This window comes from Oncorhynchus nerka, linkage group LG13, assembly GCF_034236695.1.
Source record: "Oncorhynchus nerka isolate Pitt River linkage group LG13, Oner_Uvic_2.0, whole genome shotgun sequence".
Lineage (NCBI taxonomy): Eukaryota > Metazoa > Chordata > Actinopteri > Salmoniformes > Salmonidae > Oncorhynchus > Oncorhynchus nerka.
This window is the reverse complement of record NC_088408.1, coordinates 85611240-85683328: the sequence shown is the minus strand read 5'-3', so window position 1 is coordinate 85683328 and position 72089 is coordinate 85611240.

Genomic DNA, 72089 nt, shown 5'->3' with positions numbered 1-72089 from the left:
TTCAACTTGTTTTTGACAAAAAATAGCATAAAGTATGGATTATTTTGACTATAACAAATACTCAGATGAAGCATATTGTGCTATTTATCACAGACTACTTTGTGTCAAAGTTTAACAAGGACTGTCTCCATTTCATCAGTGTCATGATCTAAGATATGATCAAGAGCCTCACATACTGTATATCTTTTGGTCATTGTGCTGCTACAGAATGCATTGTGAGCAAAGCCTCAAAAAAGCTTTATATACCAGAGCTGCGAGAAAAGTTCTATATATTATTGAATCAATGTTGCAATTGTTTGTGAGAATGCCAACAGGTATGGTTCCTGTGGAGGAAAGATTCTATTAGGTACAGGTTCCCGTGGGGGTTACCATGAAAGCCAAGAAGGTGTGTGTGTGTGTGTGTGTGTGTGTGTGTGTGTGTGTGTGTGTGTGTGTGTGTGTGTGTGTGTGTGTGTGTGTGTGTGTGTGCTCAAACACATGAATGTAGGGGTCTGGGAAAGGAAGCGTATCCATCTGTTGAATGGACATATGCCCTAACAAAATTTTATACACTAATTGTAGTCTCACCCATTAATTTCTAATGACCGATCATTTTTGACGGGGGAACACCACAGGTGTACAAAAGTTAAATAAAACACCCAACATTTTTGAAAATCATCAAAATGCATTTTGTTTGTTCAGATGCCCTGTGTGGACCAAGTCATGGAACCTTATGACAATCAGATTAAATTAACTACATTTTTCAGAGATAAAACTTGTAAATCGGTCCAATTTGACCGGAACACAGCTGGAGGGTTAAGATACATATGCAACTACTTCTCAGGGAGCACACTTTGCTACTTTCCATAAACATACACCACTAATTGTAATTTCAGTTAGAGATGTCATTGTTTTAAAGTATGTGCAGTCATAATCCAACAACCAGGCCTCATTTACCTTCCTAGCATCGCCTGTGGCGCACCAGACCAAGCAGGAGCCAGACAGTATAATGCATTTGAAATTAAAAGATTCTTCTCCATTTAATTAATTTCACATTAATCTAATCAAATGCATGCAAGGGAACACGCTCACATGGAGTTTCAAGCACAATGCACTACTTATGTTGTCTAGTTCATGTGCAATATACTGTATTTTTGCATACATTCATGATATATGTCTCACCATGCCAACTCTTTTCTCTTGCTCTCTTTCTCTTTATTTTTTATGATTGTTTTGAAAACATAAAGATCATGCACATTCAAATGGGAGGTAAGTGGAAGAGCTTCTAAATCAAGAAACCAGAGCACCGTTCCTTGAATGGTCTTGAGTGGAACTTTCGGTCAGACAGGACTGCCACAATGAGGGGTTACCTAGCAACCAATAACCACAATTATTCATCTTGGAAACAATTTTGTTCCTCCAGCGTTGCTTCAGATTACCAACCAGAGGTATAAGAGCTTTTAAAACAACGAGGGAAAACAATAGGAAGTGGATTTCTATCCAACTGTGCCTCCATGAAAACCAGACAAGGTATTTACACTACAGTTCAAAACTTTGGGATCACTTTGAAATATCCCTGTTTTTGAAAGAAAGCTAAAAAAAATTGTCCGTTAAAATAACATCAAATTGATCAGAAATACAGTGTAGACATTGTTAATGTTGTAAATGACTATTGTAGCTGGAAATGGCAGATCTTTTATGAAATATCATCAAAAACTTTTGCAATTATGTTAGCACAGCTGAAAACTGTTGTTCTGATTAAAGAAGCAATAAAACTGTCCTTCTTTAGACTAGTTGGGTATCTGGAGCGTCAGCATTTGTGGGTTTGATTACAGGCTCAAAATGGCCAGAAACAAATAACTTTCTTCTGAAACTCGTCAGTCTATACTGTTCTGAGAAATGAAGGCCATTCCATGTGGGAAATTGCCAAGAATCGGAAGATCTCGTACAACGCTGTGACTACTCCCTTCACAGAAACATGGCTCTAACCAGAATAGAAAGAGTGGGAGGCCCCGGTGCACAACTGAGCGAGAGGACAAGTACATTAGAGATACTAGTTTAAGAAACAGACGCCTCACAAGTCCTCAACTGGCAGCTTCATTAAATAGTACCCACAAAACACAAGTCTCAACGTCAACAGTGAAGAGGCGAGCGACTCCGGGATGCTGGCCTTCTAGGCAGAGTTGCAAAGAAAAAGCCATATCTCTGTCCGGTGGCTGTGTTCTTTTGCCCATCTTAATATTTTCTTTTTATTGGCCAGTCTGAGATATGGCTTTTTCCGTGGAAGGCCTGCTCCCTCCAAGACCTGTCAATCACGGTTCATAACTACACGGTGTCCCCGTTCCAAATTGCAAAGAACCTTGGCATGACCCTGGACAACACCCTGTCATTCTCTGCAAATATCAAAGCAGTGACATGTTCATGCTCTACATCTTAAGTAAAGTACAAGCCTACCTCACACAGGAAGTGGCATAGGTCCAAATTCAGGCACTTGTCATCTCCTGTCTGGACTACCGCAACTCGCTGTTGGCTGGGCTCCCCACGTGCCACCGAACCCCTGCAATTTGTCCAGAACTCTGCAGCCCGCCTGGTGTTCAACCTTCCCAAATTCTCCCATGTCACCCTGCTCTGCCAATCACTCCACTGGTTTCCAGTTGAAGCTCGCATCCCCTACAAGACCATGGCACTTGCCTATGGAGCAAAAACCCTACACCCCAACGCCCTGCCACTCAACCCAGTTCAAGCTCTTCTCTGTCCTGACACCCCAATGATAGAAACAAGCTTCCCCCTGAAGCCAGGGCAGCAGATTCCCTACCCCAAAATAAGAATGATAATAAATCAAATGCTTTTCATGAACTAACACTTGCATTTGACTTTGCTGATAGCTACTTTATTGAGGAAAAATGTATGTATACTAACCATGTTTCCAACCACAGTTTTTATGTGAGTAAAGTCATACAATATAAAAAATATAATAACAACAGCTGTGATGGAAACAGGAAGATTTGGTCCAATTTTATAAATAGTTACAGATCATTTGTTTATTCAACATAAAATGTATTATGTGAGATAACAGTTTTTACTTCCGGGTTGGAGCGAGCAGTCGCATACGCACTTCGGTCTGCAGGTAGTATAACTTTTCATTACATTTCATTACATTTCATTATAGTACAATGGTTTGATTTGTCTAATCTTAGCTAGCTACATAGCCGTCTCTGTATCAAAGATAATTGCGTAATTATCGTATTTCGTCGTCCTAACGTAGCCTACACTGCTATCTGCCCAGCAGCTAGCCAGCTAGCTAACGTCCACCGTCTACCGTATAGCAGCACTGTAGTAACTATTACCCTCAACTGAACGACTTGATTAGTGTAGTGTTAGCTAGCTACATAGTTGTCTTTGCTGTCTTCGTATCCAAGATAATTGTGTAGTTTAGAGTGTGTAGTTTTAGAGTGATTATCTTAATTTACCGAGGTTAGCTAGCCAGCTATTTGTCGTCCTTAACGTAGGAGACACTGCTAGCTAGCCAACAGCTAGCCAACGTCTACCGAATAGAACTTAACAACCCGGTCGCATTCCGCCTCGCTCCACAGGTAGTATCACATTTTCTTTTCATTTCATTACAGTACAATGGTTTGATTTGTTTGATCGTAGCTAGCTACATAGCTAGCTACATAGCCGTCTCTGTATCAAAGATAATTGTGTAGTCTAGAGCGATTTTCTAGGTTACCTAGCCAGCTATTGTTGTTCTTTTAACGCAACGTAACGTAATCAACACTGCTAGCTAGCCAGCTAGCCCCCGAATCAACAACGCAGCCACTGCCAGCTAGCCTACAAAGTCAACAACGCAGCCACTGCCAGCTAGCCTACTTCAGCAGTACTGTATCATTTTTAATAATTTTAGTCAATAAGATTCTTGCTACGTAAGCTCAACTTTCTGAACATTCGAGACGTGTAGTCCACTTGTCATTCCAATCTCCTTTGCATTAGCGTAGCCTCTTCTGTAGCCTGTCAACTATGTGTCTGTCTATCCCTGTTCTCTCCTCTCTGCACAGACCATACAAACGCTCCACACCGCGTGGCCGCGGCCACCCTAATCTGGTGGTCCCTGGAACTGCCGATCTGCGGCCAACAAGGCAGAGTTCATCTCAGCCTATGCCTCCCTCCAGTCCCTCGACTTCTTGGCACTGACGGAAACATGGATCACCACAGATAACACTGCTACTCCTACTGCTCTCTCTTCGTCCGCCCACGTGTTCTCGCACACCCCGAGAGCTTCTGGTCAGCGGGGTGGTGGCACCGGGATCCTCATCTCTCCCAAGTGGTCATTCTCTCTTTCTCCCCTTACCCATCTGTCTATCGCCTCCTTTGAATTCCATGCTGTCACAGTTACCAGCCCTTTCAAGCTTAACATCCTTATCATTTATCGCCCTCCAGGTTCCCTCGGAGAGTTCATCAATGAGCTTGATGCCTTGATAAGCTCCTTTCCTGAGGACGGCTCACCTCTCACAGTTCTGGGCGACTTTAACCTCCCCACGTCTACCTTTGACTCATTCCTCTCTGCCTCCTTCTTTCCACTCCTCTCCTCTTTTGACCTCTCCCTCTCACCTTCCCCCCCTACTCACAAGGCAGGCAATACGCTCGACCTCATCTTTACTAGATGCTGTTCTTCCACTAACCTCATTGCAACTCCCCTCCAAGTCTCCGACCACTACCTTGTATCCTTTTCCCTCTCGCTCTCATCCAACACTTCCCACACTGCCCCTACTCGGATGGTATCGCGCCGTCCCAACCTTCGCTCTCTCTCCCCCGCTACTCTCTCCTCTTCCATCCTATCATCTCTTCCCTCTGCTCAAACCTTCTCCAACCTATCTCCTGATTCTGCCTCCTCAACCCTCCTCTCCTCCCTTTCTGCATCCTTTGACTCTCTATGTCCCCTATCCTCCAGGCCGGCTCGGTCCTCCCCTCCCGCTCCGTGGCTCGACGACTCATTGCGAGCTCACAGAACAGGGCTCCGGGCAGCCGAGCGGAAATGGAGGAAAACTCGCCTCCCTGCAGACCTGGCATCCTTTCACTCCCTCCTCTCTACATTTTCCTCTTCTGTCGCTGCTGCTAAAGCCACTTTCTACCACTCTAAATTCCAAGCATCTGCCTTTAACCCTAGGAAGCTCTTTGCCACCTTCTCCTCCCTCCTGAATCCTCCTCCCCTCCCCCTCCTCCCTCTCTGCAGATGACTTCATCAACCATTTTGAAAAGAAGGTCGACGACATCCGATCCTCGTTTGCTAAGTCAAACGACACCGCTGGTTCTGCTCACACTGCCCTACCCTGTGCTCTGACCTCTTTCTCCCCTCTCTCTCCAGATGAAATCTCGCGTCTTGTGACGGCCGGCCGCCCAACAACCTGCCCGCTTGACCCTATCCCCTCCTCTCTTCTCCAGACCATTTCCGGAGACCTTCTCCCTTACCTCACCTCGCTCATCAACTCATCCCTGACCGCTGGCTACGTCCCTTCCGTCTTCAAGAGAGCGAGAGTTGCACCCTTCTGAAAAAACCTACACTCGATCCCTCCGATGTCAACAACTACAGACCAGTATCCCTTCTTTCTTTTCTCTCCAAAACTCTTGAACGTGCCGTCCTTGGCCAGCTCTCCCGCTATCTCTCTCAGAATGACCTTCTTGATCCAAATCAGTCAGGTTTCAAGACTAGTCATTCAACTGAGACTGCTCTTCTCTGTATCACGGAGGCGCTCCGCACTGCTAAAGCTAACTCTCTGTCCTCTGCTCTCATCCTTCTAGACCTATCGGCTGCCTTCGATACTGTGAACCATCAGATCCTCCTCTCCACCCTCCCCGAGTTGGGCATCTCCGGCGCGGCCCACGCTTGGATTGCGTCCTACCTGACAGGTCGCTCCTACCAGGTGGCGTGGCGAGAATCCGTCTCCTCACCACGTGCTCTCACCACTGGTGTCCCCCAGGGCTCTGTTCTAGGCCCTCTCCTCTCGCTATACACCAAGTCACTTGGCTCTGTCATAACCTCACATGGTCTCTCCTATCATTGCTATGCAGATGACACACAATTAATCTTCTCCTTTCCCCTTCTGATGACCAGGTGGCCGCATCTCTGCATGTCTGGCAGACATATCAGTGTGGATGACGGATCACCACCTCAAGCTGAACCTCGGCAAGACGGAGCTGCTCTTCCTCCCGGGAAGGACTGCCCGTTCCATGATCTCGCCATCACGGTTGACAACTCCACTGTGTCCTCCTCCCAGAGCGCTAAGAACCTTGGCGTGATCCTGGACAACACCCTGTCGTTCTCAACTAACATCAAGGCGGTGGCCCGTTCCTGTAGGTTCATGCTCTGCAACATCCGCAGAGTACGACCCTGACTCACACAGGAAGCGGCGCAGGTCCTAATCCAGGCACTTGTCATCTCCCGTCTGGATTACTGCAACTCGCTGTTGGCTGGGCTCCCTGCCTGTGCCATTAAACCCCTTCATCCAGAACGCCGCAGCCTGTCTGGTGTTCAACCTTCCCAAGTTCTCTCACGTCACCCCGCTCCTCCGCTCTCTCCACTGGCTTCCAGTTGAAGCTCGCATCTGCTACAAGACCATGGTGCTTGCCTACGGAGCTGTGAGGGGAACGGCACCTCAGTACCTCCAGGCTCTGATCAGGCCCTACACCCAAACAAGGGCACTGCGTTCATCCACCTCTGGCCTGCTCGCCTCCCTACCACTGAGGAAGTACAGTTCCCGCTCAGCCCAGTCAAAACTGTTCGCTGCTCTGGCCCCCCAATGGTGGAACAAACTCCCTCACGACGCCAGGACAGCGGAGTCAATCACCACCTTCCGGAGACACCTGAAACCCCACCTCTTTAAGGAATACCTAGGATAGGATAAAGTAATCCTTCTCACCCCCCTTAAAAGATTTAGATGCACTATTGTAAAGTGGCTGCTCCACTGGATGTCATAAGGTGAATGCACCAATTTGTAAGTCGCTCTGGATAAGAGCGTCTGCTAAATGACTTAAATGTAAATGTAAATGCATTGGAAATGCCTTAATGCACAAACATGTACTGTATGTGCATAATGGACAAGAAGACAGAAAATGACCAAGGGTCTTGCAATACAGACAACTCTTTGTGTTGATCCTGTATTGCCGTTCCGCTGGCGATAGCCCAGCTCTAGCTAGTTGCACAGCTTCTCTCCACGAACCCCTCCAGACTAACGCATATGGCCGGATGCTGTTCCCATACATCAGTAGCCTAGGTCAGAGCCCTCCCGGACATCAGCATGATGTGATAGACTACCTTGGAGCGATCCGAAAGGGAAGGAGGAGGGCGGAAGCTCAAAATTGAGGGCACACTGAGCTAGAAACACCTGACAGGTGCTCGACTCTCCATTAAAGCGTTTCAGGGGGGTAAACGGGGCTCTCGAGAAGGTGGAGTTGCCGATGAGACGGCGCTGCTAGCAGCTGAGCTGCTGCGGGGTTACCACCGTGGTAGACTGCCTCCCAGACAGCCCACGGAATTGCTCCAGCAAACTGTTCAATGCCCGGTCATGGCGTTCAGCTATAAGGTCCTGAAGCAGTTCCTCGTGCCTCCCGTTGGCGGCTCCTTAGGAGGAGATGGCGTCGGGTAGCTGGCCCTGGTCTACTGGGTCAGTCATGGCCAGTTTGTACTATCACACATAAAGGTAAGACCCAAGTGCAGACCATGTGAAGTAAAAATGTTTACTGTAACACCAGGGGCAGGCAACGGCAAGTCAAGGGAGGCAGGCTCAGGGTCAGGGACAGGCAGAGTTCCGTAATCCAGAGGTTGAGCAAAGGTACCGGACGGCAGGCAGACTCAGGGTCCGGAATGGGCAGAGTGGTCAGGTGGGCGGTTACAAGGTCAGGACAGGCAAGGGTCAAAAACCAATAGGATGAGAGAAAGAGATGCAGGGAAAAAGACAAGAGCTGACAGGATACAAGAGACCAGGGGCAGTCAGACATGGGTTTTAACTCTACACAGAAACGGTAGGGAAAATGCGGAGGGTACAGGTCAATAGAGAATGAACAGCAGAGGGGTTAATGAAGGGGTTAATGATATATTGTGAGTACAACAGCGTTTGGGTTTGGGTTTTTAAATAAATTCAGTAGATCTAAACCTGTGACTGCCTCCTGCCTACTCCTCTCTACATCAGTGACAGAATGACCGACACAAGAAAACTGGAATCAGCAGGACAGCCCAACCTCTCTGCTATAGGAGTGAAGCTCCTCCCCCACGACTCGTGCCTGGAGCGCCTAGGGACTAACATGGATGCGGTGTTCCGGGCCATACGCCAACTGCAGGCCACCACACCACCTTCCCAGCTCCCGGGGTCGTTCTAGCCAACCCACCACCAGCTACATCACCCGGTCCGATCAGCCACATCCACCTGCCCCTCCCAGAGCAGTTTGACTGCACCCCAGATCATTGTAGGGGGTTTCTCCTGCAGTGTGTCCTCCACCTGGCCCATCATGCCGGAGCGGCCTCCAAGAGGGACAGGGTGGCCTTGGTGATCTTGGTGCTGACAGGCAGGCCTCTGGAGTGGGCGCACGCCATCTGGGAGAGGGATGGACCAGAAGTGCATTCCCATGAGCCCTTCACCAAATTCTTCCGTGCCATCTTCAATCACCCTACAGAGAGCCGAGAGGGAGATGAACGTCTCCTCCATCTATGCCTAGGGTCAAGGACAATGTCCGAGTATGCTATGGATTTCTGGATGGTGGCTGTGTCCACTGGCTGGAACGACCAGGCCCTGTTGACGGTTTTCTTCAGCAGGCTACAGGTGGACGTCCAGACCGAGCTGGCCTGTCATAATGAGCACCTCACGCTGGACCAGCTCATCGTCACAATCTCCTGCATGCCCGTCGTTGCCCATCCCGGGGGTTCAGGTCTCTCCCAAGAATCTCCAGCGAGACTGGGCCATGGAGGTGGGCACGATGCACCCTCCCCTTGAGGAATGTCACTGCTTCCTTCAACAAGGTCTCTGCTCCTACTGCGGGGATCTGGACCACCCCTGTCCCAGAAGGAGAACCAGACGAGAAAGCGGCAGGCCGAGGAGCGCTTCTGGACCTTCCCAGGTAGGAGTGGATGTGCCCTGCTCCTCTCTGTCCACTCAGCCCGTCCTCCTCCCTGCCACCTTCCCTGACTATCCCATGCCCCCCACTCAGTCCTGCACTAGTGCATTCAGGTTCTATAGGCAATTTCCTTGACCGGTCAGTGGCCTTATCATTATGCATTCATCTAGTCCCTTGCCCTAGACAACTGTCCCCTAGGAACAGGACAGGTGCGCCTGACCACGATTCCCATTTCCCTCACAGTTACTCCCAACCACCATGAACACATCACTTTCCTCATCTTAGAATCTCCTGCACACCCTGTAGTTTTAGGTTTCCCCTGGCTACAGTTACATAACCCCAGTATATCGTGAACAGAGAGGAGGTTGTTGGGTTGGTCGCAGGAGTGTCAGGGGAGGTGTCTCTCTGTGTCAATCTGTGCCACCTCCGTGGAAAGTCTGGGCCAGGTCGCCCATGACCCTATCCCGGTGGAGTAATGGGAACTACAGGTGGCCTTTTCTAAGGACGACGGATCTACCCTCCCGCAGGGGTACATCTACCCTCTCTTGCATGCAGAGACTGAAGCCATGGAAGCTTACGTCCAGGAGGATTCATCTGTCCGTCCACCCCTCCGGCTGCCTCCAGCTTATTTTTCTTGAAGAAGAAGGAGAGAGGTCTCCGCCCTTGTATCGATTACCGGACAATGAACAAGGCTACTGTTAAATTCAGTTATCCCCTGCCTCTCATTCCCACTGTGATTGAACAGATGCACGGTGCTAAGTACTTTACTAAATTGTATTTACGCAGTGCCTACAAACTGGTGTACATCAGAGTCAGGTTCGTTTTGGAGAGGGTGATAGGGCATCACCTGTACGCCAAGGCGGAGAAGTGCCTTTTATTTCAGCAGGCGGTCTCATTCCTGGGCTATCAGATATCCACCATGGGAGTGGGGATGAAAGAGCAGAGGGTCAGTGCAGTATGGTCATGGCCTGTTCCATCCAACATCAAGGCAGTGCAGCACTTCCTTGGTTTTGCAAACTATTTCAGGCGCTTTATTAGGGGTTTCAGCATGGTGGTCGCCCCTCTCACCTTCCTCCTGAAGGGAGGTCCTCGACAGCTGTGCTGGATTAGGGAGGCCAACGAAGCCTCCCTCTCTCAAGGAACGTTTTGCTAATGCACCTGTTCTGGCTCACGCTGTACCGTCTCTGCCCTTCATTGTGGAGGTGGATGCCTCCGAGGTTGGAGTAGGGGCTGTTCTCATCCAATGCACTGGATCACCGCCTAAACTCCAACCATGCGGCTTTTACCCGCGGAAGCTGTCTTCTGCGGAGCAATATTACGACGTGGGAGATAGTGAGTTGTTGGCCGTCAAGAAGGCGCTGAAAGCATGGCGGCACTGGCTGGAGGGTGCTAAACACCCATTCATTGTCTGGATGGACCACAAGAACTTGGAGTACATTCGAGCAGCAAAGAGGATGAACCCTCGTCAGGCCAAGTGGGCCATATTCTTTGCCAGGTTTGACTTTACCCTCTCCTACCGGCCGGGATCAAGGAACGTTAAGCTCAATGCGTTGTCCCGGGTGCATGACACAGAGGATCGAAGGGAGAAGTGACCTCCATTATTCCCCTGTCCCGCATTGTGGCTCCTGTCCTATGGAATGTGGATGTGGGATTCCGTAGGACCCTGCGACAGGAGCCCTCACCTGCCCACTGTCCCGAGCGGCGTATCTACATGCCCTCTGATGCGCGGGAACGTCTCCTCCCCTGCAGACAGAGCAAGGAGCAAGACATATAGACACCTCCCCTATTGAAAGCTCCACCCGCTGCCGGTTCCACAACGACCCTGGTCCCATCTCTCCATGGACTTTGTCACAGACCTTCCACACTCTGAGTGGCGCACCACTCTCCTGGTCATGGTGGGCCGGTTTTCCAAAGCCTGTCGTTTAATTCCTCTGCCTGGTCTCCCTACGGCCCTTCAGACCAGTCTGATGTGGTGTAGTCCTCAATGCCATCGGAAGAATCCGGGAACATATTCCAGCCTGTGCTAGCAAAACAGTCCTGTGGATAAGCATTTGCTTCATCTGATCACATTTTTATAGACCGAGTCACTTGTGCTTCCTGCTTTGATTTTTGCTTGTACGCAGGAATCAAGAGTATAGAATTATGGTCAGATTTGCCAAATGGAGGGCGAGGGAGTTTGCTTCTCTGTGTGTGGAGTAACTAGAATTATTTTACCTCTGGTTGCACAATTAACATGCTGAATTAGGTAAAAACAGATTTAAAGTCCCCAGACACTATGAGAGCACCACCTCTAGATGAACATTTTCCTGTTTTCTTATGGCTGTATGCAGCTCATTGAGTGTTGTTTTATTGTCAGCATCAGTCTGTGGAGTTACAGCCACGAAAAATACAGATGAAAACTCTCTCGGTAGATAGTGTGGTCTACAGCTTATCATTAGACACTCTACCTCAGGCAAGCAAAACCTTGAGACTTCCTTAGATATCGTGCACCAGCTGTTGTTTACCGTTGGTAGGATAAACGTGCTTTCAGTTCATCCCATTTATTTTTCATTGATTGAATGTTAGCTAACAGAATGGAAGGCATGGGCAGATTAGCCACTCGCCGCCTGATCCTCACAAGGCACACTGATCTCTTCACGCAAAATCTGCATTTCCTTCTCCATTGAATAACGTGGATATGGGCCTGGTCGGGTGTCTGTATTATATCCTTCCCGTCCGAATCATTGAAGAAGACCTTTTCGTCCATTTGGAGGTGAGCAATCCTGTTCTGATGTCCAGGAGCTATTTTTGGTCACAAGAGATGGTAGCAGCAACATTATGTACAAAACAAGGTATGAACAACGCGAAAAAAATAACAAAATTGCATGGTTGGTTAAGAGCTCTCTTACTCCTCTCTATATCATTGACACAAAGACCAGAGTAGGCACATTTTGTATTTAACGCAACAGTTTGTGACAAAACTGTTGGTAGACTTGAAAATGAGATGGAAACATTGAACATTAGATTTTTATTCGGTACATCATGCACTGATTTTCATCCTGAACAAGTCAGTTTGGTGAATACACACCACTTATGGGAAAATGCACATATTGTTTTATGCAGATTTTATAAAATTTGCTTGAAAATCTGTTGCTAATCGGATGGAAACGTAGCTACTGACGGTGATATATGATTGTCACATCTAGCTATCTTAAGATGAATGCACTAACTGTAAATCACTCTGGATAAGAGTGTCTACTAAATGACTCAAATTTAAAAGTTTTACATTTCCAACAGGAAGAAAAAATGTGCCGGTAATATATGTCAGATCTTTTGAACTGTTTGGCAAACAAGCTGTTTTTGCTGTAGCAATGGTGCAAGCATGGGCTATGGCTATCAAATATGCACCCGTTTATGTCTCTAGGCACTCGAAAACAACTGTACAGTGAAGCCATATCATTACAGCAATTAATATTGTTTTTCGAGGCGCACTGGTGCTCCCATATTAAAATTCCAGGTCGCACAGAAACATATTAGGAGGATATGCGACCAAAATGGTGGCCCCTTAGAGCCCTAGATCTGATTGCTGGTGTTATTTTTCTACAAAAGCATAACATTAACTTTTTCATTAAGACTTTCAATGAGCAGCAGAGGGAAAGGTGATGAGGTACCCAAAAACTGAAGAAAAAAAATATATATAAAAAGAGGATATTTTAATTAGTTAAGTTTGGTGCAGGATGGGATATAGTTGATAAGGCTCAAAAAATGTTTTAAAGTATATACAGAAAACATATTCTTATACACAACAGCATGATCTATTTATTCTACTGCATGTATCCACAAAGTCATCCAAAGACAAATGAAATACATTCATATTTGTCGTTGTTTGTTTTAACAGTGCTTCAGACTTGTTGAACTATTTTGATTCTTTGGCTCTCTTTTTGATGACGCTATGTTTAGCATAGAATTCGAAATCTATTGCATGTAAACATTGGGAGTCGGACCATATATTCCTGCATGGGGTCATAAAGAGAGTAAACTCAGACTAAATGAATGCAGGTTTGTTGTGTCATCATTTTGAGCAGCAAAGATCCCAAAAACAGACAGGTTTCACCTCTTCATTATGAAATATATCAAGATTTGACCATTTGAGTGTAACACACCAGCTCTATACTCTGGGGCCAGTACATGGGCGACTTCATCTTTCTCAGGAAATCACCATGGTTCACAGGAGCACAGAAGCAAAGAGAAGCCAGATGGATTGTGTTTGTGTTTCCTATTTGTCCTACATAACATTGGAAAACAAAACAACTAGTGAATAGAGCGCCTCAAGACAAGCTTAACATACTGTGATAAATACAGGCTAGACTTCTTTCTGCTATTTGATTGTGGAATGTCATCTCGAGTGCTGATGGAATACCTTCAAGTTTGTTTAGTGTAGTGAGATATAGAGGAGGCAGCCACTTTCTGTTCACTTTGATTTTACATTACGTGCCAAATGTTCTGGGTCTTTTGATTCCCATAATTCCACAGAGAATTTATAAATGTATTGCAATTGAGTCGTAGGGAACTAACCTCATATTTTGGATGCAAGCTTTAGTCTCACATATCAAAATTAAAGTTATGATATTGAATGTTCTGAGAAATTTTCTGAGCTGTGTGCTGTCATTCTTCACCTACTCAGAGATAATGAAATGTTGAGCGTGCATGTGTGTGTGTGTGTGTGTGTGTAAATTAATGTGTTTGTGTGAGTTTGTATACCTGCGTTGTAGTGATAACCGGTGTCAGATGAAGAAGGAACCGCATTTGGGTTTGATTACAATGCATGAGTCTTGATTATAGTTCTGTCTTTATTCCAATGCAAAAGGAATGGACTCAAATAACATCATATAGTACATATCCATCCCCTGGGTGTCACCAAATTAAAGCGCTCATTAACACACACGCACACGAACATGCACACACACTTACTTAGCTTCAGCTATTTTACTCTGTTTTCGAGCCACTGTGCTTTTCACCTGCATGGTCTAAATGGTCTCTCATGGAGCCTAATTGGAGAGCAGTGGATGCTGCTGAGGGGAGGACCTCTCATAATAATGGCTAGAATGGAGTGGATGGAATGGTATTAAATGGTTTGTGTTTGATACCATTCCATTCACTCCATTCCAGCTATTATACTCCTTTCCAGCCATTATTATGAGCCGTCCTCCCCTCAGCAGCCTCCACTATTGCAGAGGCAGAGTGTCCTGTATTTGTACTGTAGGATGAACTGGGGAGAGAACAGATTAATATTGACAGCGAGAGGTAACGACAGTACATGTGACAGAGGCTGGCTAAAACTGACAAGACAACCCAATGGAGGGGAAAACAGGCAGACTGCAAGTCTCTGAGGAGCAAAGTAAGGAGAGAGGGGAAAACAGAGCGGGATGGAGACACTGAGTAGCAGTATTGATTGTCATTGACTGAAATCGATTGTGCCAATGCTACTGGTTGGGGATAGAGAAAATAACACTATTCAGTTCATTCATACAGTGGATATGAATCCAAGTTGTGAAAACAGTGTAAATAGAATGTAATCAGCTCCAGAAGAATATTGAACATTATTTTTCACTTTTGAGGCGATGCTAAAGAAATTTGCTCATCACCTAAAGGGTAAACGGGATAATCAAACCATCGATTGTGCCTGTTTGTTTCTCTGTTCAACTTACCTCAGCCATATTTACCTGGTAGCCTAGCTGTAAGAGAGGCAAGCCAGTGACTGGAGGGTTGCCAGCTCAACTCCCAGGTCTGATGATTCAAATGTGGTGAGAAGGGTTGCTGGTGTCAAATCCTAGACACCATTGCCTGCTGTTGTACCCTTGAGCAAGGCACTTAATCTCCCACAACAACCACTCCCTGGGTCGCAGTGTGGCATTATCCCTGCACCGCTCCAAAATCTGTGTGTCGGTGTGTTTGTGTGTCTTTTTTTGCAATTGACCAATAAAGTCATCTTAATTAGAGGCATGCCTGGTGCTGAAGTGTGGAGTTAGCACATCTTTAATTCTCCAGTCCTGTGAAAAGTCACAATGTGTAAAGAATCGTCACATCCACCATCGGCCAAAAATACATATTTTAGACAGTCACTCTAAACTACAGGGCTTTTCCTGGCAACCTCAATCTGGCATGAGTTTGACCGGAGGCAATCTCTTTCTCTATATACTCCTCTTTCTTCCCCTCCTCCTTTTCAGCCCCCACAAACCATCAGGGCAATCTGGCTCAGTGACACTTTTACAAGATGTCCAGGAGTGAACTATAACCAGGCCAATACATTTGCTCCAAACTACCTGTCACACACCTGCTGGTGGAACTGCTGTGTGGCGTTCTCTCATCACCACAGCACCGCTAACTGCCAGCAGAGAGACACCACCGCTAACCTCCAACAGAGAGACATCACACCACCACTAACAGAGAGACACCACACCACTGTTAACCGCTAACAGAGAGACAACACACCACTGTTAACCGCTAACAGAGAGACACCACACCACTGCTAACCGCTAAAAGGGAGACACCACACCACTGCTAACTGCTAAAAGGTAGACACCACACCACTGCTAACTGCTAAAAGGGAGACACCACACCACTGTTAACCACTAACAGAGAGACACAACACCACCGCTAAATGCTAACAGAGAGACACCACACCACTGTTAACCGCTAACAGAGAGACACCACACCACTGCTAACCGCTAAAAGGGAGACACCACACCACTGCTAACTGCTAAAAGGGAGACACCACACCACTGTTAACCACTAACAGAGAGACACAACACCACCGCTAAATGCTAACAGAGAGACACCACACCACCGCTAACCACTCACACAGAGTTTAACCCCTGTAGGTGTGCCTCAATACTATTACAGATCATCACTGTCTGTATATTATATATGACATCTATTCCAGGCTGCAATTAGTTCATATGTGACACCTATTCTATGTGACAGATAAACTGTCATGGGAGCCGTTTCTGTTAGGATAAATACAGTGAGTGAATGGTGAGTGAATTAGTTCTGACGTAGATGACTCCCACGCCTGATCCAAGTTACGTCGCCTTGTTGGTTTCACATCCTAATCACTGTTCTTGTATAATTAGCTAATTTCAGCAGTTCTACATTCAGCCATTGATTGTTTAATTGAGTGCAAAGAGTCTGTTGCTGCAGGAGTGTGAATGATGCATGGTGGAGGGGTATAATGTGAGTGCCTGTACATGGCCTGAGCTGAGTAATAGTGACACAAAGCATTAACATGTACATTTACTACTGGGCTAGGGGAATATGCAATGGCATGTACATTTTTCTGCATATGGATAACAGTCCTCATTATGGCAAATGGTAATTCACTAGCAAAAGTTTTGAACTGTATGATATGGATGGAGTCAAGACACACACACACCCACACACACTCACACATGCACACAACCACACACAGAAGTGTATCACATTGAGGAAAACACATTATAGCTCAAAATGAAAGGTAATATCCTGTGACCTTTACTATGGGACCAGTCTCCATTATTCAAACCTGGGCCAGATGAAATCTGATAGTGATTCGGTTAAATGATTCAGACTAGGTCATGGTTTATTCATTTTAGGAGTTTCATCTGTTGCAACTTCCTTCAGCCAATGTTTGGGAAGTACAAAAAGACAGGCAGGGAGTCAGATGACTTAATATATGCTCAAAATGACACATGTTGTACTGTATGTGTGTGTTTGAATGGTTGTGTCTGTGACCCTGTCCGTGTATCAGACAGATGCCTGCAGTTAGTTCTGACAGAGGTGACTCTGTCAAGGTTACAGGTGTTTGTATTTGCCTTGTATCTGCCTCCCCCCGGGGTTACTACAGTTACCAGAGAGTTCACCATAAGGAATAACAACCCCCTAGAGGCCATCTTCACTCACTACTCCCTTTGGCCTGACTCTTCAACAATTGCAGTTCAAGAAATAGACTATGCATAGATAATAAACAGCGAGTAGCAGCAGTGTAAAAACAAGGGGGGGTCAATATAAATAGTCCGGGTGGCCATTTTATTAATTGATCATCTGTTTGATCATCTGATCAGCTGTTAAGGAGCCTTTTGGTCCTAGACTTGGCACTCCGGTACCGCTTTCTGTGTGGTAGCAGAGAGAACAGTCTATGCTTGGGTGACTGGAGTCTTTGACAATTGTTTGGGCCTTCCTCTGACACCGCTTTGTATATAGGTCCTGGATGGCAGGAAGCTTGGCCACAGTGATGTACTGGGCCATACGCATTACCCTCTGTAGCTCCTTACAGTCAGATGCCAAGCAGTTGCCATACCAGGCGGTGATGCAACCGGTCAGGATGTTCTCGATGGTGGAGCTGTATAACTTTTTGAGGATCTGGAGACCCATGCCAAATCTTTTCAGTCTCCGAAGGGGAAAAGGTGTTGTCGTGCCCTCTTCACAACTGTCTTGGTGTGTTTGGACCATGATAGTTCGTTGGTGATGTTGAAACCAAGGTACTTGAAACTCTCAACCGATTCTGTATAACTTATGACTTAAAATTTGAGTTAAGTTCTTAATTAATAATGAATAATTAAATCTTATTTCGGTCTATGTTAAGAACAAATCAGCTCTTCTGCATCTTTGTAAAACAATGTTCTTTAAAATGTTATTTTCCACTTTAGAAGAATGACAATTGTTCAATTACAGATAATTCAAACGTTGTGAATATTTGTGAATACTAACTGGCAATTAGTTCAAAACACAGGATAATTAAAAGAAAAGTCTGACTAATTAAAACCATCATTTATATATATTTTTTAAGTTTCCCATTAGTACAGTTTCACAGCCTGCTTGAATAAAGGGGGATACCTAGTCAGTTGTAAAACTGAATGCCTTCAACTGAAATGTGTCTTCTGCATTTAACCCAACCCCTCTGAATCAGAGAGGTGCAAGGGCTGCCTTAATCAACATCTTCAACACCCAGGAAATAGTGGGTTAACTGCCTTGCTCAGGGGCAGAACAACAGATGTGTACCTTGTCAGCTCAGGATTTGATCCAGAAACCTTTCAGTTACTGGTCCAATGCTCTAACCACTAGGCTACCTGCCGTCCCAGAACACTTTACTGTGTATGTTAACTTTATATGGTCACCATAACATTTGTTTCTTGTTTCTTGTTATCCACTGGTATTAAATCATCTATTCAATTAGTCATGATTTGAATGACAATTGAATGACACTGTATCCCACTGCTGGCTTGCCGCTGAAGCTCAGCAGGGTTGGTCCTGGTCGGTCCCTGCTCGGTCCCTTGATGGGCGAAAATATGCTGCTGGAAGTGGTGTTGGAGGGCCAGTAGGAGGCACTCTTTCCTTTGCTCTAAATTGTTTTTATATCTCAATACCAAAGGGCAGTGATTGGGGACATTGCCATGTGTAGGGTGCTGTCTTTTGAATGGGACGTTAAATGGGTGTCGTGACTGGCACTTATTGTAAGAGTAGGGGTGTCAACCCCGGTCTCCTGGCTAAATTCCCTATCTGGCCATCATGGCCACCTTATCATCCACAGCCTCCAATTGGCTTATTCATCCCCCTTCCTCTCTCCTGTAACTATTCCCCAGGTCGTTGCTGTAAATGAGAATGTGTTCTCAGTCAACTTACCGGGATAAATAAAAATGTGGCTTTTCTTTTTTTTTCTGACATTCTGTCCTGTCAGTTAGTAGTTGTGTGATCCATCCATTACGCTGTGTATAATTCGGCTCTGTGGCCACTTGTCTGCCTGTCAGAGTGGTTTTCACAGGCTGTGACTGTAACAACGTTAGGCCCTCGTGTCTATTCTCAGAGTGGCTGTTAAAACGATTAGTGTTGAATTCAGGGAGGCCAGCCCTCATCAGTGACAGAATGAAGACATTCAAGAGACGTTGAAATGCATTGACTCCCATAAGAGAGAGGGGGGGGGTGAAGATTCTGCTCATTTTCACTGTGTTGCTTGAGTGGCCCCGATGCTGCTGTATGGCAGATAACCTATGTAGCCTAGGGAATAACATTGGCTAGAAAGCTAAATCAAATCTCTTGTATTAACTGCCTTTTACATTGTCCATACCTTTACTAATTACAGTGTACAACGTCAATACATCACGTAGAATCATAGGTCAGTTTTGTATAAAGTCAGTTCTGTAATTCAATATTGCTGTATTACCCAGGAGTATGCAGGGATAAGGTATGTGTTTCCTATTAAGTTTTACATACTATGCACTTCACCTCATTACATTTTTATTAACAATGATATCAGTGAGGGAAAGGAGAGATGGAGATATAGTGAGGATATAGTGAGTGTGGAGCAGGAAAAAAAGGTAGGGAGTATGTGAGATAAATATAGATAAAAAGAGAGAGAGAGAGAGAGAGAGAGAGAATGAGAGAGAGCGAGAGAGAGAGAGAATGAGAGAGAGAGAGAGAGAGAGAGAGAGAGAGAGAGAGAGAGAATGAGAGAGAGCGAGAGAGAGAGAGAGAGAGAAAGAGAGAGAGAGAGAGAGAGAGAGAGAGAGAGAGAGAGAGAGAGAGTGTTTTGGCAGTGTGGTCGTCTCACATGAAGCTCAGCATGCTGTGACCATATGCTAGTCCAGGTGGACTCTGTATCCAGGCAACCGTATCAAAGCAGCGGGGGCGGCCACTACTGAATCAAGATAACTTTTCAAACGGACGACTCAGTGGAGACAACAAGGCTATCATCTGTCTTCAGGTAAATCATCTGTCTTAGTGAACACTGCACTCTGTTTTACAACTCCCCAAGGAGCTTATTGAGGATCCCACATTGGAAGGTAATTGGCACAAACTTGAGGAAACACCTGGACGGTACAGTTTATTATTTTATATATATAACCTTTAGCTACTGTATTTGTGTTGGTTTCATTGAGATAAAAACGTTTTGTACGAGAGACCTGGGAGAAGATGGAAGCTGGGTGCTTGGTGTACAACCATAAAAACATATACAGTACATTGCATGTTACATGGGTAGCCTAAACCTAGGAAATTAAGCAATATGTTAAGTTTCCCTCCTACTTGGCCTGTACATCCCAGAGGTTACCTCGAAGTTATTCCCTACATGGGTATGTTGTTGGGGCACAGCAGCAGGACGAGGGCCTTGGGTCACCGGAACACATGGGAAGCTTCCTGTAACACTCCAGGACCCTGCCTCTAGCCACCTGCCTATCCCCGGGCACTGGAACAACAGAATTATGAAACGACATCAGACACTTCATTTCCCTTAGGCAAGAATATTGAAATACCTAATCAAATCATTAGGCAACATATTAAAAACCAAATAGTATGTTTTGCGTGAGATATGACATCATTATCAAATATTGCTACTATGATTTATTATAGAACATTGGCCTCTCCATAATGAGACATTCAAATTGTTCAATTCAGTCAGTGCTTCATAGAAAATTCAGGAAGGTTCTGGACTGGTAAAAAAATAAATCCATTGACGTAAAGTAATCTAATTGTGCTGATGAAGGAGAGGAAAATGAGCAGCATTTGAATCAAGAAACACCATTTGGTGGCAAATTGCTAGTTTGTCAGCCAGTTGTTAAAGGGAACCAATTTTCTGTGAAGACACATGAAGCAATTTTCCCCCAAGTGATGAATATGTTGAATGCGAAAAGGACGCAAGTCTTTCCGCTTCCATTTTCCTCAACATACTGTATATTCAATAGAATTTAGATCAGTAACCCCATTAAACACTTTTTATAATAATCATATTTGCCTGGCTGGATTTATTTAACCAGATCCATCTGAGGAGATGGCAGAAAGGGAGCTGGACTGTTAATAAAGGATTCGACTTTGGGATTTCTTTTGCATATTTTGGCCCTCTGGAATGCAGCCCAGACAGCCACACTGCCAAGATCTGAGAGCTCTAGCTGTCTCTCTTACTGCCACATACATACCCAAAACCTCTGCCGTGATTCTCCGTACATTTACAAAATGATCACATTCCTTTCCGATTCAGTAAGTGTGTGGGAAAATCTGAAGTAATGATTAAAGGCTATATTTTACCTTTGTAGTTGGGTTTACTGTACATCAACTAATCTGGGAAAATGTTAGATTACAGTGCCTTTCTTCTCTGCATATCCTCTCATGCTCTGTCAGGTTGGATGGGAAGCGTTGCTGAACAGCTATTTTCAGGTCACTTCAGAGATGTTCAATCGGGTTCAAGTCCAGGCTCTGGCTGGGCCACTCAAGGACTGTGTTGTCTTGGTTGTGTGCTTAGGATCATTGTCCTGTTGGAAGGTTGAACCTTCACCCCAGGCTGAGGTCCTGAGCGCACTGGAACAGGTTTTCATCAAGGATCTCTGTTCTTAGCTCCTTTCATCTTTGCCTCGATCCTGAGTAGTCTCCCAGTCCCTGCCTCTGAAAAACATCCCCACAGCAAGATTCTGCCACCACCATGCTTCACAGTTGGGATGGTGCCAGGTTTCCTACATACATGATGCTTGGCATTCAGGCCAAAGAGTTCAATCCTGGTTTCATCAGACCAGATAGTCTTGTTTCTCGTGGTCTGAGAGTCTTTAGGTGCCATTTGGCAAACTCTATATGGGCTGCCATGTGCCTTTAACTGAGGAGTGGCTTCCGTCTGGCCACTGTACCATAAAGGCCTGATTGGTGGAGTGCCGCAGAGATGGTTGTTCCATCTCCAGAGAGGAACTCTAGAGCTCTGTCAGAGTGACCATCGGGTTCTTGGTCACCTCCCTGACCAATGCCCTTCCTCCCCGATTGCTCAGTTTGGTGGTTCCAAACTTCTTCCATTTAAAAATGATGGAGGCCACTGTGTTGTTGGGGACCTTCAATGCTGCAGGCATTTTTTGGTACCCTACCTCAGATCTGTGCATCGACACAATCCTGCCTCGTAGCTCTACTGACAATTCCTTCAAACTCATGGTTTGGTTTTTGCTCTGACGTGCATTGTAAACTGTGGGACCTGTGTGTGTCCAATCAATTGAATTTACCACAGGTGGACTCCAATCAAGTTGTAGAAACATCTCAAGGATGATCAATGTAAACAGGATGCACCTGAGCTCAATTTCGAGTCTCATAGCGAAGGGTCTGAAAATGTATGTAACCAAGATATTTTCAAAAACAATATCTAAAAACCTGTTTTCGCTTTGTCATTATGGGTAATTGTGTGTTGATTGCTGAGGACTTCTATTTTTAAATCAGTTTTAGAATACAGCTGTAACGTAACAAAATCTAGAAAAAGTCCAAGGGTAGCTGTATACTGGGCGGCTGGTAGCCTAGTGGTTAGAGCGTTGGGCAGTAGCTGAAATGTTGCTATGTCAAATCCCTGAACTGACAAGGTAAAAATCTGTTGTACTGCCCCTGAGCAAGGCGGTTAACCCACTGTTCTAGGGTGCTGAAGACATGGGTGTTGATTAAGGCAGCCCCCTCTCTGATTTGGAAGGGTTGGGTTAAATGTGGAAGACACATTTCAGTTGAAGACGTTCAGTTATACAACTGACTAGATATCTGTCTTTCCCTATATCAGATTATTGCAAAATAATATTCAGACTACATTTGACATGGCTCCTATTGAGGAAAGCTTTAAATACTGATACTTTAAATACTTTAAATACTGATGGCTTTTGAACCTTCTGCACAACATTCATGACTAGAGATAGAAAACAAAAATCCACTGCTGAGAAAATGAATGAGCCAGATATTTCATCTTTTATGCTCAAAACTGTTATTGCTACACTTACATCATCATACATTTTCCCATTTCGTAATATTAATACTTTCTAAGAATATTGTCAAGATTCATTATCAATATGCAACACGTTATAAAAAAATGTGGGTCTCTGTCACGCCTTGGTCATTGTATTGTGTTTTCGTTATATGTTTGGTCAGGCCAGGGTGTGACATGGGTTTATATTTTGTGGTTCGTATTGGGGTTTGTAGTATTTGGGATCGCGGCTGAGTAGGGGTGTTGTATAGGCTTGGCTGCCTGCGGCGGTTCTCAATCAGAGTCAGGTGATTTTCGTTGTCTCGGATTGGGAACCGTATTTAGGTAGCCTGGGTTCACTGTGTATTTCGTGGGTGATTGTTCCTGTCTCTGTGTAGTGTTCACCAGATAGGCTATAATAGGTTTCACGTTCCGTTTGTTGTTTTCGTATATATAATATAGTTATTTCATGTATCGTTCCGTATATCTTTCATTAAAGAAACATGAGTAACCACCACGCTGCATTTCGGTCCTCTCTTTCGACAAACGAAGAACGCCGTTACAGTCTCATAAACCTATGCTATTCTGCCTTTAATTATTTTATTTTTTAACTAGGCATGTCAGTTAAGGACAAATTCTTATTTACAACGATGGCCTGGGAACAGCGGGTTAACTGCCTTGTTCAGAAGGACAGGTTTTTTATTTTCTACCTTGTCCGCTTAGGGATTTGATCTAGCAACCTTTCGGCTGCTGGCCCTGTGCTCGAACCACTAGGCTACCTGCCGCCCCTTTAATGTATCCCAATGCACCAAAATGTGAAAATAGCATGTTTTAAATGCTACTAGATTATTTCAATCCCTTGCTTTAAACTGTAAAACTAACACTAAATCATAACAAACGCTGGAACTCTGTCATCGACAACGTCCCCTAACACCTACTCAGTATAGAGGTGGAACTAGTCTGTAGTCCAATCTTCCACAGCTTGGGGCTGAATACTGGTGGAGAGGAGAGGAGAGGAGAGGAGAGGAGAGGAGAGGAGAGGAGAGGAGAGGAGAGGAGAGGAGAGGAGAGGAGAGGAGAGGAGAGGAGAGGAGAGGAGGTCAGTGGAGACAGGTGCATCTTAGGCGTCCATCCTGTGACAGAGTCAGAGAATGTTGTCTGTTGCTCCTTTGGACTAATCTTTTTAAAAGATGAAATGGACAAGGATCTAAATATGGAAACCTGCGTACAGCGCTGGGCGGCAAATAATGAGCCACAGATCTAAATATGAAAGGCTGTGCACCATGCTTGGCGGCAAATAATGAGCCACAGGTGGGAATAGAATTCTCAGAACGGCAGACCACGGATCCAGCTGATACTGAGTGCTTTAGCAGATGCACTGATTCACAGTGCTTTATCGTTTAAATGAGGCTGCTGCTGCTAAACATCTCAAGATGCAAAACATAGCAGTTAGTAGGTTACAATGCTGAACAACAATTGATTATCTGATAGGTGGTGTTTTGTTAGACTGTTGTTAGAGGTCGATTATCAGCAGATCACTTGCATGTCTTATTGTCATCCATGGATATTTTTGTGAAGGTCACATCTTTCACTTCTAAACACATGCAATGATTAGTAGGAGGGAGGAAATCTGTGTCGGGTTGGATGTGGTTGGATGTTAATATGGGAGCGGTGACAAGGGGGTATGTGGGCTGTGACCCAGTGTGTGTGTGCATGTGCGTGTGTGTGTGTGTGTGTGTGTGTGTGTGTGTGTGTGTGTGTGTGTGTGTGTGTGTGTGTGTGTGTGTGTGTGTGTGTGTGTGTGTGTGTGTGTGTGTGTGTGTGTGTGCGTGCGTGTGTGTGTGCGTGCATCCGAGCAGTCTACAATGCAGACAGACCAAGACTATATGGGGAAAAACTGACCACAGGCTTTTGGCTATTGAAACTTGTGGTAAATTTGGAAAAAAAAGGGTTACTTACCATCAATCCAAATTTTGGCACATTTCTCTTCAACGAAACTGCAGTTGATATGGTGGAGATTGATCCCAGATCAAAGAAATGCTGTCGCTGATTTCTTCTCCAATCTCCCTCAGATCTCTAAAATATGTTGTAGAGCAAACTCAGTAGTGCTTTGTGACGTCTGCAGGTGCTATTTCCGGGTGTTACCCTCAGTCTACCCCCAGAAATACCATTCACATTTCATTATAGATAAAGCCTAAATTGCAACAGATATGATTGTGTAACTTCAGTCATTGCACTGCATTTTGAAGGGGGAGGTGAGGGGGTAGAGGGGGTCATTTGGAATCACGTAGACAAAACATTTTTAACCCAATGAGACACCCAATAATTTGAACTTTAAAATACCCTTTTTTAGATTGTAGTTTACGACAGTGAAACTCTACATGGGGCCATTCCAGTCTTTCACGTCCCTGTTAGGAACCAGTCTCATCGCTAAGAGCATGAAGTATTTAAACTGTAAGTGATAGTCTTCAAGAAACAATGGGTATATATCATTGATTTAAATGTTCAAAAACAGCTGTAAATACCACAGCTCTACTCTCTACTAAAGATGAATGAAAACTTTTCAATGAGCAAATCGTTTGTAACTACATTGATGAAATCTACCCTAAAGCAGAAAAAACTAAAACCACAGAAATATCTGGAAATGTTTTCATCTTCTTCCTTAAAAGAAAATTATATTTTGTCATTTTTTTTGTAGTGGAAAGTTTCACAAGAGAGTCATCATCCCTCATCCCTCCTCCCTCTGAGTGGTAAAACACTATCAACAACTGAAATTAGAGACATCTCTTTCAGAGCTCTGGTGAAACTAATACAGATACAGTATATCTAAACCACATGACGTATTTATTCATTTATGGCTGAATGCTGACGTCACCATGTAAAGGCACTAGGCTGGATCTGGTTATTGTCGGAACTGTAGCCTCAGAACTGTGATTCATTATGTGGAACTTATGAGATACAAAATATAAAACATTCCTCTTCCATCCGTCTTTAGCTTTTTGCGAATATGGGGAATTCATTTTTGCTTTTGACCACAACGTTATTCCGACATAAATTGCAATCTGCAACCATGACATTGATTTTATATTTTAATGTATTCTCTTTAAACCTCCACAAGCATTTATTATGTTTCTGCATATTGAAACAGATAGTACTGAAATATTAAAATCACATTCTTGTTCTTGGAGGCTGTGTCAAGGTCATCTCTCATAATCTTCTGAATATTCTTGATGTACTGCTCAGCTAGTGATGATGTCCCCATAGTAGACAATACCACATTAATGTGTTCTCTGGGCCAGATATAAATACTGACAGACTACGCAAAAGATTCAGTTTCAGACATCAGAGAAAAAGTCTCACAAAACAAGTTTCCCCTAATCTTCTTTTCTTTTTTCCTCAGTCATCTTCTGTTTTTTCCCCTTCCCTCTTATGTTGGAGGAAAAGAGCTCATGTAGTTTAGCAGACAGACACCGATCCCTGAGCACAGCATCTGCTGACAAGCCAGACTCCAATTCAGTGCTGGCTCAGAGCATCGGCAGCCGAGAAACCCGATCCAGCTTGGCAGGGAGTCAACTGTCGCTTCCTGCCCCATCCGGGCCCACACAGCTAAGTACTCTTAATTAAAGAGGTTAACTTGTGTAATATGTGACCAGCCAAAAAAAAAGAACAATCGTTTGGCTGTTTCCTCCTCTCCAACAAAAGGGGTTTCCTCTTCCCTGACATACCCTGATGTGAGCTCTGATACTTAAACAATTACATTAAGGAATGAAAGAGAAAAGGATCCTCATTGAATCGCTCCTAATATGAGGTAACCACCCCACTCGTTCCAGATGGAGAGAGAGGAGAAGAGAGAGGAGAAGAGAGAGGAGAAGAGAGGAGAGGGGAATTTGTGTTCTTGGACAGTTTCTCTCTCTCTCTCTCTCTCTCTCTCTCTTGCTCTCACCTCCCTTTTCTCTCTCTCTGGAAGCCTGTAAAAACTGTAATGGTTGTCAGCATTCATATTAATGAAGAGTTAGGTCATTGCCTGAGACATGTGCATTGGCCTGTGGTCCTGCCTGCCGAACGCCAGAAAAATTAGAAATGTAAATGTATACCCAGATACACAATATGAGAGCTTCTTCTCTGTTGTTATAGGCTTCAGAGATGTATGAGGGTTTATTCTCCAGAGCCAGTCCTGTGGGACGAGCTATTCATTGCAGTTGCAGCTAGATTGCAAATGACAAAATATGTACAACAGCCTCTTGTGTTTCAACTGCTATACAAGTGAAGCTCATTTGATTCGACAATCTGATTCTGTATCTCAGCTTTCCATTTTGCTGTCCATGTACAGCTAAAGGCTCAAAGATAGAGAGGAATATAGATTATATAAGAAAACTGTTAAAGTTAACTATTTCTAACTCAATTGATACAAAATATACACTGACGTTGTTTAACGTGACTAGGTTGGAACATGTAACTGAACTACAGCTGACCTACTGTATTACTACATTGTTCATATTAAGCTGTAGTTTGGTATAGGCCTTCCAAAATATGTCTGTGAGTGTCCGTGCTTCATGTGATGATAACAAAGCCAGTTCCAATGTCCATTGAGAGCAGCCTTATTATGTCCCAACCTTACCTCATTGATTAAGATGGTACTGTTTGTCACTTGTGGTAGGTATCGATCACATCTTATAGTGTCTTTACAATAATTGTCTGTCTCTATGGAATAAAACCAGCCATCAAGTCCAACATATCACATTTACCAGACAAATGTTCAATAGTGCCGTCAAAATACATCTGGCCGTAGAAACGCTCCTTCGGGGATAGGAGCCACTGTGCGGTTATCATTAACTGTCAGGACACAGGACACAGCCCAGCTCCAGCATCACACACCAAGACAGGGGCCAAACTACCCAGAGCAGCTGGGCTTGAAAACAGCTGTGAAAAGTTCCCCATTTCCACGCTGGGCTTGACTTCCACTTGATAAAACAAAATAGACGTAATTCACCTTAAGGTATCGTCAATAGGCTCCTTAAACTCAGTGAAAGAGCTGAATTGCCTTTGAAAGGGTTGGCTGTCGATTGCTGGATTGCCCAAGTAGGCTGCCATGTTGTTTTTGTTGTTGTTTTATTGCCTCCTTCTCCTGCTGAGATCAATGCCCTGTGGGAATAGTCATTGCTGTGGCAAAGAGAGGTAGCGCACCTCGTTAGTACACATGAATATCTCACCCCAGGAATCCTGTCTGGACCTAACGGATACACATCAGTCTTAGCCACCATGTGATAAAACACTATAGGTCGATTGCAACGAACAGACAGAATTTAACATGCTCCTGCAGGTTACAGCTTGATTTCTTAAAACACTTCTAATGGGAGATTAAATGTGTCTGTGTGTTAAAAAAAAACGTTATTGTAACCAAAAAACCACAAGAATAAACTAGCAGAACAGTTTATCTCTCGTTGTTACCGTGTCAAGTGATTAGATACCAGACAGCTGCGTCTACCAAACATTAGGAACACCTTCCTAATATTGAGTTGCAAACCCCTCACCTTTATCTCCTTAGAACAGCCTCAATTCATCGGGCGTGGACTCTACAAGGTGTCGAAAGCGTTCCATAGGAATGCTGTCTTATGTTGCCAAGAATGCTTCCCACCATTATGTAATGTTGTCTGGATGTCCTTTGGTTGGTGGACCATTCAATCATACATATTGGAAAATTCCAGCAGGATTGCAGTTCCTGACACAAACCTGTGCACCTGGCACCTACTACCATACCGTTCAAATCCACTTAAAAATGTTGTCTTGCCCATTCACCCTCTGAATGGCACACATACAAAACCTATGTCTCAATTGTCTCAAGGCTTAATAATCCTTCTTCAACTCCCTAAGGTCAATGTCCACACCACTGTGGAAATCTAATTAGCATAATAAAAACATGGGATGGTTGAAGGGAGGGAGTTCCAGAGCCTAGGAGCAACCCTGAAGAAGGCCCTGTCGCTGAAGCTTAGGCGCTTCAACCTGGAAGTGACGAGGTGGCCTGCTGTGGTGGAATGGAGTGTGTGTGTGGGTTGGTGGCAGAGAAGAAGGTCTGAGAGGTAAGGGGGGGCAAGATGGTGAAGGGCTTTGTAGGTCAGATGGAGGATATTTTAATCAATGTGTTGGGAGACAGGGAACCAGTGGAGTTCACGGAGGACAGGGGTGATGTGCTGCCAGGACTTAGTGTGGGTGAGGAGTTGGGCTGAACCATTTGGAGCTTATGGAGGGAGCTTGAGTTGAGGCTGGAGAGTTGTGAACCTTTGGCACTGGAAGGTTGCAACTACAGCCATCACCTCCAACCCCCCTTGCTCTTTCCAATCTCACAGTACAGTCACATAATAACCTATGATTGCCATTCAATCTTTTTTTTTTCTCAAAGACAGCCCATTTGAGAGAGTTAGGCCAGGAGTAGGTCTGCATGTAGAAACTCATTATACTTGGGGAGGGATGAAGTATTTTGTCATTGTCTACAGCTGTAATCAACAATCAAAATGAGAACGCGTGCACAGCACAAATCATCCAGTACAGTGCATCACTGATGTCAATATTCTATATGAAGGGGCTGGTTTTCCACTCTCAGGGTCAATAGCAATGGATCAGCACTTAGGTTGAAGCTCTTCAATAAAGCACAGTCCAGAAAAGTATTGCCTCACTTTGATGCAGATTGTTAACACAATATGAGGAGCTAAATGTGTTATTTTGTTCTTCTCTTGAGGGTTTTGGGGTGGTGGTTGTGTTTGTAATGCTGGTACAATCCAGCTCTAGATGCCTTAACTGAAGCATCCACACTCATTGTTAGTCAGTGGCGTGTGTATTTACAGGTCTTTTATGCTTCTTGGCTCCAGCCCTACGAATGGCTACTCCCTGAATTTGCCACTGTATTGATATAATCTAGAACTGAATTATCTTCATGGGTGTGAACATATGTAGTAAAGTGATTGTGTAAAATGAAGAGATTAATTTTGAGCTGAATTGATTTTTAGCAGAGTGACTTTCTTATCGCCTTTTGACACAGCAAGTAATCAGATCTGACATCACTGACCAGGAAGTGTCAAGGGGGAACAAGATGTTGATGGGGTTACAGATGAGTAATCACACCACCTCAGTAACATTTGTTATGGCCCACATTTATGGCTGACAGAGCCAGTGTCTAGATAGGCCCCTACAGAGGCTGCCAAGGCTCAAAAAGAGCATTCGACAACACAATCAGGGTTGTAATGCTACAAATGTTTAGGTCAAGATAACGGGATCATCAAGGGACATGACCTAATCAAACATGGCCTTTTAGTAGAAGTCAGACTGAAGAATAGACATGTTTGGAAAGACAAACAATACTATCAATATAAACAACTGCCTCCTGCTCACATGAAGCATGAGGAAGCAGGTAGCCTAGTGGTTAGAGTGTTGGACTAGTAACCGGTTGCAAGATCGAATCCTCAAGCTGACAAAGTGAAAATCTGTCATTCTGCCCCTGAACAAGTCACTGTTCCTAGGCCATCATTGGAAATAAGAATTTGTTCTTAACTGACTTGCCTAGTTAAATAAAGGTCAAATTAAAAAATGAAGACCAAATAAACAACCAATGATGATGTTTACGGTACTGAATCAGATTCAGGCCAGGAGGATGGAGTAAACTAATTATACAGTACTTACAGTATCACAAGACACATGACTATATGGGTAATGGGAAACATGGGCTCTTACACAGGAATTTACAGTCCTGCATGTACCTAGAATTTACGTATGAATTGCAATGTAAAATGGTAATAACTGAATAATAGCTATTTTGTTTATTTGGGATTCGTTGAAACAAGCCCTATACTACGTGCCAACAATGCACCAGGTAGTGGCCAGTTGTCTTGAAAGATGTATTAGTAACAGAAAGCAACCATCATTACACAGTAAAAAGTTCATTAGAAGCTATAAAGGATCAAATAAAATAAAGTATTGCAGAGAGTATGGGCTTCCTGCATCTCTTTGAATAAAGGGTAACTAAATGACCAAGTCTTGTTCCAATCCATTCCCCTTTAACACCCCATATAACAAAAAGGCATTTGAATCCACTGCCTTGAATGACACATACACTCTTAGCATTTTCATTTCATACCTATAACTCAAAGCATTATTACGAATTTAACACTGGCTCTGCCACGGCATATAGTCATTAAAACAGTATATTAATTAACAGCATTACATTTTTATCGTAAACTTCACAATTATCCAAACCACAAGCTAGAACTAGCACAGTTTCATTTCACTGGTAAAATCGTACATTTTTGACTTGATGTGTACTCCTCTGCCCATAGTGAACCACAAAGTTCAGCATTCATAGCGAAGGCAGACACCGCCCGCTAATGTAAATGGGGCATGCCCACAAACTTGGATGAGGGCGTTTTGTACTTCAAATGAACAACACACAGCAATCTCAAAACTTCTTTTGTTAAAAATATTTGTTTTTCACAAATGTTTGTCATCATGCCTGTGCTAATTACAAACAAGGGGGAAAATTTCACCATTCTACCGACCAAAGATTTACCCCAATGCAGCCAATGATGCGGGCTTTGTGATCTATACTCGGCCTTGTCTCGGGATGGTAATTTGGTGGTTGAAGATATCCCTCTAGTGGTGTGGGGGCTGTGCTTTGGCAAAGTGGGTGGGGTTATATCCTTCCTGTTTGGCCCTGTCCGGGGGTATCATCGGATGGGTCCACAGTGTCTCCTGATCCCTCCTGTCACAGCCTCTAGTATTTATGCTGCAGTAGTTTATGTGTCGGGGGGCTAGGGTCAGTTTGTTATATTTGGAGTACTTCTCCTGTCCTATCCGGTGTCCTGTGTGAATTTAAGTACGCTCTCTCTAATTCTCTCTTTCTCTCTTTCTTTCTCTCTCTTGGAGGACCTGAGCCCTAAGACCATGCCTCAGGACTGCCTGACATGATGACTCCTTGCTGTCCCCAGTCCACCTGGCCGTGCTACTGCTCCAGTTTCAACTGTTCTGCATGTGATTATTATTATTTGACCATGCTGGTCATTTATGAACATTTTAACATCTTGGCCATGTTCTGTTATAATCTCCACCCGGCACAGCCAGAAGAGGACGGGCCACCCCACATAGCCTGGTTCCTCTCTAGGTTTCTTCCTAGGTTTTGGCCTTTCTAGGGAGTTTTTCCTAGCCACCGTGCTTCTACACCTGCATTGCTTGCTGTTTGGGTTTTTAGGCTGGGTTTCTGTACAGCACTTTGAGATATCATCTGATGTACGAAGGGCTATATAAATACATTTGATTTGATTTGATTTGATGCGGTGACCAAGATTATCAGAGTGATTTTCAGGCTGAATTGATGGGAAATCCATTTTGACAACAACTGTGAAGTGATCCGATATCATCGATTTCTTTGGAAGATTATTGATTAGAGGTAACCTAACAATAGCTTGTTTGCTAGCCTAGTTGGACTAGCTAGCTCATTTAGCTAGCTACCTAACATTACAGTCCTGTATTGAACTCTGAAAGCCATTAGCTAAATCATATAGATGTATTTTTGGTATATACACTGTCAATCAATTTCGCCTGGTAGTCTCTGCTAGACTGGTAGCTACTGTACCTTAGACAGAGTAAAGATGTTTCTTAGTGCGTTCTTTGACTGACGTTAGCTAATGTAAGAAAGCTAACTTTAGCAAATAAAAGCAGTTCAATCTGGTAAATTAGCCATCTATTCCACCCTTGTCTGGGAAACAAACAAAATAGAATTGTCAATACAGTTAAATCACTCTCTGTTTGTGTGTTGGTAACAATGATGAATGTTTATAAATCCTTTATGGTTGGTTAGTTGGTTCTCAGCCAGTCTCAGTTGGATAGCAATCTTGCTGCCAATTTAGTGATGCTAGTTAGCCAACAGCAAGCTGACAATATTACAATATCTATGTTAGGTATGCTATGCTAGCCAGTCTAATGGAGATCAATACAATTAGTGGGGTGGTTGAATTGTGTATGGTTGTGTATTTTGTTGTAGGTGGTACAGAATCCAATTACACCAACATGCACTTCCAACCCCACAAGGTGAAGGTATGATGGCAAAAATATATACAAGCTGACGGCTAAGATAGCTCAATTTACAGCAAGCATGGTATAAACATGAATTGGTTAGTGTTTGTATGGTTTGTGTTACGGGGTTACAGGTGGTTAGACCATATAGTACTTCCAGACCATTTAATCAATTTAGCCTACCCTTCTTCTCTTTTTACATTTTCTCTTTGTAAAACTCAGGTTACCTGGAGTCATTCCATAGTGCCCTGCTGAAAAGTACCCTGATGGGGCAGCATTTTGGGTACACAAAATGCTGTTATGGAGGTTATGGAGCACAGCAAGATTGTGGTACAGACACCAGCAGAGACACCGAAAGGTATAAAAGTATGACTACAACAGTAATGACACAACCACCTCATTCATCTCTCTGCAGATTATCAAAACACAATACAAAGACACGTCTCCAAAAATCCCCTGCAAAGGACCACTATTGACATTAATTATATGCAAAGTGAATGGACTGGGGGAGGTTTCCAGACAGCACTTTGAGATGAGGAAGGGGCTTTTGGTTGTGCAGAGTTGTGCTTAGACAGTAAATGTATTGTTGAGTATGAGAGCGACTGAGGCGCCACTTCTCCTCAATCTCCCATACACAATAATTCATACAGTGTATGAATTATTAAGACTTTTCACACCTTCTCCCCCAGACCATTCACATTATTGACTGATCTTTCCTCTCAAAAGCAGTTCCAAATGTCCCCGTATTGTCCCTGAACATCAGCTAGCCAGTCCCATTCGGTTGACACGTCCCTTCAACAAAAAGTGTAAAATGCTAACAACACAACCAGGAGACATGCAGTACCTGCAAATCTTCTGCAAGAGGACCAAACAGTTGTTGGTTAAGAATCCCAACACCATTTTTGGCAGAGTCTTATCCAGCTGGCCGTTCACCGCAGGCAGGACAAGACCATTCGCCATATGCAAAAATAATCTTAGCTTCACCAGCCCACCATGCCGAACACCATGGCCAGTGTACCGAAGCCGGATAATGGACTATGGCTGCATTTACACAGCCAGACCAATTCGGGTCTTTATTTTTTCTTGACAAAACGGTCTTTTGACTCATCAGATCAGTTCTGAAAAAGATCAGATGTGATTTGACCAATTAATGGAAAAATATCAGAATTGGGCTGCCTGTGTAAACAAAGCCAGTGTGGCTCAGCGTAAGACCATGTAGAACAGCGGTCTCCAAGCCTGTTCCTAGAGAGCTACACTCCTGTAGGTTTTCGCTCCAACCCCAGTTCTAACTAACCTGTTTCAGTTTATCAACAAACTAATTACTAGAATCCGGTGTGCTAGTTAGGGTTGGAGTAAAACCTACAGAACGGTAGCAGGGCAACAGTAACAGGGTTGGAGAGCCCTGATGTAGAACCACGATTAAATAAATATGGATTTTCTATGCATTTTCAAAATGTGTCTGCATTTGTGGATCAATAAAATATATTTATATAAGCTGTACATGGCTCTGTAGCATCAAACAGATGCTAAACATTCAGATATCCAAGGAATGTTTATTTTTCAAAATCTAAAATACAGGGGAGTGTACCCTACTTAATGCTAACTCAAGATAACTGGATATTCAACAAGAATGGTATATGGTAAAAATAAATACTAATACTATACTACTAAATACTATGTCTGAGTGTGTCTCAGGTGTAAAGACACATAGTGCATAGAGGTGCATAGAACTGTAGTTACAGATTGCTACACCAGTCTTCTCTCATTGATCGTGACAGGTGGATGTTCACCCCAAAGTTCTGCATGTCATGTTGACAGAGAACTGACTCAGTCAATGACTGAGAAGACTTGAAACAGACAAGATGGCAGCTTCATGGAGCAAAAAAAAGTAATTGAGCATTTTCTAAATTCAAGCTGACCGCCTGCAACTGGACACAGAGATTTTGTTTGACTCCTGTTTCCCCGAATCGAGTACGAAGACGGCATTACTAAGGTTGGTTGAAATGTATCTGTGCTATACCAAACAGTACCTAGCCTGTAACTCCTAATTATGGATACCAAATATTTGGCTAAATCACATTATCTGGTGTAACAACCTGTAGCTAAGAGAACTAACTGGTGGTATTTACGAAATTGCTGTTCACAAAGAAACATACAGTAAGAAAATACAGTATTATCAGTGTAGTAAATTTCAAGGAATACTTGTAAAGCTGTGTGGGGAGTGTTGTCATGATCAAACTGCCATTCAGCTCCTCACAAATCATCTGCTTGAAGTCCAGCATAATGTTTAATCCCTCTAGAGGGGTACAATTCACAGAATACAGTTCTGCTACAATGACAACAACAGGAATTGTTTCTGTGTCTAGAATCTACTCCAGAAAGAAGCCCAGGCAACACATGGTATTGTCTGTGAAACAAACATATACATATATAAATATAAATTATACTCTATTGTACAGGTAGAACTACAGTTAAACTGTGCCAGCATAACATCACCATTAGGATAGACTAGTTGGACATGCATATATGTACACAGGCAGAGATATTACATTTGCAACAAAACCTTTGCACAGTTACCAGACCGTACAAAGGTACCTACATTTCTAAGTATCTACCTACAGCCATGTTTATCAGGCATGCTCAGGCAAATTATGTTTTAAAGTAAATCAGCTTCGGTTTTAGAGATTTACAACAGTAAATTGTTGCATTATTTCTTCTCCTCATTGTTTGCAGGAAAACTTAGCTAGCTAGCTTGCTGGGTATATAATATTAATATCTACTGTCTACTACTGTGTACTGCTGTCTACTACTTTCTACAGTTATTTTGATCTGTTTGGAATCCTATCTTTTAAAAACTTCTTATGGATCAAATCCCGTTAGCGGGAACGATTTGACAACATCCGGTGAAATGGCACCAAATAAAAATTAAATTATTAGAAATATTTTACTTTCATTCGATCACGAGTGCAAAACACCAGAATAAAGGTTAACTTCTTGTTAATCCAGCCACCGTGTCAGATTTCCAAAAGGCTTTACCGCGAAAGCAAATCATGCTATTATCTGAGGACAGCACCCCATCAAACAAACACAAGACAATCATATTTCAACCCACCAGGCACGACACAAAACTCAGATATAAAGATATAATTCATGCTTTACCTTTGAACATCACAAATGGTATTTTTGTTTGATTAATTCCGTCGTTATATCCCCAAAATGTCCATTTATTTGGCGCGTTTGATTCAGAAAAACACCGGTTCCAACTCGCCCAACATGACGACAAATTACCTGATAAATTACCTGTAATCCTGGTCCAAACATTTCAAGCAACTTTCCTAATCGAACTTTAGGTATTTTAAAACGTAAATAATTGATCAAATTTAAGACGGGATTAACTGTGTTCAATAGCAGATAAAATGAAAGTGGAGCGAGCTCCAGGTCATGCTCCCCAAACAAAACAGTCCACTTGGCTATACACCCAGAAAGGAAAGGGATACTTCTTCATTACTCAAAGGAAAAACCTTAACCAATTTCGAAAGACTGTTGACATCTAGTGGAAGCCATAGGAACTGCAAGCATATTTCTATTAAAACGGGCTTGCCATAGAAATCTCAACAATCCATTCCCTGGGTGGATTGTGCTCGGGGTTTCACCTGCCATATCAGTTATGTTATACTGCCAGACATTATTCAAACAGTTTTAGAAACTTCAGAGTGTTTTCTATCCACATCTACTAATAATATGCATATCCTAGCTTCTGGGCCTGAGTAGCAGGCAGTTCACTTTGGACACGCTTTTCATCCGGACGTGAAAATACTGCCGGCTATCCCAGAGAGGTTGCCTATAATTCTGCGAGATTGAAATGCATCCATGGTCATAATCACAACCAATGTCAACCCTTGTCAATTATGTTACATAGCTAACCAGTAAAATTGTTTACAGTTGCTGATTTACACACATATTTGATACGGTCATAGATATGGTATTTTTAGATATTTTTAGTCATAGATATAGATATGGACACACATACGTAATATTTTTTCATTTAACCTTTATTTAACCAGGCAAGTCAGTTAATTAAGAACAAATTCTTATTTACAATGATGGCCTAACCCGGGCAAACCAGCACGACGCTGGGCCAATAATGTGCTAACCTATAGGACACCCAATCACATCCGGATGTGATGCAGCCTGGATTCCAACCAGGGACTCCAGTGATGCCTCTGGCACTGAGATGCAGTGCCTTAGACCTCTGCACCACTCGGGAGCTCTCACTAACGTAGAGCCTTTGCGGAATGCCACAAAGCAGGACTACATTTATTTTCAGATCTCCCCCCCCCCCATCAGTACACCGGAAGACGTCATAGGGTGTATTATTCAGCACGCGAAGCCCAGACCTACCTTTCTCCTGGGGAATTATGTGTGAAGCACATCTCACTGTCCTATAAATTCCTCGGACATGATGAAAAGAAGCTGAGATTCCCCCATGGTGAAATTCCCCTTTAACCTGTTACTCCTACCCCCTACTTTTTCAAACATTCTGTTAAAAATCGCGCAACATTTCAGCGCCCTGCTACTCAGGCCAGGAATATAGTATATGCATATGATTAGTATGTCTGGATAGAAAACACTCAGACGTTTATAAAACTGGTTAAATCACGGTTTTTAACAGTTTTGGAAAAGTTAGAGTTATATGCATATCCTTGCTTCTGGGCCTTAGTAACAGGCAGTTTACATTGGGCACCTCATTCATCCAAACTTCCAAATACTGCCCCCTATCCATAAGAAGGTTTTAATTCTTTGTTGAAATCATTTATTTTTCCCTCTGTCAGTACCTCTTAACTCCACACAGACAGCCATCTGTGAAGATATGGGATTTTGTGTGCCAAGACCAATATAATTATTCAAGTTGGAGTAATACTTATTTTTGTTCAGTATTCCCTTAGCATGCATTGAGAATTGTTCTATTAGTGCACTCCTGGTTTTAAGTGCTGTGCTGAATGGTAAGATCATAGAGAGGTGGATCACACACACACATGCATGCACACGCACACACGCACACACACCCATAACAGCACCCAGAAATTCCTCTGATTTGAATCAGAGGAGAAAATAAACAATAGGATCATTGTTTTCACTGTAGATCAGGCACCCATGTAATGAATGCACTAAACGCTACATAACAATCAGTCGACAACCTGTCCCTCAAATGAAACAAATACTGATGTTTCGACAGATACCATTTTTTCACTTGCGAACAATTCAGGGAAAACAAGAGAGTTGTTCTCTGTTTACAAAACTCATGTAACAAGTCGCCTTCCAAATTGTGGTAAGGGACAGTCATGCTCAGAGTTACCTCTAACACCTCTGCCAAAACACAGAGGCACAAAATGGGGTTCTATGTACAGAACTCCATGAGAATGGAGAGGGGATTCCAAGCTAAAATTTCAAAAGGATGAAACTTGATAAATGGGGTGATGGGAGTTTGCTCTTGCCACCCCATAAAGATGACCCTTACATAAACAGCCTAAGATCTCTCACCCTCGTCCAGATGTGAAGACTATTAGCTAACGAAGGGAAAAGACAATGATGAGGCAGTGGGAGAGCTGTATGTGTGTGTGTGTGTGTGTGCGTGCGCTTGTGTGTGTGTGTGTGTGTGTGTGTGTGTGTGTGTGTGTGTGTGTGTGTGTGTGTGTGTGTGTGTGTGCGTGTGCGTGTGCGTGTGCGTGTGCGTGTGTGTGTGTGTGTGTGTGCGTGTGCGTGTGTGTGTGTGTTCTACATTAAGTTGTGATAACTCAGAGTTTTGCATTCTCTCTGCAGAGGCTCGGACAGACACAATGGAACTATAAGCCTTGGGCAGAAACAAGTCAACGTCAAAGAAACACCCACACACAGAGAGATGGATACTCTTACATACAGATGCAATAACCTTTCGCTTACATTATTAATGATATTTAAACTCCACTAAATGCACAATAATGCCTGTTTAATGACTTTTCCACAGTGCTGAAACCACTCCTTAAAACATTAATTTTTCTAATTTAACCATGGCAACAGCTGAAACACATCCTACTCCGCATCTCTTTATTTTAAATCCACTCTAACACTGTACTAACAAAAACACTAATAAATAACAATGCCTCAAAGGAAAAAGAGTCATATGAAAAGTTCATAAGAAAAATAAATAAGCATAAATCATTTGATTAATGACACTGTATTTCCACAAATGGCCAAAAAACATGGATCTATATTACAGCTACTGTCTGGCTTAAATAACTAAATTAACAGCCATGCCTCAGAGGCCCAGTCACCTTGGTCAGCTAACTGTTAACATGACCCTGTAGTGGCTAAATTAACAGCCCTGCCTCAGAGGCCCAGTCACCCTGGTCAGCTAATTGTTAACATGACCATGTAGTGGCTAAATTAACAGCTCTGCATCAGAGGCCCAGTCGCCCTGGTCAGCTAACTGTTAACATGACCCTGTAGTGGCTAAATTAACAGCTCTGCATCAGAGGTCCAGTCACCCTGGTCACCTAACTGTTAGCCTGGCCCTGCAGTGGTTGCCTGAACAGCCCTTCCTAAGATGCCCACAAAGGGACTTCTTCGTCTTCTGTAGTTTCTCTATTGTGTTGTGCACTGGCAGAGATCTGAGAACTGAAGAGATCCATGTGCATGATTTGATGTACATGTAATTCATGCATTTATCTCAGTGGGAGACTTGTATTGCAGAATGAGAGTTGTACTTATATTTAGCATTTGGCCCTGAATATGTGATTGTGTTCAAATCTTTGTGTTGGATTTTAAGTACTGAAAGAAGGAGTGAAATATCAAAGGAAAATATTTTATTATTAATCAAAACAATTTCTACAAGAGAATACTGAGGATACATTTAGTTTATCTTTAAGATTTTGACATTTATTTTGAAAGTGTAATTAATACTCGTGGAGAAAAAGGTGCAGAGTGCGGCAGGTGTTTATTTCGCCTTCGCAGAAGGCAAGAATCATGGTCACACACAGGCAATGGTCCTACACAGGTAGGAAAACAGGTAGGTGACTCAAAACTAGGACTGAAGGCTATAACTGGTTCTCACAAACAAGCTAGGAAAAGGCTTAGTAGAGTCAAAACGAACAATACCTCACAAAGACAGAAACAGAATGAACTGAACTAAATAAGGAGCTGATGAGACCAGGTGAGCAACTAACACAGGTGATATCAATGAACAAAAGTGAAAGACAGGTCTACGCTCTAGAACACAATGAAACAGAACACAAGGTTGACTTAGAAAATAAATACAGAACCTTACAGAAAGTATTCTAGAATGTCAATGACTAAAAATCTACAAGTCGGAAGACAAATGTAGGCCCATGTGGAAATAGGAAAGATGACACTGGTACCAATAGACTGGTCACAATGTGGCCTGATTGTACAGTAGAAACATTAACATGAATGTGTAATTAGCATTCAATCATATGTAATAAAACTGGCCTGGATGTTCAAAGGCTTTTAGCTAAGTACAGCTGCAAGTGTTTCTGTAATACACAAATGCCATCTAGTGGCCAAAATATAAATTGCACCTGAGCTGGAATAATACATTATGGCCTTTCTCTTGCATTTCAAAGATGATGGTACAAAACAATAAATAAAAAAACGGTTGTTTTTTTCTTTGTATTCTTTTTTACCAGATCTAACATGTTATATTCTCCTACATTCCTTTCACATTTCCACAAACTCCAAAGTGTTTCCACTGAAATGGTACCAAGAAAATGCATATCCTTGCTTCAGGGCCTGAGCTACAGGCAGTTAGATTTGGGTATGTCATTTTAGGCGAAAATTGAAAAAAGTGGGCGATCCTTGAGAGATGAAAGCTTTTGATTAGTCTGTAAGAGAACCAGTGCGATTGTTTTCATCTGATCTGAAAGAAATGTTATGCTGCTACAGTATAGTCCTGTTACTTGAGGTGTGGTTTGTGTGCTGAGAGCTAAGCTTTTACTCCTGGGATTAGCTTTTAAAAGCTGTTGAATGAAGAGCGGAAAATGACCTGTCCCTTGTAAATTATATCCACACTAAAAGTGAGAACTACTTACTCTGTTCTCACTGTGATCACTATTTTATCTATGTAATTCAATTGAATTATGCTTCATTGGCAAGATTGCAAAACAAAAAGCGTTGCCAAATTGAATGCTGCCAATTTTAACACACACACACACACACACACACACACACACACACACACACACACACACACACACACACACACACACACACACACACACACACACACACACACACACACACATACACACACACAGTCACCCACTCACTCACTCACTCACTCAGTGTTTGTTAGCGAAGGACCTGGGTCTGAATTGGCCTGTCAGTCACACTGGCAGCACTGTGTGTGTGTGTGTGTGTGTGTGTGTGTGTGTGTGTGTGTGTGTGTGTGTGTGTGTGTGTGTGTGTGTGTGTGTGTGTGTGTGTGTGTGTGTGTGTGTGTGTGTGTGTGTGTGTGTGATGTGTGTGTGTTTGGGTGGATGGAAAATGGCTGTGAGTTCCAGGTGCTCTATTGAAGGGATGATAAGATCTCATGCCTGCTCCTTCTTTAGCCTGGCCTCTAGATCTGACAACTAGGTAGATGGGCCTCTGCACCAGACAGTTGACCCTGCAGACCTCACAGCCTGATCCCTTTAAAATAGAAGTGAGTTAGAGAGAGAGAGAGAGAGAGAGAGAGAGAGCAATAGAGAGCAATAGAGAGAAATAAAGTGATTCTCGGGGGGGGTTAGTTCTTATATTTCAGGCACTCGAACATTTCACAAACATGGTCAAAATATGGTGTTGATTCAATGGACTGAATATTCACTGTCATTGTTTTTAATTTGGCTAGTTTCTAATCAATTAGGAGTGGTTTGTAGTGCACACATAAATAGATTGACGGAGGCACACAGCTCTGCTTAGATGGAAAACATACAGACAAATTTAGTAATTTGATCACTGCAATGCAGGAAACGTAAAACATACAGTCTATTTGACAATTAAAAAGGCTTCTGAAGTTTGTCATTTCCACGTAGATATTCCAAACTATTTTCCCTTGCAAAAAATGTATCAACCCCTACAAAAAAGTCCAGAAATTATAATCTGCATAATCATTTACACTTCCTGTTGCTGCAGGATTATTTTCCTGCTGTAGCAAACTGGCTCCTACATCTGTACCAGTGGAGGCTGGTGGGAGGAACTACAGGTAGACGGGCTCATTATAATGGTGTAAAAATTGTGGTGTCCATATGTTTGATGTGTTTGATACCGTTCCATTAATTCCATTCCAGCCATTACAATGAGCCCGTCTTCCTATAGCTCCTCCCACCAGCCTCCACTAATCTCTACATCTCTTTCCAGTCTAGACCCACCCAGACCGTTCCAATCCTCTCTCCACACAGAGACCCACCCAGATCGTTCCAAACCTCTTTCAAACAGAGACCCACTCAGACCATTCCAAAACTCTTTCTACACAGAGACCCACTCAGACCATTCCAAACCACTTCATACACAGAGACTCACCCAGAACATTCCAATGCTCTTTCACACAGAGACCCACTCAGACCATTCCAAACCTCTTTCCGACACAGAGACCCACCCAGACCGTTCCAAACCACTTCGTACACAGAGACTCACCCAGAACATTCCAAACCTCTTTCCACACAGAGACCCACACATACCATTCCAAACCTCACCCTACACAGAGACCCACACAGACCATTCCAAACCTCTCTCTACACAGAGACAGCTGATAATAAAGTAAGGATGTTTACTCAATCACATCAAGGCCAGTTCTTGTAACTCATCTCGCCATGCGCACAAAAACTAGCTGCATTGCTAACAGTGTTAGCAATCTTCTCACATGCGACCTTTACTGAAATATTAAGCAGTGTTGGCAATTAGACTTTGGGTATGTGTGCTCAGTAAATATGAACAAAAAAATCATGTTATTCACTGGTTTTACATACATTTATAAACCACCCTGTAGGCAACGCGTTTTATTGGTTACAATAGAATTCCATTAGTATGTTTGCTGTTTAAATAGACATTGTGTGTGTGTGTGTGTGTGTGTGTGTGTGTGTGTGTGTGTGTGTGTGTGTGTGTGTGTGTGTGTGTGTGGAGCCTGTGGGGCTGGCTGTGATTAGAGCCTTCATGTTAAAATGGGAGGCAGCGGAGGCTAAATCTGGAGCTGGTTAGCGGCTAAGGATGAGTTGAGAGAGACCAGGAAGATTTTTATCAAACACATGTAAGTGGGCAGTATGTCATTTATTTTCCCAGGATGGCAACACACACATGCACGAAACACACACGAATACACAAAATAGCTGACACATCTTTATCACATCTTTATCTTTATGAGGACATACAAGCACATACAGTTCACACACACAAACACACACACACACACACACACACTCCCATAAAAAACATAACCAACGAGAGAGCTATACCTTAGCTCAGAGGGACAGTGAAACAACGAAGAAATTAAATTCTAAAAAACACAACAGCAAAACTCCTTCAATGATATTAGGGGACTTTCCATTGTTGTGTTGCTACAGTAGCAGTGACATGTCACAGTTTCATTGCAGTTCCTAATCTGATCAAGCTTTCTGGTTCTTCCTGCTAATACCATCCATTCTGCTTTGAGGTGACGGGGGTAGCCAGTGGCTCTGCCCTCACGCTGATCAAATTCTCCCACAGATCTGAGATTGAGTTAAGACTCACACCACTGCTGGCATAAACATCTGAATGGGGAGCAAAGGAGATTGAGTAATGGCTGTTTTTTGGATGGGGATGTTGTGAAGGATGGATGAGGCAGGATGATGTTTCCCATGTCATGGCACCCCCTAGAGGTAGGAGAAATTCTTCCTTCTCTCCCTTAAACCCCTCTACCCCCTCTCTCTCTCTCTCTTCGTTTTACTTTCTCTCTTTCCTTCCCTCATTCGCTCTTCTTTTCCTTCTTTTGTTCACTCCCTTTCTCTCTCTCTGACTTTTCCCCATAGTCTACAATCGTTTTACAGTATCACTAACATTCTGAGCACACAAGAATGTCCAGTCTTACATTCTTTCAAAATCAAGCCATATGAATTCATGTAGGTCTCATCTACATTTTCAGAGTAGATGTATCTGCACAACCCAATGTTTCCACGTGACCTAAATATCAATAATAAATCCAAAGAGAATAGAGAAAAGCATCTCATAAGATCCAGTGAAAAGGCTCTTATTAATACATTACTTAGGGATGGATATCCTCTTCCAATATTTTCACTTAAATAAACACGGACCTATATGTTTGGTCCTGCATATTATTCCTCCCTCAAAACTAATAACTGTTAAGATAATGTTTCCACCTAATATTCGCATGGAGAGAATGGCCTTCAATCCACCGCATCCTGTTTGGAATGAACCAGAAACATGTTTCCACTGATATCTATCTGAGAAGACTTTGGATCTTAAAACACACATTTTTTTTTTCATTCCGAACTAGCAGATAAGACAACACCAGACAAACACACTCCAGATCCGCCTGCTGACTCAATGTAAGGTCACATACTCCTTCTATCCCACGGAGGGAAGTCCCCGATTAGAATAACTTTTCAAATGAATTTGATACTACTTTACTTGACCGCTTCCGAAACATGTTTGGGTTAGACATCATACGTAATGTAATGTATCTGTACTTTCATACAGGGGTTTAAAAGGCAGCTTAAAAGGCAGCAACGTCTGTCTGATATAAAAGGACTGTAATTCTATACACTGCTGATGGATGTAAAGGATGCATTAGAGGGGTCATTGGTAAAACACCATGCACATTTGAATAATGCTCTAATTGGTAAAAGCTTTGAACTTGTTGAGCCCAACGTGCAACGATAAAGGAGCTTTAACCGGCTGTAATAGATGAGACGGAGCAGAAAAACCTAAAGCAAACTATCTTGAAACACGGTGTATCTTTATGAAAGGGAATATCAAATGTGCAGTCATTTATTCATATTTTATTTTGTATTTTAGTTAGCCACTAAATTATACATTTTTATTATTTTTTTCTTTTTAAAATTTTTACACCCTTTTCTCCCCAATTTCATGGTATCCAATTGTTAGTAGTTACTATCTTGTCTCATCGCTACAACTCCCATACGGGCTCGGGAGAGACGAAGGTCGAAAGCCATGTGTCCTCCGAAACACAACCCAACCAAGCCGCACTGCTTCCCGGCCCGCCACAGGAGTCGCTAGTGGGCGATGAGACAAGGATATCCCTATCGGCCAAACCCTCCCTAACCCAGACGACGCTAGGCCAATTGTGCATCGCCCCACGGACCTCCCGGTCACGGCCGGCTGCGACAGAGCCTGGGAGCGAACCCAGAGTCTCTGGTGGCACAGGTAGCACTGTGATGCAGTGCCCTAGACCACTGCGCCACCCAAGAGGCCTAAATTATACATTTTGACATTGAAAAATTCCCGGGCAAAAGCATTTACATATGGAATTGATAGGATAAAGATTAGATTGTCATTATTTGAATCATTAATATGTTGTAGAATAGACGCAAATCAAAGTTGTATACTTCCTACACAGTTTGTACCTGCTTGAGCTGAGATTTGTGGGAATTGCATCATGGGTAGAGGGAAGGTGCAGGTAGCCTAGTGGTTAGAACGTTGGGCCAGTAAACGAATGGTTGCTAGATTGAATCCCTGAGCTGACAAGGTAAAAATCTGTTGTTCTGCACCTGAACAAGGCAGTTAACCCACTGTTCCTAGGCTGTCATGCTAGCAGATATCCATAGACTTCTGTCATTGCATGCTAGCAGATATCTATAGACTTCCAGTCATTGCGCTAGCGCTAGTTACCAACTTCCTTCAAACTGCATGCAAAGAAAAAAAAATGGCATCCACGAGTTCATCTGACTCTGTGGAAGTAGACAAAGAGCCTCATTGTCAAAATACTGACTATCCCTTTAATATTTCATGCCATTTAGACTTTCTGCCTCTAAAATGAAACATTGAGTGTTCCTTATCTAGTTCTCACTCTAATGTAACAGCTTAATTTAGCAGTCATTCATTGGCAATGATTGGAGCTCATTATTTGACTAAATACTGTAAATATGCAAGGCAAGGAGCAGAATGATTTCCTTTCGTGGGCTTCAGGTTTCGGGGGGCTTCAGAGACCAACAAACAGTCTTTCAGTGTCCACTCAAAGAAATAAACAAAGTGGAAATACGGGGCTTCCTACTCCAAATAATGAGTGTGTATATTAATTAGGGATATGCCTGCTAGTTCAGCAGAGAAGTTAAGTAGCGCTATCATCATAACTCAATCATCGGTTTGCGATGGCATCCTCTATAGAGTCAAACTCTACAATGAATGTTACTAATTAGCTTCCTTTGAAGCTAGGGGGCACTATTTTATGTTTGTAAAAATAACGTTCCCAAAGTAAACAGCCTATTTCTCAGGACCAGATGCTAGAATATGCATATAATTGACAGATTATGATAGAAAACACTCTACATTTTTAAAAACTGTCAAAATATTGTCTGTGTGTATAACAAAACTGATATTGCAGGCAAAACCCTGAGAAAAATCAAACCAGGAAGTGGCTTCTATTTTGAAAACTCCATGTTCCATACCCTCCCATTGCTCCATTTAAAGGGATATCAACCAGATTCCTTTTCCTATCGCTTCCTCAAGGTGTCAACAGTCTTCAAACATAGTTTCAGGCTTTTATTTTGCAAAATGAGCCAGAACGATAACATGAGTGGTCACATGAGTTTTGCTTGCGGAACAGAATTTGGAAAGCTATTGTTTTTCCCTCCTACAGTGAAAGACATTTGCGGTTGATTTATTATTGATTATATATTTGAAAAACAACCTAAGGATTGATTATAAAAAACATTTGACATGTTTCTGTGGACATTACGGATATTATTTGGTATTTGTCTGTGTTGTCGTGACCGCTCTTTCCTGTGGATTTCTGAACATAATGCGCCAAACAAATGGAGGTATTTTGGATGTAAAAATAATCTTTATGGAACAAAAGTAACATTTGTTGTGTAACTGGGAGTCTCGTGAGTGAAAATATCCGATGATCATCAAAGGTAAACGATTAATTTGATTTATTTTCTGATTTTTGTGACCAACCTACCTGATGCTAAGTGTACTTAATGTTTTTTCATGCGATCGATACATTTACACAAATGCTTGGATTGCTTTCGCTGTAAAGCATAATTTCAAAATCTGAGATGACAAGTGGATTAACAAAAGGCTAAACTGTGTTTTGCAACATTGCACTTGTGATTTCATGAATATGAATATTTTTAGTAATATTACTTGACTGAGGCGCTATGCTATTCAGCGGTTGCGGATGAAAATTATCCCGCTTAAGGAGTTAACCGCATCTGCTGCCATCAGTGACTTGATCATACGTCCAATGCCTGCTGGCCAACTATGGCTACTTATTATGTTTGTGCAATACAAATCCAGTTGTTATCAAATCAAATCAAATCAAATTTTATTGGTCACATACACATGGTTAGCAGATGTTAATGCGAGTGTAGCGAAATGCTTGTGCTTCTAGTTCCGACAATGCAGTAATAACCAACAAGTAATCTAACTAACAATTCCTAAACTACTGTCTTATACACAGTGTAAGGGGATAAAGAATATGTACATAAGGATATATGAATGAGTGATGGTACAGATCAGCATAGGCAAGATACAGTAGATGGTATCGAGTACAGTATATACATATGAGATGAGTATGTAAACAAAGTGGCATAGTTAAAGTGGCTAGTGATACATGTATTACATAAGGATGCAGTCGATGATATAGAGTACAGTATATACGTATGCATATGAGATGAATAATGTAGGGTAAGTAACATTATATAAGGTAGCATTGTTTAAAGTGGCTAGTGATATATTTACATCATTTCCCATCAATTCCCATTATTAAAGTGGCTGGAGTTGAGTCAGTGTCAGTGTGTTGGCAGCAGCCACTCAATGTTAGTGGTGGCTGTTTAACAGTCTGATGGCCTTGAGATAGAAGCTGTTTTTCAGTCTCTCGGTCCCAGCTTTGATGCACCTGTACTGACCTCGCCTTCTGGATGATAGCGGGGTGAACAGGCAGTGGCTCGGGTGGTTGATGTCCTCGATGATCTTTATGGCCTTCCTGTAACATCCAGTTGTTATCTTCCCTTGTTAAAAGACAAATACAAGTTGCTTCATCTTTTTTATGAAAACTGAATGTGGCTACTATTCGTTATATTAACTGTGTTGCATACACTATATAACTGTGTGTATTGTTGTGTATGTGTGATCCCATGCCATTTTAATTATCTGTATTCAGGGCATGGTGGGAAACTGAGCAGGACCTGAAGATTATTAGTTTTGTTAGGCTCCCCGAGTAACCTGCTGCATGGATTCCACCTGACGATCTGTTCAACATCTGCCATGGACTGTCTCCCCCTATCTGGTACAGGTACCCTGCCACACTCCCCCCTCTCTCCCGAGTTGTCGCTCGCCTCCAGCACACACACACTGTTCGGGCGAGTGACTCTGAACCTACCATGGCTAGCTCCAAGTCGTTATGTTTTTTCTTGTGCTTTATGCTACTTACTCATGACTCCTGCGTTCTTTGTTGACTATGAACACTGTCCCCCGACCATGGGACAGACTATGTTTGTTCCCACACTCGGGACTCTGACTCTCTATTGGTTACATGGACTCTTGGCCTCCAATCCTATTTTAATCACCTCTCGCTGGCTTTGTATTCATGTCACATGATGAAATTGCTGTACAATATGATCTTGCTGCCATCTGATGCACATTCAAATGTCATGAAAAAAATCAACACTGCAGAGCTCTCCTTGTCCTCTGCCGTTCCCTGATTGTATAACTGCTGATGATATCTGGAAATATGCATGGTATACCCTGGCCCATCTACAGTTGCTAGCCCCAATTCTGACTTGTGCTCTGATATCTGCTTCACTGATTCTTGCTCTCATAAAAGCCTGGGTTATCTGCACGTTAACACTAAAAGCTAATTAACTAAAATGTATCAATTGAAAGTGTGGGGTCACAGTTCCAATCCAGATGTGTTGGTCTGAGACGTGGATAGGAATGAGTTTTTTGAACACTGATTTTAACCTTTCTGGTTCTAACCTTTTTCAGCAAGACAGATCTTACAAAGGTGGTGGAGTGGCATCTGTTGTCTCAGCCACTGCCTGTTACCAAGGGAGTACCTCAAGTCTTGATCCTAGGCCCCACACTCTTCTCAATTTAACTCAGCAACATAACTCAGGCAGCAGGAAGCTCTCTCATCCATGTATATGTAGATGATAGAGTCTTATACTCAGCTGGCCCCTCCCCGGATTTTGTGTTAAATGCTCTACAACAAAGCTTTCTTAGTATCCAACAAGCTTTCTCTGCCCTTAACCTGGTTTAGAACACCTCCTAAACAAAGGTCACGTGGTTTGGTTAGAAGAATGCCCCTCTCCCCAAAGGTGTGATTACTACCTATGAGGGTTTAGATCTTGAGGTAGTCACCTCATACAAGTACTTGGGAGTATCGCTAGATGGTACACTGTCTTTCTCTCAGCACATATCAAAGCTGCAGGCTAAGGTTAAATCTAGACTTGGTTTTCTCTAACGTAATTTCAACCCAGCTGCCAAACTAACCCTGATTCAAATGACCATCCTATCCATGCTAGATTATGGAGGTGTAATGTATAGATCGGCAGGTAAGAGTGCTCTGGAGCGGCTAGTTGTTCTTTACCATTTGGCCATCACATTTGCCACCAATGCTCCTTAAAAGACACATCACTGCACTCTATAATCCTCTGTAAGTTGGTCATCTCTGGATACCCATCACAAGACCAAATGGTTGATGCTTATTTATAAAACCCTCTTAGGCCTCACTCCCCCCTATCTGTGTCATGCCCTGACCTTAGAGAGCCTTTTTAATTCTCTATTTGGTTAGGTCGGCGTGTAATTTGGGTGGGCATTCTGGTTTTTCTATTTCTTTGTTGGCCGGGTATGGTTCCCGATCAGAGGCAGCTGTCTATCATTGTCTCTGATTGGGGATCATACTTAGGCAGCCCTTTTTCCCACCTGAGATTGTGGGATCTTGTTTTTCCATAGTTGCTGTCTAGCCCTGCAGAACTTTGCGGTCGGTTTTGTATTTTGTTGTTTTGTCAGAGTTCAGTTTTAAAAATCACGAACACTTTCCACACTGCGCTTTGGTCTCATTCATCTAACGACGGACGTAACAATCTGAGATACCTACTGAAGCCCTCATCCTCCACATACAACACCCGTTCTGCCAGTCACATTCTGTTAAAGGTCCCCAAAGCAAACACATCCCTGGGTCGCTCCTCTTTTCAGTTTGCTGCAGCTAGCGACTGCAAAAACCACTCAAACTGGACAGTTTCTTCATTCAAAGACTCAGTCATGGACACTCTTAGTGACAGCTGTGGCTGCTTCGCGTGAGTGATAGTTGCCTCTACCTTCTTGCCCTTTGTGCTGTTGTCTGTCCCCAATAATGTTCTTCCCATGTTTTGTGCTGCTACCATGTTGTGTTGTCATGTGTTGCTGCCATGCTATGTTGTTGTCTTAGGTCTCTATTTATGTAGTGTTGGGGCCTCTATCTTTTCGTGATGTGTGCTTTGTCCTATATTTTTTACATTTATTTTTATCCCAGCCCTTGTCCCCGCAGGAGGCCTTTTGCCTTTGGTAGGCCTTCATTGTAGATAAGAATTTGTTCTCAACTGACTAAATACAGTTTAAATAAAAAATAAACCTTTCCTGATAATCTTCTGTGTGCTCATTCTTCACTAGAGAGTAAGAGCTCTAATTGAATCTGTATGGCTGACGTGTTACAGATTGGGAGCTAGAAGTGCAAAGGTAATTTCCAATTGCACCGACATACTGTATGCAGTGTTTACTGTGAATGCAGTCTCCACAAACGCCGGAACATTTCCTTTACAATTTCAATCATGCTGTAACCCTGAACTTCAGCTAAACAGATTGAATAGAGCCCAAACTGTTCACACTCAGTCCAAGGAAATAAACAAAGAGCAGCATTTCTGAAATTCAAAAACTAAATTCAATAGGCCAAAATGGATTGAATTATCACAATAATACAGTTTATGCTATTTGATTCATGTCGTACTGCCATGAAGATCACTGATTTTAACTTTACGAGAGATTCCTTTGACGATAGAGCACAGGAGGTTGGTGGCAACTTAATTGGGGAGAATGGGTTTGTGGTAATGGCTGGAGCGGAATCAGTGGAACGGTGTCAAATACGTTAAACACATGGTTTCCATGTGTTTGATGCCATTCCATTTTCTCCATTCCAGCCATCCACTGAGATATAGTCCTTAAAGCGTAATTCCTGCAGTTAGTAGTTATGGCATGTTGAGTGGTGTGGCTTGCATTAGGATAGTTTATTTGTGTGTGCTTGTGTGTGTGTGTGCGAGTGCGTGCGTGCGTGCGCGCGCATGTGTGTGTGTGTGTGTGTGTGTGTGTGTGTGTGTGTGTGTGTGTGTGTATGTGTGTGTGTGTGTGTGTGTGTGTGTTTGTGTGTGTGTGTCTGCTAAATGACTTAAATGTAATGTAATGTAATGAATAGAAAGACAGACACACAGAGAGGGAGGAAGAGGGAAGAGAGATATAAACATGGAAAGTTAGATGTGATTCATGGCGTTCTGCAGGTTATAACTCATTTCAAAGTGAATGTTCTGCCTGTGTGAATGCATCCTTCCATAATGCCCTTGACAGAATGGAAAGCACAGCCGATGTTCCATATCTAAAGACAGACAATTTGGTTGTGACTTTGAAATCAAACCCTATAAATTACCCTTATTGTCGCATCAGAAAAGTCCCATTCATAAAGAACCTTTTGTAATGGGGACATTTTGTCATGGAGAAAAGGCTATCATTTGAAATTTAACGAGGCCTATTAAAGAATCAAATGAATAACCTATGAATAGAAATGGTTTGACAGAGCTTCAATATCTCTTGGTTGATCCTTTTCAACCCAAAGTTATGGAGCAAATGTATTCAGCAACAAACAGAAGAAAATAAAAACAATAACAGCAATGAAAACAATAGAGTAAAGAGACAATTAGCCTGTCTTTATGAGACGAGCTCATTAATATTAAACTGTTATAGAGGAACACCCAGTAGTCTCCATTACAACACGCTAGGAGAAAACTCCCTGTTGGCCAGGCTATTTTATTCATTTTAATTAATGACTGATTTAATTTGTTTATAATTTAAGCAAGGTGGAGTGTGGTGCTAAACTCTAAGTTTAAATTTCCATTTCTCAGGCAGTTGTGAACTGTTATCAGCTGTTTCACTCCTTGCCCATGCTACCAAAGGGTAAACAATCACTAACAATAAACATGTGTGTGTGTGTTTCTGCAGGCTACTGCATCCTTACTTCTGTTTGTAATAAAGGCAGATATATACAGCCAAAACCCTGGTGAAAAAAATAAATGCACATCAATAAACACTCAGTTTATTAGGTATACCTTCTAGTACCGGGACAGACCCCTCTTTACCTCCAGAACAGCTTGAATTATCCGGGGCATTCTACAAGGTGTGGCAAATATTCCATAGGGATGTTGGTCTGTGCTGATGCGATGACATCACACAGTTGCTGCAGACTGGATGGCGAACAGACCATTCCATCTCATACCAAAGATGCTCTATTGGGTTAGGGTCTGGGGTCTGTGCAGGCCACTGAAGTAAACTGAACTCGCTGTCATGTTCCAGGTTGTTTTTCCACTCCTCAATTGTATAAGCATCTCACTGAAGCCACTTATTTTAGCTGATTGGAGTGGAACCCGGTGTTGTTGTCTGCTGCAATAGCCCATCCATGACAAGGATCAACGAGTTGTGCGTGCCAAGATGACGTTCTGCATGCCACTGTTGTACTGCGCAGTTATTTGTCTGTTTGTGACCTGCCTGTCAGCTTGCACGATCCTTGCCCTTCTCCTTCTCATCAACAAACTGTTTTCTCTCACAGGACTGACGCTTACTGGATGTTTTTTGGTTTGATCCACCATTCTCTGTAAACCTTAAACACTATTGTGGGTGAAAAGCCCAGGAGGCCGGACGTTTCTGAGATACTGTATCTGGCACAACTGGCACTGACAATCATACCACGCGCAAAGTTGCTTAAGTCACTCGTTTTGCCCATTCTAACATTCAATCGGTAACTGAATCCCTCGATGCCTGTCTGCCTGCCACGTGACTCACTACTGTCTGTAGGATGGATCCATTTACGTGAATGGGTTGGTGTACCTAATAAACCGTGTATTTGCTAATTTTGCTGTCAGAGTATGGTATATGTTATGCAGGTACTTAGCTGGGATATTTGTGGACAACAAAGTGTGTCTCTCTTAAACGTTCAGCTATGATTATTATTTTAATCTCGCGTGTCAGTTACTGTTGCAGTTGTGGACTACTCATAAAACACTACTTTTTCATGGAGGAAAGACCTTTACTACAATTAAGTGACGTTATGTGTAACAAAACGACCCAGCCTTTTGGGGCGATTAAACCCAATATAAATGCAGGTCGTATCTGGGGCTTAAACCTGGTGTCTGGAATAATGACTCAGCCCTCAGTACAGCAATGTGTCAGTTGAGGCGCTCTGGGGTTTATGAATCTCTTACACAGGGTTAACTGCTTTAATAATGAGGGTGCCTTCATGTCAGTGCCCACACGCACATACGTGCACACACACTACTGCACCACAGCACTCCATGAATCAGCACAGCGCCCAATTTCTCAGCACATTTAGAGGGAGGACGGCACCTTAAGTCTCCAAATGAAAGGTCTAATGCCCCTGCATTGATTTTTCCTTCTTTAATTTGTGGCTTATTATGGCTGTCTCTTCCTGTGTAGAGTAAGAGGGGGGGGTACAGAGAGATGGAGAGAGAGATGGTAGGAAGTGATGTCAGTAATAAGTGCATAAACTGGTGGATAGCTATAAACTCCAGAACCCATAGACCATGAAACCATCCCAGCCTCCATTTTATCTTTCTCCATTCAGTCTCCACTGTCTGATATGAGAAATCAGAGGGAGAGAGGTGCTGATGTGTGACAAGCAGAATAGTAGATGGACCTGTGTGTCTCAGTTGGAGTTCTTTTTTAATTTAACCTTTATTTAACTTGGCAAGTCAGTTAAGAACAAATTCTTATTTACAATGACGGCCTACCCCAGCCAAACCTTCCCCTAACCCGGACGACACTGGGCCAATTGTGCGCCGCCCTATGGGACTCCCGATCACGGCCGGTTGTGATACAGCCGGGGATCAAACCAGGGTCTGTAGGGATGCCTGTAGCACTGCGATGCAGTGCCTTAGACTGCTGCGCCACTCTGGAGCCCCTAAAGGTAAAAGCCTAAAGGATGTAAAGGTCCAATCTGGGTTGCAATTAAGTAGGGGAAAGCTGGGACAAAAGTAACACGGGACAAAAGTGACACGCCCTTTTTCTCATATAACACAAAAGCTAGAATGACTAGTGAAGTCAGCACGTTCCTAATGCAGATGATACACTCCCTACAAAAAAAACAGCCCAGTCCGACTATGTTTTGCCAAGTTACCAACAAAATGTGGTTCAAAATGTGGTTTTGAGCAATGTAATTTTTTTTCTTAACTCGTCTAGTGACTAAATGACAGCATAGGTTTCAAATATCATACTAGCTAGTCTTAGGTGTTAGCATGGGATAAGTTACAGGAGAGATGGGTGGGACAAAATGAACACAATCCTAACTGATGACCTGGAATCAAATTTAAATTGTAATTTTTGCACACCCAATTCTATCTGATTGTATCCTATTCATATTGCTTTTATAATGTTAGCAAAATATCAACAAGTGAACGAATATTTTAAAATGATATATGACATCATTAGAATTATGATTGAATCAATTGACTTGATGGATCAGCTTCTCACATAAGCTTTTATCGACAGGTTAGTGGTTAAAAATATATATCTTTATGATTCTGGGTGTCAATTACCTTAGCTATGGAAATGTGTTGAGCATGATGAGTTTGCGGTTTGTGAAGAGAATAAAAACCTTTTTTTCGATCAAGACATGAGGAGTGCGCATGAAAAGGACAGCTGGAGCGCACCCGATTGATCCAGCTAAGCATGAGGACCATTGCAAATGGTGACATATATCTCCTACTGCATTTCCGTTACAGTGAGATGAGAAAATGATGGTTAATATACAGTAGCTATTATGTAATCGATTTTAGTACGATTAATGTTGCAAAAAAAATATTGTGGTTGTGCAACATTGCAATGTTGACGCATGGTTCATTTTCATACATTTCAAACCTATAGCATTATTTATTAAAATCGACATGAACATGACATTATGGCTGATGAATGTAACGAGTTTTACAAAGCAGAAACATGGCAATAAGACAGCTATTGTGCACTTCTTGCCAGCTGTTACTTCCATCCTAACGCTGCTGTAGTTCTGTTCTCTGTCTATTTAATTCAATCGAATTTACCCTATAAAGGAAAATATAGTTGCTAATGGTAGAAGACATACACTACTGGTCAAACTTTTTAGAACACCTACTTATTCAAGGGTTTTCTTTATTTGGACTATTTTCTGCATTGTAGAAAAATAGTGAAGACATCAAAGCTATGAAATAACACATATGGAATCATGTAGTAATCAAAAAAGTGTTAAACAAATCAACATATATATTATATTTGAGATTCTTCAAATAGCCACCTGTTGCCTTGATGGCAGCTTTGTTACTACATCTGCATTCTCTGTGAGAGCTTCCCATGTCTGGAATACACTGCCATCAGACACACATAACTGCACCACATATCACACTTTCACAAAATGCTTGAAGACATGGCTAAAGGTCAATCAGATTTGTGAACATGGTCCCTAGCTGTGTGTTGCCGCTTTCCATGTTGTCTGTTGTCTGTAGCTTGTGAGGTGTGGAAACACTTTGTTGCTTTTATGAATTTTGTCTTGCTGCTTTTTGTTCTATGTTGCTCTGTCTGTATGCTATGTCTTGCTTGTCCTATGTTGCTAGGTCTTGCTTGTTCTATGTTACCATTGTCTATATTGTAATTGTTTTTAATAACCTGCCCAGGGACTGCGGTTGAAAATGAGCCGGCTGGCTAAAACCGGCACTTTTACTGAAACGTTGATTAATGTGCACTGTCCCTGTAAAAAAATAAAATAAACTCAAACTCAAACTCACATGATTCCATATGTGTTATTGCATAATTTCGATGTCTTTACTATTATTTGACAATGTGGAAAATAGTGAAAAATAAGGAAAAACCCTTGAATGAGTAGGTGTTCTAAATCTTTTGACCGGAAGTGTGTATAAGTTGTCTCTGAGTAATTACTTTCGTCCCAGTTCTCCCTTCCTTACTGTGATTGTTTTCAATTAATAAAATGGATGAAAAGAAAGCAAAAATAGCTTCTTAGTCTCTCCAATAAGAACTCTCTTTCTTATTGGCTATTACCTTATTTACCTCCTGGAGATTTCACCAGGCAGGCCAAAACTCCTTCCCACCAAAACAGGTGGTGTTTTCAAACAGATCTTACACTAACAGGGCATTATCACACTCAAAAAAATACTGGGTTGTTTGAATGGCCCATTTTCTGGGTTGCAGGCATTGGTTCACTTAGTTGGGTTGTTTTCTTTAAAACGACCACGGTTGGGATGTTAATGCCAGGTTATTGATGTTGGGTTATTGAGATATGACCCAGTGGATTTGTTCATTCTCCCACCGAAGCTAGGTGATCAAAATGATCCAGCAAGCTAGTCAACGAGAATGGGCAAGGCGCTGTGAGTAAAATGCTAGCTAGTTAAGGTCTGGGGACTGCTGACATTACTAATCATCCATTAAGGTTAAATAGACCTCGCTATCATAATTACATATTATCTCAGTCATGATAGTTAGCAACAACCCCTTGCATGCTAGCTAGCTAGCTACTTTGCTAAAATGTATTAACTTAGTTGGCAAGCTAGCAAACTATTTTATTTAGCTGTGTGTGGTAGCAAAAATTGTAGGTTTTTGTTTAAGTGTGGCTAACTGGCTAGCTACATCAATGCATGTAGGAAGCTTGTCTTCTGTAGGCCTAAAGTTAACATTACTGTGTGGTGCTTTGTTTCACTTCAGGTAGCCAGTTAACTCACCCGGTCTGGCTAGCTAGATCATATAGCTAGCTATAGATTTAACTAAGCTAGCTAGGCCTATTTTTTACCTAATTGTTTCTGAGTTAGCTAGCTGGCTAGCTAGTGTCAGTCTGGATGCAGACACAGTTACTTTAGGTAGCAATAGCTATCTAGCTAGCTACATATTGAAATGAAAGGAGTGTCTAAGTTTTTCATCCAAGATTAAGCTATCCATTTTGATTCTCCACCTAATAAAAGGGGGCAGTATTTTCACGTCCGGGTGAAAAGCGTGCCCAAAGTAAACTGCCTGTCACTCAGATATGCATATAATTGGTAGATTTAGATAGACAACACTCTAACATTTCTAAAACTGTTAAATGTATGTCTGTGAGTATAACAGAACTGATATGGCAGGTGAAACCCCGAGGACAAACCATCCCCCAAAAAAACATTTCAACTTACTATTGTTTTCAATGGCTAGTACTATAATTATAAGCCCAAGTCCTCCCAAATTGCAGTTCCTAGGGCATCCACTATATGTCAACAGTCTTTAGAAAGAGTTGCAGGCTGGGTTTTGGAAAAATGACCCAGATATTTCAGTTTTTCTAGGTGGCTCCCATTTTGGCTGTAGTGTTTCCAAGCGTGTGGAAGAAAGCGCATTCTTTATTATTTATCTCCGGTAATGAACATACTATTCTCCGTCTTACATTTTATTGTTTATTTGCGTATTAGGATACCTAAGGTTTGATTATACATTTTAATAGACTTGTTTGGAAAAGTTTATTAGTAATGTTTGGGCTTCATTTTCTATGCATTTTGATGGAGGGAAACTGAGTCAATTATTGACTGAAGCGCGCCAGCGAAACTGAGTTTTTATGGATATTAAGAAGGACATTATCGAACAAAAGGACCATTTGTAATGTAACTGGGACCTTTTGGAGTGCCAACAGAAGAAGATCTTCAAAGCTAAGGCATATATTATATTGCTATTTCTGACTTTCGTGTCGCAACTCCCTGGTTGAAAATGATTTGTTATGCATTTGTGTACTGGGTGCTGTCCTCAGATAATTGCATGGTTTGCTTTCGCCGTAAAGCCTTTTTGAAATCTGACACGGCGGCTAGATTAACAACAGGTTAAGCTTTATTTTGATGTATTGCACTTGTGATTTCATGAAAGTTGCATATTTATAGTAATTTAATTTGATTTTGGTGCTCTGCCATTTCACCGGACGATGTCGAGGTGTCCCGCTAGTGGCACACCTATCCCAATGAAACTGTTTTATTGTTATGTCTCTGTCCCCCAATGCACAGACACTAGAGGCTGCATGGCCCCGAGTGCTTCTCCCACCACCAGTTTACCGAATGCTGGTAGCTAACTTTACATATTGAAATGAAAGTAGTGTCTCCAATGTTCATCCATGTTTATCCATGTTGTCTGTCCCCTAAAACCATGTTATGTCTTAGTCCCCAGATTCTAAAGATGACATGATCCTGAGAGTGTTTCTCCCACCACCAGTAACAAGTTGGAAAGAAGACTGCCCTGCCCAAGCATTGATGAGGCCCGAATGTCATATTGTAGCGTAAGTATACATGTGGAATATTGAATATTGAATATATTTCATATGTAATACTGTAAACCAGAGGTGGGAAGTAACTAAATACAAATACTCGTGTTACTGTAGTTCTTTGTATTTTTCAAAGTCAGTAATTTGATTTATACTTGAGTAAAATGTCACTGAAGTAACAGTACTTCTACATGAGTAGGCTATTTCAGTATTCTTCCCACCCCTGCTGCAAACTATGCACAAAGTGTCTGGACTTAACTCAATGCATATTAACATCCTGCACACAGCAATAGTGGTTAGCCTAGTGGTTAGAGTGTAGAGGCTGCAGGTAGCCTAGTGGTTAGAGTGTAGAGGCTGCAGGTAGCCTAGTGGTTAGAGTGTAGAGGCTGCAGGTAGCCTAGTGGTTAGAGTGTAGAGGCTGCAGGTAGCCTAGTGGTTAGAGTGTAGAGGCTGCAGGTAGCCTAGTGGTTAGAGTGTTGGAATAGTAACAGAAAGCAGGTAGCCTAGTGGTTAGAGTGTTGGAATAGTAACAGAAAGCAGGTAGCCTAGTGGTTAGAGTGTTGGAATAGTAACAGAAAGCAGGTAGCCTAGTGGTTAGAGTGTTGGAATAGTAACAGAAAGCAGGTAGCCTAGTGGTTAGAATGTTGGAATAGTAACAGAAAGGTTGCAAGATTGAATCCCAGAGATGACAAGATAAAAATATATTGTTCTGCCTCTGAACACGGCAGTAAACCGACTGTTCTTCGGCCATTATTGAAAATGAGAATTTGTTCTTAAATGACTTGCCTAGTTAAATAAAGGTACAAATAAAATACAAAATTGACTGTATGTGACTATAGCATGTTCTGAGCAAAAGGAAACACAAGAATGTTGTGTGTATGTGTGGGCTTGTGCAAGAGTGTGAATGTCTTGTTTATTGTTCAATATGTTATATTCATATTCTCTAATCCCCAGGTTGGAACCAATATGGATGAATATCTCCACCAGGCGACCAAAAGAACAAGAGACCCAAACCATTCGTTCTGACTCTCGGGGACTATCACCTATACTCCCTGGCATTCACTATCATGAGTGGGCTCTGGAGGGGAAGACATTTTGTTTTTTTGTTCTACATGAATATACAGACCATGTGTACCTGGTAGGGGGTGGTAAAGTGTTTTTTTTTCTTCTGTGATTTTCAAATGATGTATTGTGCTTCTAAATGTTTTGTTTATTTGTGTGTTTCTTTTGCATGACTTCATTCTGTACTGAAATTTGTATTTTATCTATAATTTGTCATGGTTGGCCATATGTCATTTTAATAATTTCATAGACTGTGTAGTAATGTCGAAACATTGATTGTTATTGTTAGAAGTATATGTAAATTAACAGATTGTGTAATAGAGAGACGGTATAAAAAAATTCCTAGCAATAAAATAAGAAATAACCCATTTCTGGTTAAAAAATACATGAATAATAATAACCTAGCAAAAGAGTAAAAAGCAACCCACTGCTTGGTTAAAATAAACACATTTTTGATTAAGTCAAGTATTATTCCAACCTCATGGTATAGAATAAATAAAACACATGTCACGACTTCAATGGCCTTCTAGACACCGCCGATCCACTTTTCATTTTCTATTTGTTTTGTCTTTGTCTTACACACCTGGTTTCAATCCCTCAATTACTTGTTCATTATTTAACCCTTCTGTTCCCCCATGTTTGTTTGTGAGTAATTGTTTATTGTATTGCGGTCTGTATTTGTGGCCTTGTATTTATACAACGTGTATTGTGATATATTTGAGTAAAATTGCTTTCATTAATCATATCTGCTACACACAGACGCTTTACAACACAGAAATGATGTTTTTGACTGTACTGGGACTTTAAGAGTCTGGTGCTAGCAATGCTAGGGCAGTGGGTTTGTATGCTGCTGTGGTCCCAAATACTATGTACAGTGCCTTGCGAAAGTATTCAGCCCCCTTGAACTTTGCGACCTTTTGCCACATTTCAGGCTTCAAACATAAAGATATAAAACTGTATTTTTTTGTGAAGAATCAACAACAAGTGGGACACAATCATGAAGTGGAACGACATTTATTGGATATTTCAAACTTTTTTAACAAATCAAAAACTGAAAAATTGGGCGTGCAAAATTATTAAAAAGCATCTGCTAACACCTGAGCCATTGTGATACTAAGAACTCTACAATGCTTGTCATTTAGATTCTAAACTACAGCTATTTTCCTTGTAACTTATTCTTTGCTTGGGGAAAGAGAAATGTCTTGGCCCAAAAAAGAGAGAGGCTACATATCGTTCTACTCATGACATTCAATTTGAGTGGGCAGTGCAGAGTTGACTGACAACTGTAGCGAGAGATGGATACTATCAGATGACACTCTGTTGGTGTCAGTTCACCAAAATAGTACAGTAAAATCTACTGTAGAGATACAGTATGTGTGTGCGCACATGTGTGCAAGTGTGTGCATATGTGTGAGCATGTGTGTCTGTGCGTGTGTGTATGTGCACATGTGCTGTCTGTATGTGTGTGTGTGTGTGTGTGTGTGTGTGTGTGTGTGTGTGTGTGTGTGTGTGTGTGTGTGTGTGTGTGTGTGTGTGTGTGTGCGTGCACAAGTGCAAACCCAAATACAACAACATTTAATGTAGTTCAAATTACCTTTAAAAGCTTCCGCGAGGTGATACAATATTTTGACAGCCTAATCGAATCTATGCAGTCATATCTGTTTCACTGTGTATTTATTTCAAATGGGGATTGAAAACCGATAGCCCAGCTGCTTACATTTAGAAATATGGCAGAGGAACGTTTACACTTTGCCCCCTTTTCCTTACCCGGCGAGAATGCCAGTTTGTCTCCCCTGTCCTCTCTACAGATATATCTTAATTTCAGTCAGTTTGCTACAGCAGAAAAATAATCTTGCAGCAACAGGATATGTGAATTATGTGGATTATAACTATTGGACATTTTTTTGTAGGGGTTCATCATTTTTTTGTTAGGGCAAATAAAGTCTGACATTTTAAAGTGGAAATTACAAACTTTAAAATCAAATTTCAAATCAAATGTATTTATATAGCCCTTCGTACATCAGCTGATATCTCAAAGTGCTGTACAGAAACCCAGCCTAAAACCCCAAACAGCAAGCAATGCAGGTGTAAAAGCACGGTGGCTAGGAAAAACTCCCTAGAAAGGCCAAAACCTAGGAAGAAACCTAGAGAGGAACCAGGCTATGTGGGGTGGCCAGTCCTCTTCTGGCTGTGCCGGGTAGAGATTATAACAGAACATGGCCAAGATGTTCAAATGTACATAAATGACCAGCATGGTCGAATAATAATAAGGCAGAACAGTTGAAACTGGAGCAGCAGCACAGTCAGGTGGACTGGGGACAGCAAGGAGTCATCATGTCAGGTAGTCCTGGGGCACGGTCCTAGGGCTCAGGTCCTCCGAGAGAGAGAAAGAAAGAGAGAATTAGAGAGAGCATATGTGGGGTGGCCAGTCCTCTTCTGGCTGTGCCAGGTGGAGATTATAACAGAACATGGCCAAGATGTTCAAATGCTCATAAATGACCAGCATGGTCGAATAATAGTAGAACAGAACATCTTGGCCATAGGCAGAACAGTTGAAACAGTTAAAAGCATTTTTAAACCTCAACTACGGTACAAGTTAAAACATTTCTGCTGTACAGGAAAATACTCAGGAACAAAAGAGTGATCAAATTAAGATCCTACAACTACACATCACGGGAAACCGTGCAACTCCTGTCCCGGTGAATTTGTGGCACACTCAACAAGTTTTAAAACAAATTCATTACCAACCTCCTACTGTACATTTGTAAGGCAGAGTGATCTAGAAATATTTACTGTAACGCAAATACACAGCCTGTTGCTTTTTTTGCACCTGGAAACCTGTTGCTAGATTCAATTTGTGGATCTCGGACATGTTGAGTCTGAGCATGTTGATGAAGTTTGGCTGTCAAAAAGAAAAAAAAATACGATTCAACTTCTGTATGATTCTGTATGGTGTTTTTCAGTTAAATCAAACTTCGACTCTGCTGTTTTTTTTCCTCCTGTCGTCAATGACTACGTTAATACGTTATGAAGAAATAAAATGGAACATAGTTCATATTTTACATCTGAATACTAGATAGATTAAAATGAGTCCAGACATAAACAGTAATATTGATCCATCACAAGAATACATATACACTGAGTGGTCAAAACATCAGAAACACATGCTCTTTCCATGAAACAGACTGACCAGGTGAACCCAAGTGAAAGCTGTTATCCCTTCTTGATGTCACTTATTAAATCCACTTCAAATCAGTGTAGATGAAGGGGAGGAGAAAGGTTTAAGAAGATTTTTAAGCCTTGAGACAATTGAGACGTGGATTGTGTGTGTATGTGTGCCATTCAGAGGATGAATGGGCAAGACAAAATATTTAAGTGCCTTTTAATGGATTATGGTAGTAGGTGCCAGACGCACCGGTTTGAGTGTGTCAAGATCAGCAAATGTCACGATCGTTGGAATGAATGGACCAAGGCGCAGCGTACTTAGAGTTCCACATGTTTAATAAATATGCAACTCACCAAAAACAATACAGAAGAAACATGAAATGTGATGTTCTGGGCTGCTCACAGGCAGCTACACAAAAACAAGATCCCACAAACAACAGGTGGGAAAAGGCTGCCTAAATATGATCCCCAATCAGAGACAATGATAGACAGCTGCCTCTGATTGGGAACCATACCAGGCCAACATAGAAATTAAAAATTAGAATGCCCACCCTAATCACACCCTGACCTAACCAAATAGAGAAATAAAATGATCTCTAAGGTCAGTGCATGAGAGCACCAAAGGTGCAGACTCTGGCCTCAAAACCTGAGACTCCGGACCATGGATCGTCACCGGAGGAACCGGGCCGTGGATCGTAGCCGGAGGAACCGGACCGTGGATCGTAGCCGGAAGCTCCGGACCGTGGATCGTTGCTAGAGGAACCAGACCGTGGATTGTCGCCAGAGGCTCCGTACCGTGGATCGTCGCTGGGGACTCTGGACCGTGGATTGTCGTCGTGGACTACGGACTGTCACGGATCATCACTGGAGGCTCCGGGCCATGGACCATCACTGGAGGCTTCGGGCCGTAGATCATCACTGGAGGCTTCGGGCCATGGATCATCACTGGAGGTTTGGAGCATAGAGCTGGCACAACGCGTCCTGGACCAATGACCACCTTCGCACAGCAGCGTGGGGAGTTGGCACAGGACGAACTGGGCTGTGAAGTCGCACTGGAGACACAGTGTGTAGATCCGGAACAGGATTTACTGGACCGTGGAGGCGCACTGGAGGTCTGGAGCGTAGAGCTGGCACAACGCGTCCTGGACAAGTGACCACCTTCGCACGGCAGCGTGTGGAGCTGGCACAGGACGCACTGGGCTATGAAGGCGCATTGGGGACACCGTGAGTAGAGCCGGCGCAGGATGTACTGGACCCTGGAGGCGTACTGGAGACCAGGAACGCTGAGCTGGCTCAACACATCCTGGACAGATACCCACTTTAGCACGACAAGTGCGGGGATCTGGCACAGAACGCACCGGTCTGTGGAGGCGCACTGGAGACACGGTGCGTAGATCCATTAAACATGGCACCTGAACGGGTACCAACTCCACACGGTGAGTACAGGGAGTTGGTTCTGCTTCCCACCTTGGCTCAGCCAACCACCCCGTGTGCCCCCCAAAAAATGTTTTGAGGCTGCCTCTCGGGCTTCCGTCGTGGCCGCTAACCCCAGGGTCGTTCTTGTTGCTCCCTCGCTGCTTCCGTCTGCTCCCATGGAAGGCAATCCTTTCCGGCCAGGATTTCCTCTCACGTCCAGGATCCCTTCCCGTCCAATATATCCTCCCACGTCCAGGATGACTGCTCCTCCTGGACACGCTGCTTGGTCCTGGGGTGGTGGGATCTTCTGTCACGATCGTTGGAAGAATAAATGGACCAAGGCGCAGCATGCGTAGAGTTCCACATGTTTAACTATTGAAACTCAACAAAACAATACAGAAACAAACTAAACGTGAAGTAATGGAGTGCTCACAGGCACTACACAAAAACAAGATCCCACAAACAACAGGTGGGAAAAGGTTGCCTAAATATGATCCCCAATCAGAGACAACGATAGACAGCTGCCTCTGATTGGGACCCATACCAGGCCAACATAGAAACAAAAAACTACAATGCCCACCCTAATCACACATCAACCTAACCAAATAGAGAAATAAAAGGATTTCTAAGGTCAGGGCGTGACAGCAAAGCTTCTGGGTTTTTCACGCTCAACAGTTTCCTGTGGTCCACCACCCAAAGGACATCAATCCAACAACACAACTGTTGGAAGCATTGGAGTCACCATGGCCCAGCATCCCTGTGGAATGCATTTGACACATTGTAGAGTCCCGACAATTTGAGGATGTTCTGAGGGCAAAAGCAGGTGCAACTCAATATTAGGAAGGTGTGCCTGATGTTTTGTACACTCAGAGTACATGTCATTAACAATACACATACATGTCACTAACAATGCACATACCAGCAAGAACTTCACAAGCTGAGAGCTGGTATCCACCAGCCTGTCAAGTCTGGCACCCAAGGTCTTCCATCAGCTCTGAGGTGCAGTCCTTACTGACCTCTCCATCTATGGATTTCCCCTAAAGGATTCCCCCTAAAGTCATAATGCTGTGACAATTCTGCTAAGTGCTAGTCACCCAATGGCGGCCGATCGTGACACACGTGACAAAAGTGCTGACCCTGTTGGTTCGACAAACAGCTGCAGTGCTTGCACCTTGGTTTGTAGGCTACCTCTCTATCCCCCTGTAGGCTACTTTCACTCTGTGCACGACCCGCACCTTCACAGAGTTAGCTGTGCTTTGTATGTTGTTGTCTTAGTCAAACACACCCACACACACACAAACACCCACACACACAAACACACACACACAACAATTTGGTGTTGTCCTGGCTGGTTTAGTATGACAATTAATCTTATGTCACTACCAGTTTCCCACTCTGTCCTGAATACAGAGCATTAAAATGGCGTGTGGTTCAAACAGAGATGGATAGACTTACCAATGTTATCTCTGCTATTTCTCCTCTCTGTCTAACCCACATATATCCCTTCCTCATGATTTATATTTGGACCTATTCCCTGCTCTCTCTCTCTCAATTCCCCTCTCACTCCTTTTTTATTGTGCACAGCATACATATGTCTTATAAACTCTGAATTAAGTTCAAATATGAAAAAGAGTAACACATTACTAAAACATGTATTTTTGGTATGTATCAAAGTGTCCCTGACAAGGTTGTTATGTATCAAGGATTTGAGATCAGAAATACCTCTGTTCAAACAAACACAACATGCACAAATACACTAATCAGCCTCACCAGTATAACACATGCTGCCTGGGCCTCTGCAGAGAAGAGAAAACTGTTTAGCTAAATGGGCCTCGGGCACAGCTACAGCTAGGGACCACAGACCATCAACACTGACATCGGCTGTCTTGGCAGCCACGGCCATCCACCAATTAAGAGTGTTTACCACTACCTGCCTTGTGATGTCATCCCCATTCCGCTTGCCAAATTAATAACTGTCTCAGAACCCAGAATGTGTGTACATTTACATTTACATTTAAGTCATTTAGCAGACGTTCTTATCCAGAGCGACTTACAAATTGGTGCATTCACCTTATGACATCCAGTGGAGCAGCCACTTTACAATAGTGCATCTAAATCTTTTAAGGGGGGTGAGAAGGATTACTTTATCCTATCCTAGGTATTCCTTAATTAAAGAGGTGGGGTTTCAGGTGTCTCCGGAAGGTGGTGATTGACTCCGCTGTCCTGGCGTCGTGAGGGAGTTTGTTCCACCATTGGGGGGCCAGAGCAGCGAACAGTTTTGACTGGGCTGAGCGGGAACTGTACTTCCTCAGTGGTAGGGAGGCGAGCAGGCCAGAGGTGGATGAACGCAGTGCCCTTGTTTGGGTGTAGGGCCTGATCAGAGCCTGGAGGTACTGAGGTGCCGTTCCCCTCACAGCTCCGTAGGCAAGCACCATGGTCTTGTAGCGGATGCGAGCTTCAACTGGAAGCCAGTGGAGAGAGCGGAGGAGCGGGGTGACGTGAGAGAACTTGGGAAGGTTGAACACCAGACGGGCTGCGGCGTTCTGGATGAGTTGTAGGGGTTTAATCGACAGGCAGGGAGCCCAGCCAACAGCGAGTTGCAGTAATCCAGACGGGAGATGACAAGTGCCTGGATTAGGACCTGCGCCGCTTCCTGTGTGAGGCAGGGTCGTACTCTGCGGATGTTGTAGAGCATGAACCTACAGGAACGGGCCACCGCCTTGATGTTAGTTGAGAACGACAGGGTGTTGTCCAGGATCACGCCAAGGTTCTTAGCGCTCTGGGAGGAGGACACAGTGGAGTTGTCAACCGTGATGGCGAGATCATGGAACGGGCAGTCCTTCCCCGGGAGGAAGAGCAGCTCCGTCTTGCCGAGGTTCAGCTTGAGGTGGTGATCCGTCATCCACACTGATATGTCTGCCAGACATGCAGAGATGCGATTCGCCACCTGGTCATCAGAAGGGGGAAAGGAGAAGATTAATTGTGTGTCGTCTGCATAGCAATGATAGGAGAGACCATGTGAGGTTATGACAGAGCCAAGTGACTTGGTGTATAGCGAGAATAGGAGAGGGCCTAGAACAGAGCCCTGGGGACACCAGTGGTGAGAGCACGTGGTGAGGAGACGGATTCTCGCCACGCCACCTGGTAGGAGCGACCTGTCAGGTAGGACGCAATCCAAGCGTGGGCCGCGCCGGAGATGCCCAACTCGGAGAGGGTGGAGAGGAGGATCTGATGGTTCACAGTATCGAAGGCAGCCGATAGGTCTAGAAGGATGAGAGCAGAGGAGAGAGAGTTAGCTTTAGCAGTGCGGAGCGCCTCCATGATACAGAGAAGAGCAGTCTCAGTTGAATGACTAGTCTTGAAACCTGACTGATTTGGATCAAGAAGGTCATTCTGAGAGAGATAGCGGGAGAGCTGGCCAAGGACGGCACGTTCAAGGGTTTTGGAGAGAAAAGAAAGAAGGGATACTGGTCTGTAGTTGTTGACATCGGAGGGATCGAGTGTAGGTTTTTTCAGAAGGGGTGCAACTCTCGCTCTCTTGAAGACGGAAGGGACGTAGCCAGCGGTCAGGGATGAGTTGATGAGCGAGGTGAGGTAAGGGAGAAGGTCTCCGGAAATGGTCTGGAGAAGAGAGGAGGGGATAGGGTCAAGCGGGCAGGTTGTTGGGCGGCCGGCCGTCACAAGACGCGAGATTTCATCTGGAGAGAGAGGGAGAAAGAGGTCAGAGCACAGGGTAGGGCAGTGTGAGCAGAACCAGCGGTGTCGTTTGACTTAGCAAACGAGGATCGGATGTCGTCGACCTTCTTTTCAAAATGGTTGACGAAGTCATCTGCAGAGAGGGAGGAGGGGGGGGGGAGGGGGATTCAGGAGGGAGGAGAAGGTGGCAAAGAGCTTCCTAGGGTTAGAGGCAGATGCTTGGAATTTAGAGTGGTAGAAAGTGGCTTTAGCAGCAGCGACAGAAGAGGAAAATGTAGAGAGGAGGGAGTGAAAGGATGCCAGGTCCGCAGGGAGGCGAGTTTTCCTCCATTTCCGCTCGGCTGCCCGGAGCCCTGTTCTGTGAGCTCGCAATGAGTCGTCGAGCCACGGAGCGGGAGGGAGGACCGAGCCGGCCTGGAGGATTGGGGACATAGAGAATCAAAGGATGCAGAAAGGGAGGAGAGGAGGGTTGAGGAGGCAGAATCAGGAGATAGGTTGGAGAAGGTTTGAGCAGAGGGAAGAGATGATAGGATGGAAGAGGAGAGAGTAGCGGGGGAGAGAGAGCGAAGGTTGGGACGGCGCGATACCATCCGAGTAGGGGCAGTGTGGGAAGTGTTGGATGAGAGCGAGAGGGAAAAGGATACAAGGTAGTGGTCGGAGACTTGGAGGGGAGTTGCAATGAGGTTAGTGGAAGAACAGCATCTAGTAAAGATGAGGTCGAGCGTATTGCCTGCCTTGTGAGTAGGGGGAAGGTGAGAGGGTGAGGTCAAAAGAGGAGAGGAGTGGAAAGAAGGAGGCAGAGAGGAATGAGTCAAAGGTAGACGTGGGGAGGTTAATGTCGCCCAGAACTGTGAGAGGTGAGCCGTCCTCAGGAAAGGAGCTTATCAAGGCATCAAGCTCATTGATGAACTCTCCGAGGGAACCTGGAGGGCGATAAATGATAAGGATGTTAAGCTTGAAAGGGCTGGTAACTGTGACAGCATGGAATTCAAAGGAGGCGATAGACAGATGGGTAAGGGGAGAAAGAGAGAATGACCACTTGGGAGAGATGAGGATCCCGGTGCCACCACCCCGCTGACCAGAAGCTCTCGGGGTGTGCGAGAACACGTGGGCGGACGAAGAGAGAGCAGTAGGAGTAGCAGTGTGTTATCTGTGGTGATCCATGTTTCCGTCAGTGCCAAGAAGTCGAGGGACTGGAGGGAGGCATAGGCTGAGATGAACTCTGCCTTGTTGGCCGCAGATCGGCAGTTCCAGAGGCTACCGGAGACCTGGAACTCCACGTGGGTCGTGCGCGCTGGGACCACCAGATTAGGGTGGCCGCGGCCACGCGGTGTGGAGCGTTTGTATGGTCTGTGCAGAGAGGAGAGAACAGGGATAGACAGACACATAGTTGACAGGCTACAGAAGAGGCTACGCTAATACAAAGGAGATTGGAATGACAAGTGGACTACACGTCTCGAATGTTCAGAAAGTTGAGCTTACGTAGCAAGAATCTTATTGACTAAAATGATTAAAAATGATACAGTACTGCTGAAGTAGGCTAGGTGGCAGTGGCTGCGTTGTTGACTTTGTAGGCTAGCTGGCAGTGGCTGCGTTGTTGATTACGTTACGTTGCGTTAAAAGAACGACAATAGCTGGCTAGGTAACCTAGAAAATCGCTCTAGACTACACAATTATCTTTGATACAGAGACGGCTATGTAGCTAGCTATGTAGCTAGCTACGATCAAACAAATCAAACCGTTGTATTGTAATGAAATGAAATGAAAATGTGATACTACCTGTGGAGCGAGGCGGAATGCGACCGGGTTGTTGAGTTCTAATCGGTAGACGTTGGCTAGCTGTTAGCTAGCTAGCAGTGTCTCCTACGTTAAGGACGACAAATAGCTGGCTGCGTTGTTGATTCAGGGGCTAGCTGGCTAGCTAGCTAGCAGTGTTGATTACGTTACGTTGCGTTAAAAGAACGACAATAGCTGGCTAGGTAACCTAGAAAATCGCTCTAGACTACACAATTATCTACACAATTATCTTTGATACAGAGACGGCTATGTAGCTAGCTATGTAGACGGTGGGCGTTAGCTAGCTGCTGGGCAGATACGTTAGGACGACGAAATACGATAATTACGCAATTATCTTTGATACAAAGACGGCTATGTAGCTAGCTAAGAAGAAATTTCTAAGATTAGACAAATCAAACCGTTGTACTATAATGAAATGTAGTGAAATGTAATGAAAAGTTATACTACCCGCAGACCGAAGTGCAGACCGAAGTGTACGAGCGCATGTGCATGCATGTGTCTGTATATATGTGTGTTTGTGTGTGTGTGTGTATGTTTAAGTATATGAAATTCAACATGTCAGAGGAAAGCCTGCATTCCAGGCGTTCCTAATGAGTCCTGAACCGGAGTAAAGGATAATAAAGAGTATGTAGAAAGGTCAGACTCATAAACGGCTCTGATGGGTTTCATTTCTTCATTTATCCTCTCTCTTTTTTCTTTCTCGGCAGTCACTTATCAAAGCTTAAAAAACAATCAGGTTGTTGGAAGAATATAGGGAGGCTTGTGGTATCTGGTGTCTATAACATCTGAAAGGAGGCAGACAGGCAGGCAGGCTGAGATAAACACAAAACAAAGGGGTATTGTCATAAACTTCTGGTCAGTATTTCTCATCTAAATACATATTTTATGATAACATTTGAGTTATGCTGTCTTTGTATCAGTTTCCGTGAGATAAGCAAGCTCTAAAAGCATTATGTAATCTAATAGTGCCACAGAGGAGTCAATCAAAAATATTTGTGAACTAGTGAACTAGTTAATTGGAAAAGTTTTGTGAAAGACAACTGTGACTTGGCAGGCTGAACCCTAAAGGTTATCCTAAGGTCAAAGGTTGAATTGATAGAAATCTTTCAGGTGGAAATGAGGATGGGGACTGTCTTACTTATAGTAAGACATTATTCTAGTCATAGTTTTTTAGGTTACATCTAGAATTATGGTGGAATAAGGATTTGCATATTATTAGGCATGGAAAGAAAGAGAGAGACAGAGAAAAATTGTGTAAGAGAAGAGAGACAGAGAGAGATGGACAGAGAGAGGGCATATGGTTCAATTATAGCGATAAAATATATGACAGGAGTAGAAACAGAATGTCTTCAGTGGAGATGGAAACGTTTGTGAAGATGAGTGGACTCTATTGGTGGAACTCCAACCTTGTGTCTGACCTCAATGCTAACTGCCTGCTGTCTGATAAAGACAACATACACAGAGTCATTGTCTGAAGAGAAAAGACTTTGTAAATTTCAGCATGTGCGGAGTGCATGTCCTTGACTTATAGACAATGGCAATGAAACAAATTATTGGTTTGAGGAAGACTCTTTATTGTATCACTGCAATGTATTACCAAGAATCCTGAAACATAGGCTGCGTTTAGATAGGCATCCCTGATCTGATTGGTCAAGAGACCAATTAGAGGGAGGGGGGGGGGGGTGAATTTGGATGCCTGTGTAAACGCAGCCAAAAGGGAATATGCTGGTTAGAGTAGCGCATTTGTTTTTTTAACAATGCTTTAACATAAGGCACCAAAGTTGAGTGTTTGTTGTGCACCCCAGTTACTAAAACAATGTAACTTGTTAGCCATGTTTCCAATGTGTATAAAGCTGCCCATTTAAAAGTACTTGCTCTTACAATGTGAAATATAGCTGGGGCGGCAGGGTAGCCTAGTGGTTAGAGTGTTGGACTAGTAACTGAAAGGTTGCAAGTTTGAATCCCTGAGCTGACAAGGTACAAATCTGTCATTCTGCCCCTGAACAGGCAGTTAACCCACTGTTCCTAGGCCGTCATTGAAAAGAAGAATTTGTTCTTAACTGACTTGCCAAGGAAAAAATAAAATAAAAAAAATAACGATTGAAGTGTTTGTAGAATATATAAGTGAAAAATCCCTTGATATTGGTGTTTGGAGGATATATTGGCACAGGCCTGAGACGGTCGTGGGCAGGGAAACCGTGCCGATATATACTCCAAACACAGAGGGCATTTATACAACGAGTTACCAACATATTCAAATTATGATTGACATATTTTACTTATTTTCTGTATCTATGGACGCAACCCAGTCGTTCGTTCCATGCTGGCTGGCAATGTCCTTATCCCTTGCTTGCTAGC